The sequence below is a fragment of the Coenobita brevimanus genome, chromosome 100 (genome assembly GCF_032717465.1).
Source record: "Coenobita brevimanus isolate Jiangsu-jjx chromosome 100, ASM3271746v2, whole genome shotgun sequence".
Classification (NCBI taxonomy): Eukaryota; Metazoa; Arthropoda; class Malacostraca; order Decapoda; family Coenobitidae; genus Coenobita; species Coenobita brevimanus.
In genome coordinates, this window is record NC_137053.1 from 60,075,803 (window position 1) to 60,147,891 (window position 72,089).

The 72,089-nt window shown below is 39.9% G+C and overlaps 1 protein-coding gene and 1 pseudogene across 1 annotated transcript; one reads left to right on the forward strand and one right to left on the reverse strand.

Annotated features, from left to right (window-relative positions):
• The first annotated feature begins 13,172 nt into the window (after positions 1 to 13,172).
• On the forward strand, positions 13,173 to 21,934 carry Rab19 (RAS oncogene family member Rab19). The gene is made up of 5 exons (XM_080284094.1): positions 13,173 to 13,382; positions 14,630 to 14,714; positions 19,252 to 19,350; positions 20,450 to 20,607; positions 21,827 to 21,934. Exons 1-5 carry the CDS (start codon positions 13,173 to 13,175, stop codon positions 21,932 to 21,934), a joined length of 660 nt encoding a protein of 219 aa, XP_080140220.1.
• Positions 21,935 to 46,986: 25,052 nt separating this feature from the next.
• Positions 46,987 to 47,101, reverse strand: LOC145414733 (5S ribosomal RNA; annotated as a pseudogene).
• Between the last annotated feature and the right edge of the window lie 24,988 nt (positions 47,102 to 72,089).

Genomic DNA, 72,089 nt, shown 5'->3' on the forward strand with positions numbered 1-72,089 from the left:
CTCGATGAAATGGAGGAATTATATCATCATCATCATCATCATCATCGTCGTCGTAGTCGTCTTCGTCATCGTCGTCGTCGTCGTCCTCGTCGTCGTCCTCGTCGTCGTCGTCGTCCTGCTTCTTTTTCCACCTGCAGCACCTATTCATTTGAAAAAGTGTTTTATTAAGAAAATACAACAGCTTTGGCCCGACTTGGATGCACTTCAGGTACTCATAGAACAGGTATTCATAGAGAAAGGAACATGATATATACACTTTTACGTAGTGGACACACGGTACTGAAATGTGACTATGATCAGAGGAGCCCATCGGAGAAGATAGATTGACAAAGGAAGCTGAGGGATTAGTTGTAAGAGAAAGGTCAAGGGTGTTGGAAATCACTCTCCAGGTCACACGCAGCACCACCCACCTTTGGCTTTGAAATGAGTATAGGAAAGAAGGAGGATACAGAACAGGGACTGCTGTCAGTGTGTGTGTGTGTGTGTGTGTGTGTAATAGAGAGAGAGAGAGAGAGAGAGAGAGAGAGAGAGAGATCGTAGCCAATGACCCATCTATTAATCATGTGAGGGTACGAACAAAGACTCATTTTTCCCCGCATTCCTCAGGGGGGAGGGGGAAGAGAGGAAGGAGGAAGGGGAGATAGGAAAGGAGTGGGAGAGAGGGAGAGGGAGGGAGAGAGATCCTGATATGAGGGGAGGAGGGGAAGGGAAGAGTGGGAAGAGAGAAGAGGGAGGGTAGGAGAAGGGAAGGTGTAATTAGGGTAGAGGGGAAAAGTGGGGAAAGGGAGAGGGAGAGGGGATTGGGGGAAAACGAGAGTGGGTAATTGGGTAAGGGGGAATAGGAGGGAGAGGAAAGGGTGGGGAGAAAGAAGAGGGGAGAAGGGGCAAAGGAGGGCGGGAGAATAGAAAGGGGAGATTGGCTAAAGGTGAGAGAGGTGGATGGGTAGATAAGACATGTTTCTCCTTAAGTCTCAGTAGTCTTAAAATGGCCTGTGTCTAAAAAAAAAATAAAAAAAATAAAAAGTCTCACTACCCTCAAGTCTTACACACTGCCCTTCACTGTGATCACGTTTCTTGTTTCTCCTTTTTCCTTTTTCTTTCTTTTTTTCTTTTTCTTTTTTTCCTTTTTTTTTAGGCTGCCTATAGACGATTTCATTAAGGTGAAGGGAGACTTTAGAAAATATGTGGGTTAAATACAGCCTTCACTATCCCTTCGTTACTACAGGTCCTTAGAAAATAAAAATAAATAAATAAATAATTAAGGAGGTAGCAAGGAATAACGCGAAAAAAGATGTACTGATTTAATGGACCGACATCTTCATTCCGACAGTATTTTTTTTTTGTTTTCATTTGTGCTGTTTTTCGTTCAGCTCAGGAGAGAGGAAGATCCGTGTCAGTGAAGGGGTTAGTGTGGGCTGCATGTAAGCCTTGATGTTCGATAAGTTAAGCTGAATTAAGTAGTAATAGTAGTAGTAGTAGTAGTAGTAGTAGTAGTATTGGTGGTAGTAGTAGTAGTAGTAGTATTGGTAGTAGTAGTAGTAGTAGTATTGGTAATAGTAGTAATAGTAGTCGTTGTTGTTGGTGGTGGTGGTGTTGACGATGTTGTTATTGTTGCTGCTGCTTTTATTGTTGTTTTTGTAGGTTCAGTTGAAACGTGAACCCGGTGGACTGCAGGCTGAAGTTGCCCTCATCCTGCTGTTCACCCTCCACCTTTTGGGAGGCAGGGAGGGAGGTAAGGGATTTTTTTTTTTTTTAATAGGGCATTGATTCCGTCTGGTTATATCGGTGCCACCACGTGAAGGGGTCCCTCTCCAGCACCAGATATTAAAAAACCGTCCTTTAGTTATTCCTGCGACCGCCAGACGATTTTTCTTTTTTTTTTCTTTTTTTGTTTTGTTTTTGTTTTAGGGAGACCTCGTGTACAGCAAAATGGTTAATGAAGGCTGCATGTAACCTCCCCAGTTTGAATTTTTATTAGAATATCCTCGTTTTGGAGTAACAGGAATGAAATGCAGAATAAAAGACGGAAGTATAGAGAAGAGCCTTGTTTTTTGTCATTTATTTCATTATTTACTTGCATGCTTTATTCTCATTTATTAGTTTTCTTTCATATATTTACTTATTTATTTGATATTCTGTATTTACTCATGTACCTGCATCTTTTTTCCTTTAAACTCATTTCTTTCCATGTTACTCTTTTTCACAATTTTGTTTACCGAAAAATACGAGTACACAAGGCGACATACCAAAAAGTTTAATTCTACCATCGTAGGAGACATTTTTTTTTTTTTTTTTTGTGAAATGAAAAATAAATTTCACCAATTTATTTTCATTTCAGGAGATCACCTACGTAGTAAAGGGGTAAAGGAAGGATATATATATATATATATATATATATATATATATATATATATATATATATATATATACTTTATATATATATATATATATATATATATATATAAAACCCAGAGAGAGAGAGAGAGAGATGAAGTACGTGTTATGGTCAGATGGTAATGATGGCGCAAGCAAGACTGAGATAGACAGATTGATAGAGACGAAGGGGGGGAGGTGAAGTAAGTGTTGTGCTCATATGGATAATGGTGGCATGAGAGAGAGAGAGAGAGAGAGAGAGAGAGAGAGAGGGGGGGGGCATTAATCTTTTTGCCACAGTGTGTTATGAGCCGCATAAAATCGCCTGAAGCTTGTTGTTTGGTACGCATTCTAAGGATTAATCTCTTCATTACGATGATGTGCTTTATACATGTTAATCATTCTGCTCTCTTCTCCTCTCCTCTCCTTTCCTTTCCTTTCCTTTCCTTTCCTTTTCTCTTCTCTCCTCGTCTCGTCTCGTCTCGTCTTGTCTTGTCTTGTCTCGTCTCGTCTCTTCCTTCTCAACCTCTTTCCCCATACACTCTCTTCTCTGCTCTCCCTCTTTCTTATCTTCTATTCTATTCTCTTCCCCTCTCACCCCTATCTCCTTCCTCAGTCTTTTCTTCCATTCTCTTCCTTTCTCTTCCCCTCTCACCTGTATCCCCTTCCTCAGTCTTTTCTTCCATTCTCTTCCTTTCTCTTCCCCTCTCACCTCTCTTCTCTTCTCTTCCCCTCTCCTCTCCTCTCCTCCCCTCTCTCTTTTTCTCTATTCTCTTCTCTTCTTTTCTTACCTCCTTCCTCTTCCCCCTCCTCCATTAAGTCGCCTGAGTGGATGGATGTGACGGGCAGGAGAATGAGGTGGAGAGGAGAGGAGAGAGAGGGATCACGTTGATGTATTGAGCGTGAGAGAGAGCACTAAACAGAGAGAGGAGGGGAAGGAAAGAGTGAGTGTGAGAGTAAAAGTGAGCGAGTGCAAGGAAGGGTGAGAGAGAGAGGGAGTGTGAGAGTTGAGATGAAAGTAAGAGTGAAGGAGACCGAGAGCGAGAGCAAGAATGAAAGAGTTAGAGAGTGAAAATGAAATAGACAAGCCAGCATAAACACACACACACACACACACACACACACACACACACACACACACACACACACACACACACACACACACACACACACACACACACACACACACACACACCTCCACAAACATATCCAGGCCGTCACTTTCCATGCGTCTTTTCCGTCTCAGGTAACTTAACGCGGCCTCTTGACGTAAAGCCAGACTCTGTAACCCCTTCAGAACGTGGACGCCTTTTCCGTGTTGCTTTTGCTGCACCTGGCGTATTTTGACGATTAAAAATAAAAAAAAAAATAAAAAAAAGCTACCTTTCCAAATTCATTACTCAGATGTCACAGAAGGTCGATAGTTAAATATGTTGTTATCCGTAGGGACGTGTTAAGGAGGTGTTTTTTGGATGTAGGATTCTTTTATTCTGCCATTAAAGAAGAAGGAAGGAAGAACAGAAATCGGTTTAAAAGGGACGCAATTATTTATGTTAAGTCGTCATGTGAAAGAGAATAAATAAATAAAATGAATAATGATAAACAGTTTGCCGCCCTCGGTCTGAAGGGACTAGGGTCGTTTGTGGTCCGTGTTCTTGCCAGCACTTCCTCGTTATGTGTTTATTTTTGCATAATAAGATAGTCAGGGAAAGGTGTTGAAGAGGGATGCCTTCACGTGATGGCACCGATATGACCAGGTGGCTCCACTGCCCGGCTATACAAACGTGCCTCAACTCCCTCAATGTCTCACGAAGATAGGATGAAGTGCAGGAGGAGGGTAACTTCAGCCAGCAGTACACCGAGTTCACGTTTCAGATGAACCTGGGGCCACAACAACAACAATAATAATAATAATAAAAAAAAAAAAAAACAGTCAGGGAATCAATTATCGCATTTGTCTCTTCACTATGAGGACGTATTTTATCTTTTACTCTTCCCCTCACCAGACAAATTAACTCTGGATAGGAGACGTTGGTGCTGGAGGCGTCAGATGTATGCTCCATTAACCCGTAAATAAGCGGTCATTCCTAAGATGATTAAATTGTCGGAAAGTAGAAAGAAATTATATTAAACTTATCATTACTGTACTGGAATGATTAGAGGTATATTGATTATCTGAACTGGACTAATGCCTGTCTCTGTTGGTTCACCTTCTTCGCAGTTATATCACCAAAGAAGATACTGTTCTCGAAATACAATATACGAATCCTTTGAAACACTGGGTAAAACATTTGAAGGCGGTTTCCTTTACTTTGCGTTGTATGTGTATGCCAGCTGTCTTGATCAATACAGCATTTGGAAGGGGCTGCACAGTGCTTACAAAATTCATGAAATCTTACATACCTTAGAAAAGTTATCTGCACAGTGAATCTTCCCCAGAATCCCTCTCACATAATCGCAGATCCAGGCCTCCCAACCGTGACTCCATCTCAAAAGCGAATCATTCAACCCCTTCACCACGATGACGTATTCTCTCCTTTATTCTCGCTGCCTCCAGACGATTTTATTCAGCTTTAAAAATTGATGGGGTTAATACAGGCTATATATAAAATTCTTCCATATCGAAAAATTTGTCCTACGCTAAAAAAAAAAAAAAAAAAAAAAGTTGCAAGAAAAGTAAGGTAAAAAGTAGGGTCCGTACTCTCGATGGGTAAGAGAGCTCCGTAACAACTCTTCCTTAGCGATTTATTTTTGGATATGGCTGGTTAATATCCTTTTGTGCGTTATTTATGCAGTGTGTGGCGATATTGGAAGGGTTTATGTAACACAGAAGAGGACAGTCAGGTGGAATAAAACAAATCGCTTGGGAAAAGGTGTTAAGGAGCTCCCCCGTCCTTGATCAGAGCGTAAATGAGACTGGTATGAAGGAGCCATATGCAAATGTACAACCGGTATAAGCAAAAATACACCTGGTATGGAAGGTGTTAGAAAGCTTCCCGACCGACAAGCGTACTGAGCTGAGATAATACACACCTTACCGATCGCTGGTGGTTATCAGGAAGTAATCTGTGTATCGGTGTGGGGACGTGCAAGGTGTCGGGTTGATGTGCTGGAGAGTGTTTATATTTGTTAAGGCTGGGGTGGCGATGACCTGTTTGACCTGGTTTCACTCTCTGATGCGTAGTGCCTCTTGCGGTCTACCGATCACCACACACACACACACACACACACACACACACACACACACACACACACACACACACACACACACACACACACACACACACACATGTATCCTAAAAACAATATCACATACACCAAACACTGGAACACATTAAAACACGAGTCACATGTTTTACGTTACGAGTGTTGAGTTTCTTCATAACAGAATTTGGTAGAGTGTCCTTCGGGATAAAATGTATAGACTTTTTTTTTTTTTTTTATGATACGTGAAAGATTGGCTGGCGAGATGGGCTGGGAGAGTTTTGCATTTTTATATAGTGCCGGAAGCTGTGCCAGGAAGGGGGGCTTTAATGCAGGAATAAATCTTTACTGTAAGAGACACTTTACCGGGAGAAGTTTTACTGTGAGAGATATTTTTGTAAGAGAGAAGAAGCTTTACCGAAAGTGAGGAGCTTGAACGTAAGAGAAAGTAAGCTTTACCAGAGGAGTAGGAGGAGGAGGAAGATGGCGATGGTGATGATGTTTGGAGAGAGAGAGAGAGAGAGAGAGAGTTGGGTGGTTGGGAGGAGGAGAGGAGACAGAGCGAGAACGAGGGGGAGAGATTCAGTATAGGAGTATGTAAGGAACGGTGGTTCGCCGTGGATAGATGGGTCGTTACTGAGTAGGGAAAAAATGGCTGAAATGCTTTTGGCAAGGGAGAGAGAGAGAGAGAGAGAGAGAAAAAAAAAAGAATATCCACGTACTGAAAGGGTTTATAAAAATTACGTGTTGCATCATTAATATTACAAAAAATACATAGTTCTCACATAATTTTAATTTTTAGTAATTTTCTGTATTATTCTTTTACCATTATGTATTATTTTTTATTTTATTCCAATAATGTTTATTCTTATCTTTACTCATTTTTCTTTCACTTTATCTCATAATTGTACATATTTATTTCATATTTTTATTATCTTTATAAATCTCATAGTTTTATCTCTTTCGTATCATTTTCTATCACTTTATCTTCATTCTCATGGCCCCTATGCCATCTTTATTAATTTCTCATCTAAATCTTACCCTTTTGTTCATATATTTTTTCTTTAACATTTATTTCATACTTAGTGCCATCTGTATTATACAGTATATCTTCTTTAGCCTTATCTTTATTCGTGTCATTTCTCTGTCTCGCCCTTATTTGTGTCCTTGTACAGTCGATCAAAAAATTTCGGTACACACTTCGCCCGAAACAATCTGACACGAGACGAAGGCTATTGCAACACCCAAGATTTGTACCCCACCTCAATAATTTTCATCATTTTCTTTTTTTTTCTTTTTTTTTCTTTTTTTTTTTCAGGATGTCATATACAGGTTGGTCCGTGTCCAGCGCTCCTCTAGAAATTCATGAGGCAGTATCTTGTGTGTTGCTCAGTCGGCTGATGTGGGCGTGGATGTGGCACTGGGAGTAGGAGATGAATGAATGATGCAGGGTAGATACCGCTTGGGAGGAGAGGGGAGGAGAGAAGGACAGATACAAACAGAAACAGATGGAAAAGGAAGACAGGTGAAGTAGACGGTGTTCTGGTGCAGGCGTTAGTTTGTGAGAATTCATCCCACAAACTCATTGGCAGTCGGTGGAGCTCGAGCCCACCACTCAGAGCGTCCTCCAATTGATGTGCCAGTATTAAACCGACCGGGCCACAGTCACGTCCTTTTGAACGACTGTAATGTACCTGCCTCGTCCTCACCTGTGCACTAATAAGATGCCTTGCTTCGGGGACGACACTGGCAGCCTGCTAATTACCTACTTACATACACACACGCACACGATGATTCGCACCCACACGCGTACACATACGTACACAGATGCGTATACATTATGTACCCCATCGACACGGAACTCACACACACACACACACACACACACACACACACACACACACACACACACACACACACACACACACACACACACACACACACACACACACACACACACACACACACACAGGTGTAAGTGCAAGGAAGGCGAGTTTCAAAGAACGAAACAGCAAGGAGAGAGACTAAAATAGTGAAACGTGATAAAGAAGAAATACGTGAAACAGAAGACAGAAGAGCATAATAAACTGCAATTAGGAAAGTGAGATGCAGGGAAGAAAATAAGCGGAAAAATGAAGACTGAGAAAGGTGTAAATAAAAGGAATACGTGAAATAAGAGATGCATTGAAGGTGAGATGGAAGAAATTGATAGAATTTATAGAACATAAAATAACACTGATCTGAAATGAAGGAGGGGAAGCGTAATGGAAAGGAATTACATATGCATTAATTTAGTGTGTGTCTGTGTGTGAGAGAGAGAGGGGGGGGCGGGGGAAGGAGAGGAGACCTGGAAAGAGGAGGGATATAGACATAGCAAAGAAAATTGACAGAGACATGCATAGATAGATGAATAGATAGATAGATGGACAGATAGATAGATAAAATACAGATGCATGCAGTCAGAGAAAAAAGACAGATAAAAGCTAGGACAATATCACCAAAAAAAAAGGCGACAAAAAAAAAAGATGGAAAGAGAAAATAGCATTAATTAATTAGGATACGATGGGATGCACAGAAAAATGACCAGTTAAAGGAAATAATGCAGACAGGGGAATTAAAAATGAAGAGAGGCAATTAATGTGATGAAGCAGGTCAATGAGGGCAATTAACGCATAACGAGGGTCAATTAAGAAGAGAGCGAAAGGAAGAGAGGATAATTTATAAGGAAGACATAATGACCTGAGGGGACACTGGTAAAAGACAGCGTTTGAATCATCATTAGCTTCCCATTGACCAAGAATGACCTGGATTATGATCATTCTTATCATAATATTCTGATTTTTTATTCATTTTAATTTACTTACCGCTATTTGCTCCTCAGTTCAGTTAATTTGTATAATGTAGATGTGCAGTTCTCTTGGTCTTTTGTCATATCGCGTTTTAAAAGTTGAGGTCGTCTTTGGTACACATGCATAAGGTACATTATCATTATCATCATCATCATCATCATCATCACCATCATCATCATCATCACGCCAAGCACCACCACCACCGTCGCCACCGCCGCCATCGTCGTCATCCATCTGTCAATCAGTCATCATCATCATCATCATCATCATCATCAACCTTCTTTCAGACCGACAGAGTGAGGTATATAGCAGTTTATCTATTGCAGTTTATCTATTGACGTTTATCTATTGCCTTTTATCATTGCCAGTTTATCTATCTAACACTAAGAAACGCCAAACAATTCACAGTCAAACGTATTATTAACCCATATGTTACCACTATACTCTATTTACTCCAACTTTGCCCAACATTACCGTCCCTCCATCATGAAAGCTGACCTGTGACAAGAAATTACGAACAGAATATAGTGCTAATCACGAAGAAGTGCAACGAAGCGTGTACTGGACGGTGGGCAATTGTTGGGGGAGGGATGCCGCAAGGTGCCACGGGTTTCTTTTTTCTTTTTTTCTTTTTTTTTTCTTCTTCCTCACGGAGCAAGAGTGGGTGTTATGTTTTTAGCGGTGTGTGTGTGTGTGTGTGTGTGTGTGTGTGTGTGTGTGAGAGAGAGAGAGAGAGAGAGAGAGAATTTACTCAGTGTTAACCTACTTTAGCCAAACTTGGTGAAAGGGTGGAGAAACAGCCCATGTAGAATCCTGTTGTTTTAGAGAATATGTCAAAGGTCAGGATCACAGGTATAGGTCAAACGTTGATATATTAAAATCAACTTAAACAGTTCTTATCCATCTTCAACCACGCTTTGAGAAATGATCGAGGGTGAAATGAGATTGAAGTAATTCGGTTTAGAGAACAATCAGAGGTCAAGGTCGCACAGCAAGGTCAAATTTCGATCTGCGTGAGTGTTTCTTAACGATATAACTCAGACAGTTTTCATTCGATGTTAGCCAAACTTGGTGAAAAGAGCTGAGGGCCGGCCAAGGATTTTTTTTTTTTTTTTTTTTTTTTTAAGAACAGGTCAAAAATTAAGGTCAAATCAAACTTTTTTTTTTTTCTTGTTTTCACAGACGTACACCAAACTTTGAGGAAGGGTTAAAGGTGAGGGAATAACAAAGGGATTCCTCTTTTAATGCAGTCAGTCAGAGGTCAAGGTCACACGACAAGGGCAAGTTTGACCGTACGAGTGTTTGTTAACAAAATAAATCAAAAAGTTTTTATCCGAATTTATCCATAATTAACTTGACGAAGTGTTAAGGATCGGCGAAAGGATTAAACCTACTGTTCTCAAGAACAATAGATCAAAGATCGAAGTTGATTTATACCAAACTGTAGACAGAGTTAAGGGTCAGTAAAAAAAAAAAAAAAAATGAGGTTCAATTTTGAGAATAAATTAGTCTGGTCAAGGTCACAGAGCAGTGTGAGAATTCGACCCATGTGTCTGCAGACAAAATGAGTTTTTATATGACTGGATCAGACTTCATGGATGAGTTGAAGATCAGCCAACAGTGTGACTTATTGTTCTTGAGAGTGATAAGTCAAAAGTCAAAGTCCCACGGCAGGTTCAGTTTAAACAGTTTTTATCCGACGTAGACCAAACACTTCGGAAGGGTTCGAGTTAAAACGAGAAAAAGAAGTTCGATTTTGAGAACAGCCACTTAAGAAATTTTAGGTCATAAGGAAAGATCGGAGTTGGACAGTCAGCTCAGAGAGTTCTAATCTTATCTGAACCAGTGCTGGTGGAAGGGTTAAGGTAAGAGTGAAGTAACTTGATTTTGAGAGAAGGTCTGTCGAAGGTCAGGGTCAGAAGGCAACGTCAGATATTCGGTCCTTAAATCGGTTGATAAACGTGGGTGTTGCACGCTCTGGGTGCTTTTAACAGCATTTTTATTTTCTTTTAATCATCATTCTTCATGCTGATGGTTATATTTAGTTATTCCTTCATAATTCCATGTCCTTTGTAGAAGTTCCATTTTCCTCGGGCTTCTACGGACTCTAAAGGTGAATATAAGGAAGAGTAAAATTATGGTCTTCGAGAGAAGTGTAGTCAGTGAATGTACAGTGAGGCTGGATGAGGAAATGGAAAATGTGAGTGCGTTTAAGTACTTGGGTAGTGTGATGAGTAGGGATGGAAGCTTGGAGGGTGAAGTGCTTGAAAGGGTACAACAAGAAAGAAAAGTTTCTGGTTCCTTGAAAGCAGTGATAAGAAACCGGGAAGTGAGCATGGAAGTGAAAAAGTTACTACATGACAGTATTGTGATACCAACTCTAACGTACGGAAGTGAAGCTTGGACCTTGCTGGAGGGACAGAAGTCAAGAGTGAGAGCAGTGGAAATGAGTTATTTGAGAGGAGCCTGTGGAGTCACATGGAGAGACAGGCTGACAAATGAGGATGTGAAGGAGCGTTGTAGTGTGGATGTGGATGTGATAGGAAGCGTTATAACACGTTGAGGTGGTTTGCCCATGTGGAGAGGATGGAGAGTGAGAGACTGACGAGGAGAGTGTATGTGAGTGAGGTGGAGGGGGGAGAGGGAGGGGGAGACCAAGGATAAGATGGAGGGATGAAGTGGAGAAGTATATCAGAGAGAGGTGTGTGAGCTGGGAGCAGGGCAGTCAAATGGCGGAGGACAGGGCGACATGGAGGCGATTTGTTTGTGGCCACCTCTTACGGGATTAAGGCGTTTGACAATAGATGGGTAGATTCTACGCCATCCCGATTCTTCAAGGTGATATCGTGTATGGAAGTGTAATGTAGGCGCTAAATGCATTCACAACACCATGAATTTACAATTCATCGACAAATTGTTACGAATTAATCAGAACATGAATGAGAATTGTCATAATATGGACTGGTTTTTAAAATGTGTCCACTAGAAACCAGTCTAGTTAATTCGGTGATTATTCATATCTGCTAACATGAACGCAATGTTTTTGTTGTTCTTGTCGCTGTGTCTCCCACCTGTTGCTCTGTTGTTTTGAGTGTTATTGATCTGTTTCCTGGTTGATTTGCAGTTCATACGATTCCCACAAGCAAGAATTACTCGTGAATGCACTCAAAAACTTGTAAGTAGTAATGACTTAGTAGCTTAGCTATAGGAACGAACAATACCACACTCAGTAGTGGTTCTGGGAAAGGCTAGAAGATAACTCCCCAACGGTGGAGATTACATTTTAATTTCTACATCAGTTTGAACTGAGGTTGCTTTTCTACATGCCCATTCATTAATATCATCATGGTTTTGACTACGTATTTTTCGTTGGAACTTAGCGTTGAAATGGCATGTTTACTATTGTAAAAATGTATCATGTTTCAGTAATGCCACTTGAGTGTTGGTTGAGGGAGCTGAAACTCATAAAAGTAGCCTCTTTTTCACAAACTCAGTTTTATACTGGTCATACCTGTTCTTGAACACATTCCCCCCGGGGATTGTTGGCCACACACTACAGCAGACTATTCCATTTGTTAACCACTTAGGGTAAAGAAGTTATTCCTGTTCAAGGCCCTTTATTGTTCCTTCTTCCCTCCATAATTATGTTTAGTACCATAGTCATTTTTCTTCATTATGGTTTTTTTTGTGTGGTAATTTTGCTGCAAAGGCATATTACCCCTCAACTAAAATTATCAGAAAAATATTACCTTATCAAGACTATTTCTGAGGGCTCTGTCCTCCATTTTTAAGTTAGGTTATATTACTGGAGGGAAGTTTTACCGTAGAAGAGGCTTTTCAGTCTGTGACTCTAACTTTGTATTTTTGCTATTTGGTTGTGGACTGTCTTGTAGCTTCCAATGCTTATCAAGCTGCTGGTAGAGGCAGTTTCAACGAAATCAGTGACATGTCCTAAGGCACATATATATCCAATGTTCAGGTGCTTTTAGGGGCACCTAAAAAGCCTATGTAGGCATACTTCCTTGGTAATCCTTAACTAACCATCCTGTTAAGCAGGGGGCAGTGGTGGAAAGATAACTGATAAAAATAAGGTTTTCTCCAAAAATTGACCTGTTTGGTCACTTGATGCATTGAAAGCGTACTCAGGCAGGTTATTCCTCACATCAATAATACTGTGTACGAATGAATATTACTATAAATTTAATCGGGCTGTTTTCTTATGGCAAGTGTAAACTTGACTTCCTGACTTTGTGTCTCTGTGACTCAGACAAATTATTTTTTGCCCCTGCATCATGTTTACATGTTAGTATCTTAAGGTAAACATTTTGTCATGCCTCCTCTTACACGTCTGTATGCTAGTGTAGTAAAGTGTAGTTCTTTTCCTTTTTTCAGCATATGATATATTGTATGTTTTAGTCCACACATTATTTTCAAAACTCTCCATTGTACCGTACATATTCAATTTTTCCTAAAGGTGTGAACACCAAACCTGATTTGCATATTCCAACTGAAGTCCTTCAAGAGTTATAAGCAGTGTTTTAAGCATGCCTTTAGCCCATGCAGATCTTCAAAAGTTCTCAAAATTAACTCAGTAATCCTGTTTGCTTTGTTAATATTTTCAGCTGAGTGATCATCTTCTGAAGCAGTTGTTAAAGTGGCTATACAGCCACAGTTCAGGTGAAAAGTGTGCCTGTTTTTATTTCCAGATTTCTTCATCATTCCTGTTTTTAACGAAGAAGATTCAAAATGACATCACCACAACCTTTCATGCCAAGTAACTCAGCAGATGACCAGTTCGATTTTTTGTTTAAAATTGTGGTGATTGGTGACTGTGGCGTGGGCAAGACCTGTGTTGTTCAGAGGTTCAAATCAGGCATGTACATTGAGCGGCACGGCAACACGATTGGGGTTGATTTCTCCATGAAGACTCTCAATGTCGACGGAAAAAAAGTGAAGGTATTTCGTAAAATTCCAGCATGCTTTAGCCACAAACAGATCCCAGAATGCAAAGTATTGATTTGCAGTTTCATGTTTGAGCTCACTATTTCTGGGTGATGTTCTTTTGTTTATTCTCATTTCTGCCAGATGACTTTATTCAGTTTGGTGAAGGCGTCTCTTGTTGAAAAGGTTAATGAAGGCTATATCTAACCTCTTTGGCTTGAAAAATATGTCCTAAACTGAATATCATCTGGAGATGGCAAGAATGAAATGAAAAACACATCACTGTGTTCATACCGTAGTGTTAATGATTGGCCATTTTTAACATCGTGTTCAGCAAGACACCTGGCCTGTCCCATTTTGACAGTTGCCATAAGTATAAAGACATCATTACTAGGCTACATTATTAGTGTGAATAATAATACAGTACAGTAATTGTTTTTGCAACTCCTAATTGTGAAAAAAAAAAGAAATCTGGGTAAAATATGGATGATGTCACATACCACGAGGTAGGGAAGCTGGCCAAGATTTGTCTCACTGTCTTGGCTATCCAGTACTCTAATTATGTAATTATCATCATTGATTTGTTTGTGTGTGTTTCAAATTAGTTTTTTACATTGTAAATTGAGTAATTATGGACTTCAGTTTGGCTGGGTTTGAACTTGAGGAAGGTTAGGTAAAATGACATAGAAGTAGCCTTAGCTGGCCTTGTGATGTATTCCCAGTGAAGCATTTATAACCATCTAGGTATGCAATTTATTGTTATACATTTTAGTTTTCAGGAAGACTTGATAGCATACCAACTTATGTCTGTATTAAGCCGTGCTTACTGAGCAACTTATGTCAAAGTTGTATTCTTTAAAACTACCAGCATTTATAATCACCATATATCTCTGTTGCTGAGATACAGTACTTCGCCCATTACAGAATGGATCATGGATCAGTACACAGTAGTTTCCATTTTAAGTACAGTAAGTCCTTGCTATTTTGCCACATTACTGATTGTTTGGAAAAGGTCATGATAAATTGAAAGATATCATGAATTTATGTCTACAAGATTGTACCTGCTTTAGACAGATTTGAGGATAATGAATGTGTGGCGCATTCCATTGGTAATGCTGTTGATTTTTTCCCCCATTATAATTTTCTCTTATCTTTCTTTCTTTACCAGATCTCACCCCATCTCTGGGTGGGAAAAACAGATTGAGATAATGATGATGATTATAAAAAAAAAAAAAAAAAAAAAAAAAAAAATGCTCTTACAGCTGCAGATTTGGGACACTGCAGGGCAGGAGCGTTTCAGGACGATTACACAGAGCTACTACCGCTCAGCCAACGGGGTTATTATTGGTGAGCATAATGGGATTTATCTGTACAGTCCTTCATTACTGGCTGGTTATCTTTGTGTAAATCCCCTAAGTCCATTTTTTTTTTTTTTTTTATTGCTATCTGATTTATTTACCTTGGGATTGACTTTTCAAACTGGAGGGGTTTGAAACAGCTCTCAGTAAAACCCTTTTGCTGGAAGAAGTCTTTCCAAAGTTGAATAAAATTACTGGGTAGCATCAGGGATAAAATTATGATACACATCATTGGATTGAAAGATTTACTGGTATTTCGTTGTTAAATAATACTGTATGATAAAACCTGTTGCCTGCAAAGAGTGGACAGTGTTTTGAAAAAATATGGGGATAGTATTTGTGGGTAGCATAAGTGGTGACAGCCATCATCCACTCACAGTGTAGTGCTGCTTACTTCTTCCTTCACCTTTATTGTTCTTTTTTCTGTGTCTGCCCACCTCTCTTGCTATTTCTCCCCTTTTTCCTGTTACTTTTCATTACTCTTCTTTCTTTTTCAGGTGGCTTTACATTGACTGACAAACCTAATAGTTTCCTGTAAGTCAGGAAACTATTTACAGTACTGGGTGGTAATTGTATAACCAACCCTTACGTGTTCCATACACATCAGCAAGGTTGGTGGAGGGTTAGTTCCCCTCCCTGTAAAAATAACTTACTCAGAGACAGCCACCTCTTGTGGGATTATGGCATCTGGCTATAGATAGGTACCGTAGGTAGATAGACAGATAGCTGGGAGTTCAGCCCAGTAAAAAAAAAAAAAAAATATTAGCAATCTATCTGTATCAAGACACAATGATCCTTTAAAGGGTGGCCGTTTGTCTTTGAGTTAAATGTTTTATGGGGAGACGCACTAACCCTTCGCCAACCCACTTGTTGACACATAGAGAACATGAATAGGTTGGTTATATGGTTACCACCCCGCACTGTAAATGGTTTCTTGGCTTACTGAAAACCAATAGGCTTGTCACTCAATATAAAGCCACCTGAAAAGGAAGGAAGAGTTATAAAAAGTGACAGGAATGGTGAGAGAAATAGGAAAAGAAGAGGCCAGATGCAGAAAAAGAATGATACAGGTGAAGGAAGAAATAGGCAGCACATCAGGTGAGTGGATGATGGTTGCCATCCCCTCCCCCCCAAAAAAAAAATACTGTGCTTGAAAATATGTTCCAGAATCACATTAATGTTTAATATCACCACAGTAGTACATTCTAGATTTTTTCAAGTTCATCAGTCAGTAATTCCCAGTATAATACAGTACAGTAAACTCTCAGTTATATCCGTCATCACAGTATCTTGCCCAACGCAATATCCAGCGCAGCTATCTTGGCTCTATTAAAGCAACATTCGACAATTTTAATGCAACATCCGGCACTGAAATGGGACTTAACTGGCTGTCCAATGCAATATCCAGCGTTGAGGGGTCTTGACTGGGTCGTAAGTGGTAGTCAACCCATGCCAGGAGAATTCCCAAAACTCGGGGGGCCAATGAAAATGCTCGCTACACATCAGCCAATCAGAATCTGTTGTGGGCATGGCTTATCTTGCATGCCAAGGATACCTCTGTACTCTTATTCTTGCCTGTGGATGTCGTAGAGTCAAGACTTGCCTGTGTGCTCCCGTTCTTCTGACCATGCGATCACCAAACCCAGGTCTATCTATCTATCTATCTATTGCTAGACGCCTCAATCCTGTTTGGGGTGGCCACAAACAAATCGCCTCCAAGTCGCCCTGTCCCCCGCCATTTCACTGCCCTGCTCCCAACTCACACCCCCCTCTCTCATATACCTCTCCACCCCATCCCTCCATCTCATCCTCGGGCTCGCCCTCCCTCTTCCCCCCTCCACCTCACTCACATACACTCTCTTCGTCAGTCTTTCACCCTCCATCCTCTCCACATGGCCAAACCACCTCAGTGTGTTCCTCATAACGCTTCCTATCACATCCACATCCACACCACAACGCTCCTTTATATCTTCATTTGTCAGCCTGTCTCTCCACGTGACTCCACAGGCTCCTCTTAAATAACTCATTTCCACTGCTCTCACTCTTGACTTGTGTCCTTCCAACAATGTCCAAGCTTCACTTCCGTACGTTAGAGTTGGTATTACAATACTGCCATGTAGTAACTTTTTCACTTCCATGCTCACTTCCCTGTTTCTTATCACTGCTTTCAAAGAACCGGCAACCTTTCTTCCCTGCTGTACCCTTTCAAGCACTTCACCCTCCAAACCTCCATCCTTACTCATCACACTACCCAAGTACTTAAACGTACTCACATTTTCCAATTCCTCACCATCCAACCTCGCTGTACATTCACTAACTTCACCTCTCTCAAAGACCATCACTTTACTCTTCCCTACATTCACCTTTAGATTCCGTTTCTTACACACTCTCCCAAACTCATCCACGAAGCCTTGCAGCTCCCCTTCGTCTTCACTCAACAACACAGTATCATCTGCAAACAACAGTACAGGGAGTTTCCAAACACTATCCTCTCTCACCAGGGCCACTCCAACATCCACTACCCTACCTTGTACCACTTTTATTACCCCATCCATGTACAGATTGAACAACCATGGAGACATGACACATCCCTGTTTCAAACCAACTTTCAAAGAGAAAAATTCACTTAGTTCACCATCCACACGCACTGCAGCTTTCGCACCATCGTACATACTCTTCACAGCATTCAACAACTTCCCATCTACTCCATATATTCTTAACACTTTCCACAATCCTTGTCTATCCACCCTGTCATATGCTTTCTCCAAATCCATAAAAGCTGCATACAACTTCTTTCCCTTCTCTAGAAACTTTTCCACTAAAGATCTAAGAATGAATATCTGATCTACACAACCTCTTCCCTTCCTAAAGCCTCCCTGTTCTTCTCCAACTAATTTCTCTGTTCTTTCTCTAACTCTGTCTATAAGTATCCTACCATACACTTTTCCTATTATACTAAGAAGACAAATGCCCCTATGATTACCACACACTTCTTTTTCCCCTTTTCCTTTGTACAAGGGAATAATTATACCTGACTTCCAATCCTCCGGGACTCTACCTTCCTCCCAGGCCAATCTGCACATCTTCCACATCCATTCTACTACTATCTCTCCCCCATGCTTCAGCATTTCACCACACACTCCATCAATTCCTGGGGCTTTCCCCAATTTAACTTTCTTCATTGCTTCCACAACTTCTATCCTACTGATTTCTTCCTGTCTTCTCACCTCCCTCCTTCTCCCAGCCATTCCCCAGCCACTTATACTCGCATTACTTCCATCCTCTACGTTCAACAATTCCTTAAAATGTTCTCTCCATCTGTTCACTTTTTCTCCCTTCTCCACTAGTAATCTACCATTTTTATCTTTCACTCCCCTGCTAACTTCACTTCCACCCTGTCTTACTCTTTTCACTTCTCTCCAGAACATTTTCTTACAGTCCCTCCACTTTACACTCAAATTCCTTCCAAAGTCCTCATCCACTCTCTTCTTACTCTCTCTTACTAATCTTTTCACCTCTCTCTTTCTTTCCACATATAACTCTCTCTTCCGCCTCTCAACTTCTTCCACGCCCCTATTTCTCATCCATTCATTGTGCTTTGACTAATTCTGTGGCGTACTGTGTTGAAGCTACTGTATCGTATTGTGTTGCAAAGCTAATGGCTTGTCAGTGCTCATGTCTTAGTGCTCTGTTGTGATTGTTAAACTATCCCTGTGCTGTATTGTGTACTGTAGTGTACTGTTATGAGTGTGAACTCCCCAGTGCTGTTTCTCCCCATTGATGCCAACACTTGGTGAGTACATACAGAAGTACACTATGTACAGTACTGTATTACTGTACTGTATCATTACTGTATTGTTTTTATATGCTTAGTTTTCATCTTTACTCATGGTAAAGTTTTTAAGATAGAGAGTTGAGATGGATAGAATCATAATATCCGGCTCAAAGCCGAATGTTGTGCCGGATATGCAATATCTGGCATTTCACTTTAACCGGCGTAGGGCTTGGTTGAATTAGAGTTTACTTTATATCGCTAGGAAACGTAACATTGCTAATGCTGATGTTAGGTCTGAAGTTCGTGTTGTAAGCTAGCTACCACTAGAGCATTAACTATGTTGATTCAGTCACTGTTCTTCACATTTTTGCAAATACAGTATTCCTATTTTTTCTCAGTAAACAATTGTTTTGTTTGAGTTCATTATTATTATTATTATTATTATTATTATTACCGGTATTATTATTTTATTATTATTATTTTTTTTTTGCCCTTTCAGTTTTCAAAGAATGGTAGAGAAATGTGTGGACCTTTGAGAATGGAAATTAATAAATCTGCATAAAATATATACTGCACAGTGTACAGATTTTGTTCTACGTGAGAGTTGTCTTTTGAAATTCTGTTTGTACATATAAAGTTGATTTCCCTTCTTCTTTAGATACAAAATGAATTGTATGGAAATATTTGTGATACATTAAAACACATTAACTTTATCAGACTGTCATATTGTATGTTCCTTTCCCTTCCGCAGTTTATGACATTACCAAGAGATCCTCATTTTTGAATGTTCAGCGATGGATGGATGAAGTACGCAGGTACACTCATCCTCAAGTGGCCATTATTCTCATTGGTATGTAAATTTAGGTTAAATTTCTCTCACATCAAAATTTGAATTTAATAAGAGTCAGATTTCATGACAGTTTTTTAGTTCAAGTTCAGGATTTTGTTCATTTGGACAGTCTTGTAAGTTAGCATAGCATTCATGCAGAGACCATACAGGTATTATATTTTACTAACTGCTACATGCTTGACTCAGACAGCTGTGGAATATTGGGAATTTCATTATGGTAGATTATTAATGTTTCATTCAAATAAATATTTGTAGATTGTAGCATAACTGTGTAGGAGTATGTGCTTATATTTACCTGAATGAAATCATTGTCATTAGCCAGAAAGAAATTTAAAGGATATACCCATACTGAATGGGTTAACAAGACTGCTTGTAACTTGTGCATCCCTGCGATGTACTGTACATTATTACCAAAGGTGGATAAAGTCATATGGTGTTGGGGGGGGACGAATGAGAAAAGTAATAAAGGTTTGGCTGTTACTTCATTTCAACAGTCATTGTACAGCAGATCCTCATTTTACAATGAATTGGCATATGGTGAATTGCTTGTATGATGACCAAAAAGTTAGGACACCCCACCTCCCACCCCACCCAACCTGCTTACACGATCATGATGATCCAGTACGAAGCCTCACTTGTCTGTGTATGGGTGCCGACACGGAAGCTTACAGTTATTTGATTGTTCGAAAATGGCCATGGAACTCAGCCACTGTCGGGTGTGGTAGTGTCAGAGATGGAACAGTAGTGCAGTGTTAGAGTTATGCAGTAAGTGAAGTGAAATAAAAATCAGTTTATGCAAGTTGGAAACATTTTTTTTTTTTTTTTTTTTTTTTTCCCAGTAAGCAACAAGTGACATGCTTTGAAATGAAATAATTACAAGTTCAAGTGAGTTGGAAACCTTATGTTTTTAGACCATTAGGTGGGTGATCCATGGCCAAAATGTATCCCCATTGAATCCATGTTACAGTTGACGATGTCCAATAAATTGATATGTGATGACTTTTATCAAACACATCCTCATCGTAGAATGAGGGCATGCTGTTTATAGTTCAAGGATTAAAGTGCTGAACCATTTCCTGCCTACTTTGTCTGTGTCCAGGCAACAAGTGTGACATGGAGACCCTGCGAGAGGTTGAATTTGATGAAGCCGAGGCGCTGTGTGAGGTTGTGCCCGAGATTATGACCGTTATGGAAGTCTCAGCCAAAGACAACACTAATGTGGACGATACATTCTTTCACCTGGCAACAGAGCTCAAGGTTTTATTTGTGTTTCTTAGTTTTCCTTGTAGAGTGCTTTGTTATTTAATAACTGACACTTTGTTTACCTCATGTTTGTAGCAGTTGTTGTTGTTGTTACTCATTCTTGATCTGTCAGACCAAGCAGACCTGTCAGCAGCAGGTATGCCATTGTGTCTGATTCAGTTCAGTTTGTTATTTCTTGAGATGACTACTTATAATGCTTTGTGATTTTTATTAGTACTTTATTATAAATCTTACTGTGCAGTGAATGGCAGTTTTGCAGATGAAATTTTAAACCACCATAATTCAACTTTTATGTATCACTTTTATTGCTGTGGGCATATAGTACTTAGGAATTTTAGTTTGGCTAATGCCGGTCACTCAATTCACTTGATAGAGATCCTTAGCTGCTAAGGGGTTAATGTAGCATGGATAGAAGAGGTTATTTGGTGGTCAGTTCTTTTAATACAGTGTTGGCTTATTTTTTCTACCTCCAGTATTTTTTTTTTTTTTTTTTTTTTTTTTTTTAACTAGCTGCTGCTGGTACAGTACTTTAAATTTAAGGGAATAACATTGGGTAGCAAGATTGATAAATTGAAATTAAGAGGTGTGACCCTTATATTTTTGGGGTACAAACCAAATAGTTTCCTGTACACCAGGAAACCATTTACAGTACTCTGCTGGGTGGTAACCATACAACCAAATTTTGGCACCTGGTGGTTTAGTGGGTAATTATTGCTCTCATGATGGATTGAGCTGGTGAAGGTCTATATCCAAGGGGTGGTTGGGGTTGATTGCCCATGTAATGCCACTCAGGGATGAGTGAGGTTGGTCACTCTCATCTTAAATGTTGGGACCAACTGCCTAGCTCCAGGCTCCTAAGCTCCTCATGGGGCAATGTAGGGTTGGATGATGGATGGATGGATGGATAAATCGTAGTATGCAAGAAACTGTTGGGTGTGAATAGAAGGAACTTGAGCCTTATTATGTACGGGATTATGATTGTACTTTATTACTTTTGCTTATAAATGCGTTGATTAGAAAATGATTTTTAATGTAAGAAATATTGTGTGATAGTAGCCTGAATAGTTTAAATACTTTATGCCATTGCAGTGAAGTAATTCAGCTGAAGCCTTTGTCTGAATACTGTACTTATTACAGTACCTAGAAATGTCTGTCTTAGTAGAATCAGCATGATTCCAGTTACCTAGATTTTTTTTCTTTTTTCATTTTACAGAATCGTCATGATTCACTGCGGGACCTCATTCATCCTGATTTAGTGAGGCTGGGAAACACAGAATCACTAAAACGGTGGCCGCGGTGCTCACTGCCATGTGTTCAGTGATAATGTCTGCTCATGTCACAGCACTGGGTCTTTGACAGTAGACAGGAGAGGAATGATTATTGTCTGTGACCCTGCCAGCTTTCAGCAGAGTTGTCCGTAAGTGGATGATTCCCTTTAATGGTTCATTATTAACCTTTTGAATCATCATCATCATCATCATCATCATCTAATGATTAACCCTTTGAATAAAGATGATTTATTTTGATGTTGATTCTTCTATCTATCTATCTATAGCCCGACGCCCTAATCCCGCAAAGGGTGGCCGCAGACAAAACGCCTCCAAGTCGCTCTGTCACCCACCATTTGACTACCCTCCCCCCAACTCACCCCCCCCTCCCTCATATACCTCTCAACTCCATCCCTCCACCTCATCCTCAGTCTACCTCTCCCTCTCCCTCCCTCCACCTCACCTACATACACCCTCTTAGTCAGTCTTTCATTCTCCATTATCTTCACATGTCCAGACCACCTCAGTGTATTTCTCCTAATCTTCTCTTGATTCTTGCAGTTACCAAATAGATTTTATTCAGCTTAAGAAAGACCTTTTGTTTAGGAGTTTATTGGTGCCATATTGGGTATCTAATCCCACCAGTTTAAAAAGTTGGTCATAAACTGAATAAAATCATTGGGATTGACAAGAATAATAGGAAAAACACATTCCTAATCAGTGGGTTAAGGAATAATGTTTTTAACAGACGGTCTTCAAACTATATACTTTGATATCTTTATTATTTGTTAATTGAGTGCGAGGTGGGGGCACTCACCATCCACTCACTAGATGTAGTGCTACCATCAAGTGGTTGCCCTTTCCTCTCTTCCTCCTTTCCTTCCTTCCACTTCTTTCTTTCCTTCATTCTTTCCTCCTCCTTCTGTCTATGGGTGACTCTACATGGATTGACAAGCCAAATGGTTTCCTGTACACCAGGAAACCATGTACTGCACTGTGTGGTAACCATATAACCAAATTATGGCACCTGGTGATTTAGTGGGTAATTAAGGCACTTCAATCGGATTGAGCCTGTGCAGGTTTATATCCAAGGGGTGGTTGGGGTTTATTACTCATATTATGCCATTAAGGGATGAGTGAGGCAAGTCACTCACATCTTAAATGTCAGGACCAACTTGCCTAGCCCTGGGCTCTTATGCTTCTCATGGGGAAACAGAATTAAATGATGATGATGATAATTGAGTGCATAACTGTATTTCACTGAAAATTCAAATGTGGAAGGATTTTAATCATTGATCCCTCCTTACTTTCATTGTATGTCTGGTTGTGGAGCTGAAGTGAAATATCTTGCATCGGGGATTTTTTTAGGATAACGGGAAACGAAATTGCAATAGAAAGTTTTATTCTTTCCAAAGTATCGTTGTTTACAGGAGCAAATTTGGTAAAGAAATAGCTTCTTCGTTTTTTATAACTTAATGTATTTTGATCAAACTACTTAATATATTTACTGTACAGATAGCGTAGTTGGACTTTCAGCATGTAAAATATCATGGCAGCTTTGATATATTGGTGCTTAGGATGAAATGAAACACATATCCATCTGCACAGGCCACAATTTTTCTTGCTAACAGAAACACAGATATTTTTTCCCCTATAGTTAGATGTACAGTATTTTGAAAGGTAGTTGTAACTGTTGAAAGAAATTAATAAAGAATTATCACTTACTGTATATGATGAAGTATAAGGTAATAGGACATAATGGATAACCTCCAATTTTCCTAATAAAAATGAAGTTTTATGATTTTATTTGCCATATAAAATGTTGTACATTGCAGATTTTAACATGAGTCAGTTGAAAAAGTTTGTGAAAAGTATTAGGTGATACTATGGTACTGCTGCATGTAAACAGTGATCTCTACTTTGTCATCATCCGTGGTGGCATCACGTCACAAGTATTTAAGGTATACATTTTGTATCTGGAGTACAAGATGACCCCCAAGCTTTGAGGGTGGAAAGTTAAGCCTCAGAGATTGCCGTGTACTTCATTATATACCGTATACAGTCACTACTCGTTTTATGATGGGGGTTACGTCAGGTCATACCTTATCATATACCGATTTTATCGTAAATCAGGAGATTGAAACATATTGTAGAAGGGGGGTTACGTCAACTCAGCTTCCCAAAGTCACCTACCCAAGACTGAAATGAAAATGACAGCCCACCTTAATCACTTCCTGTGTCAGTCCAAGTCGTCTCCAAGACCAAAACAAACACTATCACACCAGTACAGGCGGCGTTACTCATGTACAGTAAATCGTTGCAACACCACAACAGTCACACTTGCGTAACATTGGCCTGATGCTGCTCAATTTATAGGCCTACTGTAGCACAATTTTTGGCTGAGAGGTGATGATAGCAGGGGGGGGGGGGGCACACGTGAACGAGTGGAAAAGACAGGGCTTTGAAGGGATGGCGGGACCACAGCTGAACCAAAACAATGCTTTGCACGCTGGGGCCGCCATCTTGCCTGAGACAAGCGACTGTCGCCTTGCGTGTGCCTGGCGCTTCGTACAAAATTTTCCAAGGGCAATATCGTTATAGCGGGAAATTCATCGGAAATCGGATTTGGGGGTGGATCTTTTCTATTATCATTGTAGCGAATTATCGTAAACCGAATCAACGTAAAACGAGTAGTGACTGTATACTGTAGTAATATGTATGGCACTGTGATAAAGGGATCTGAATGTTTCTTAACTTAGAATCTCTAGACACATAGATGAAATGGTGATTGAAATTCATTAGAAAGTTTATTTGTATGCATTGTATTTTTCCTAGTGTATATTTGGTTGTATCAGTGCATGGTGGATGTGGCCACTCCAGGTGTGGTTCTCTGTGAATAATATAGTGTATTGTGGAGATAGTATATATTTTTGTCATGTAATTAACGTCATTCCCATGTGTGATTGAGGCATCTTGTGATAGTGGATAGATAGGTTTAAATGTTTTTACCTACTTTTGTTTTATAATTACATGGTATTTCCATTTTGAAGGTGCAGAGGAAAAGAAATGATTAGATTGAGGAAGTTTGGCTTTACTTTCAGAGGATATGTTTAACACATGATACATCATAACAACAGTATCTCATAGCTTACTGTAGGGATGACTCCAAAGGAGAAAAAGCACATGATAGGACCAGGGCAACAGAACAGTATGATGCAGTTGTATGGTACATGTTTAAGATTATGAAAGTAGTTAAGCTTTACTTTCTGAGGCTATGTTTAACACATGGCACATCATGACAACATTATCTCATATCTTACTTTGGGAATTACTTCAAAGGAGGTAAAACATAGGTAGCACCTGGACAACAGGACAGTATGATGCAGTTGTCTGGTACTTATTCAAGATTGTGAAATTAGTTAGTTTGGTGATGTGAATTTAGTTTAATCATAAAAAGATTGTAAGTGGCAACAAATACTTTTTAACATGTGTGTTGAATAGAGTGCAGCAAAAGGGCTGTAATAATTTTAACTATGGGTTTTAAATTTTATTGATGAATATACTGAGTCAATGAAAATGCACCACCTAATAAAACTGATATAAATTATGTGCAACCACTTACTTTGATCATTAATGCACTTTGGTATAATTGTGGGCATATGCAACAGCCATGTGGACATTGATGTGCTATATTCATCATTTGTTGACTTCGAGATTATCATTATCATTTTTAGTTTTACCTATGTTTTCATATAATAGATCATATGAGTTCACCTGATAGTACTTCCCTACCCTGCTCTGTTCTGCACCATCTTCTCAGTAATACCTGTAGATCTAAAATCATTGCACACCACCTCATCCCATATCTTTCTCGATTCACCTTTCCATTGATGACACAGCTTCTGTATGTACCCTATACAGGACTGCCTTTGTGCTGGATTTCTTTTGCTCACATTCTGGTATTGACTTGTAGGGGATGTTAATTAACTCTTTGGTTGCATTGCACTTTGATATGCCAGACTTTTTATACACTAAGCTGAAATAACCTACTGACACATTTTCATTTACTCAGTATAATTTTTAACAAGTGTCTGGAGAACAGAGTACTGTACTGTACAGTAAAAATCCTTCACAAATGTAGCTTTGTACAGTTTCAGCTAAATATGAAATGTAGATAACATATTTAGAGGAACACCATTTTGATGATGAACCTTTATTGAAAAAGAGTGGTTTGCTCAAAAGTGAAGTTGTTGCTTAATAATGGCGTTTCCTCAGACAGTTGATTGTTTTATAGCAACATTATACTTCTTTGTGTATATGGTAATAATGATTACTGTTTTATTATAGGGTACAATGTATGAAGTACTTAGAGTAGCAGTTTACATCTGAGTGTGTGCAGAGTTCCTCTCACAACACACTGTGAGTTACCATATCTACATAGTAAAGTGATCTGTTATGATAGAAGCTTATATTAACTATAATTTGTCTTGTACTGTAGATTTCTTCTTGGATTACCATCATCATCATCATCACATAATATCCCATAGTGACATAGGTTGGAGAAAAGCCTAGTGTATTATGAATCTCACTTGGGACATAGATCAGAGAAGGACAAGGACAGCTCTAGGCATAGTTACCCTCCTTCTGCTCCTGTATTGGAAGAGGCATAGTTGCAGACAGTATTATCAGTCCACTTTTTAGTTGACCAGTCATAAAACTTAGAATATCTGAAGTTTGTTGTGCTCTGGAAGTCACAGGATTGTGTTTTGAAAGTCATTACTTACTGTCTCATTATGTATTGTCATGAAGTGGATAAATATTTAAGTCTGCAGCTTTACAGGGCTACAAACAGCATGAGTACCTGTTGGTAGGATTGCCACATCCCTACGCTGGTACGGAGTTTAGGGGGACTGCACCGCACCCCCAACTCCCACCATTTTAACTGCATTCATGACTTACAAGGAGCTGCATGGGTAATATTCTCTCTTTCCCATTACTCCAGGACTTTGTTCCAGGATCTTGCTGTGGAAGAGGTAAATCCCCCATTCACTCTGGTACCACCATCCTTGCACATGTTCACCTTTAGGCAAATAACAAATGAAGGCTAAAAAATAACTATAGTACTGCACATCACGCGTTCATCGTACACTTCTGGCTTCCATGAAATGAACAGGGTATCTTCTGCTTACATAAAACAATTTTGCATAAACTGGAAGCTTCGTGGAATGCATCTATAATGTTAAATAGGAATTACTGTATATACAATACTGTACAGTCTGTTTAACAGTTACGCATGTTTCCACTGGGTAATTCACCCATTATGTTTAGGGCTGATGGTCAGGTCCATGTGAGTAGAACCTGTCTTACATGAAAACAACCCAAATATGGCATTTTGTATTCCTAAGTGAATGCATTTAAAGTGAACGCATTTAGAGACCATGAGGCCTGTGACGTGATGAACTCATTGGTCAGTCAGACACACTTGACCCCAGTTGGCCAGAGAGGTCAGTTTTCAGAATGGAGGTGCCAGAAATTTTCCTTTCCATTTTGAGAATATTTGTACCCTTGTGTTTTGTTTGAGAGGCTGTGTAGGAAGTAGGCATCTGCTGATTACCAGAATATCCAACATGAAAACTGACAACCACAAACGAAAGTGTGTCATAAGTATCCTTAGCCTGGTCTGTGTGTTACCATTCAAGATGATAACTTATTTTTTTTAACCTCTAAAGTTACAAAAATTGAGTGATAAATATGAACAATAAAAACATCTTTTCGGCTGTTCACCAGGTAGGAAAACATGAGAACAAAACATTACATTACTGTATGATCTGTATATTATAATTCTGGCTGATAGTTATTATTAATATTATTGTTATTTTTTTTTAGCTGTAACCTGACATAATTGTATGGTGTGTGTGACCAGGAACAAAAAAAAGAAAAAGAAAAAAGAAAATCCAGTCAGCTGATCACCAAGATTAAACTGGGCACGGCAGCATGAAAACATTACATCATCATGTAATCTGTGTATTGTGATTCTGAATGTTAAGTAATCCTCGCATAAAGTGCGAAGGCTTGGGAATTTTCCCTTATTTTTATTCTGCTGGGACACCTGTTGAGAAAAGAGAGAAAGAGAGGCAGGATAGTAGTGTTTGCTATTATTCTAAATTATACTGTAGCATTATAGTATACAATTTTAGGAGTATAAGGAGGAAGGACGGAGAGGCGAATGAGTGATAATATTGTACAGCAAACGTGTCACTCTTCTCTTCTGTCATGCTGGTAATTTCAATGCCGGACCAAGGATGAATCCATCCCTCCACTAAAAGCAAATACTGAGTTTGAAACAAAAGCCCAAAAATGAGTCATAACTCGGGAACCGGTGTCCTGATTGGATGGGAAGTTATTTGGTCTTCAAGTTCGAGCATTTTAATGTTACCTTGCTCTAACAAAAATTGTACTGTGTTGTGCCTTTTTTGCAGTGTTACAGTAACAAACAAACAAACATACAAAAATCGGATCATAATATAGATTTCTTGAGCTTTTGGGGGGGGGGGGGGACTTATACCAAGCAGGTACAGTCAGTGTATTTATAAACGTTTTATCAATCTTTTATACTTTCTTTGCTAATTTGTGAAGGCTTGGGCAGAGGGAAGGTCAGTAGGGATGACATCAAAAGTTTAGACAAAAAAGATTTGTTACATTATTATGTTCTGTTCGTATGACATGAAACTTCCATATTGTGTTGTGAGTTTGAGACCAAAATGTCCTCATATAGGCAAATGGACTGTGTTTGACCACAGTCCCAGCAAGAGTCACTTGAGAATGAACATCAATGGTCAGTTACATGTAGCCTAGTTGTTTTGTATTAATAGTATTCAGATAATATTTCTTGAAACATTGCAGCTCAAATGACCTCTGAATCATAGTTTCATTACTCTTATTGATTTCAGTTAATTCATATTTAGATTTGTGGTCGTGTTGCACCAAAAATAGACAAACTAATTCTTCTTGTAAAGACTGCTTATACAACTGATATGCTTAAGATATTTTTAGGATACTCTTGTATCCTAAGTCCCAAACAGTGCAAAAATTTTCCTTTGTAACCATATAGCCAAATTTTGGCACCTGGTGGTTTAGTGGGTAATTATTGCGCTCCAGTCGGATTGAGCCAATGAAGGTTTATATCCAAGGGATGGTTGGGATTGATTGCTCATGTAATGCCACTCAGGGATGAGTGAGGCTGGTTACTCTCATCTTAAATGTCGAGACCAACTGCCTAGCCCCGGGCTCCTACGCTCCTCATGGGGCAGTGTAGGATTGGATGATGGATGGATGGATGGACTTGTATATAATGCATCAGTTGTTCAAAATCCCATGCAAAGTTATACTGATGCCATATATAAATGTTGTTTAAGTTAATATGCTTAAACACCTGCATTTTCTTCATGTTCCAAGATCTTTGTGTTTGGGGAAGATACTGAAACTGGCGATAATAAAATAATTAATATAATGCTTAAACAAAATGGTACTATAGTATATTATGCATCTGCCTGGCTGTCGTCTTGGTTTTTCATGAGAATTCCTTTAGCAGTTAAGTGGTTATTGGGTAATACAGATGAAATTGGCTTTCCAAGTACAGTAATATATTTTTATCATACATAAACACGAGTCTGTGAAACACTGAAATTTGGACCCTAAAACCTATTTTTATTGTGAGAATTTAGCAGTTACAAAGTTTTTGTGTAGTTCTGTTAGGTTTTATACAATATTGTACATCATGAGTACAATATTTGTGTATATGCTTTGCTGCATTACTTTAGCAGCACTTTCAAAAAGTCTTATGTTAGTGATTTATCATTTCTTTAACCCTTTGACTGTGCAACCTAATAATGTATGTCCAAAAAGTAATTGTTAACAGCTATGGGTAGCCTTGTCCACAACCATTCACCTTTGTTGCAAGACTCAGGAATGTTCCTGCCATTTCATTAAGCCAAGCCAAGTACAGTATGTTTATATGATATGCCATGAGCTAAAACCATTAATTTCTAAGTTCCTCAGTATCAGAGAAGGTGGATTGGGTCTCTGTGTTGCCCTCCTCCACTTTGTATACCGTCCACCACTCACACATTTCCTGTTATGTTGAAGTCATTCGCAATGTGTTTTGAAGAGGTATCACTTTGGGAATGATTATCTCTTGCTGTAGTTTTTCAGTCGAAGGGTTCAAGAATAGTCATCTAAGGTAAGCAGCTGTATTGATTTTTACCATATTTGAAATGTTAATATTGTAATCAAAGCCTTGGAAAATATTATAGTAAGAATTTGACTTCATTCCTGTTGCTTAGTTGTAAAAGAACAGTCATAGTATAAATAGTTATGTAAATGAGTTATATTTAAGTCTCTAATAAATGTCATCTAACAATGAATTGACATGTACAGTGCAGAAACTTTATCTCTTATGTGTAAGAAGTTTAGATTTTTTCCATTAATGCATTATGCATTGTGGTAAATGTTGTGTGTTTCTCATTAGTATATTTAATACAGTATTGTATATGCATAAGATCTATCTTAATAACTTAGATCAGAATACATTGGAGGAAGAGTTTAGTACCAGGGATGGTGGATAAAATGTGAAGGTTTGTTTGTAATTACAAGTTGTTATCTGCTAATTCTTAATTGTATGTTGATAGAGAAATGCCTATATAACTTGTAGTACTGACTAAAGTATCTACAAACAAAAAGAGTAGTAACATTCAGTACAAGTACTGTAATTTGTGTAACTAACACATATTTTAGGCAGAGAGACAGGACACTAATTAGTGTACATTTACTTCTGTACGTGTACCATACTAAAATTTTTGCCTTGTTTATCTTTACTAACATTATTTAGCCTTTGAATCTTAACCCCATCATTAGAATGACTTCTTTTTACTTTAATTGTACAACTGACAGTTTTATTTCAGCTTTGGATTGATCAATGATATTAAAATAACCCCCTTATTATTGAATGTCTCCCGCAAGCTGATTGTAATCATCTGGTAATTGTAAGATTTGTAGTAGCTAATCATTGTACTGTAGAGGTTAAGAGGGTCACTTAATTATTTTATTCTGGGCAATGACCAACAATTTAATTCAGACTGAGGAAACTGTAGGCCACAAATTATTAAGGTATATTATTAGGATTACAGGTAATATACAGTATACTCCACAGGTAAAGTGGCCACCCCTTATGGGATTAAGGCATCTGGGTACAGATCGTTTCATTTCATTTCTCTTTTGAAGGCTCCAACATGCTTGCATGCATCGGCCCTGGTCACCTAATGGTGGCTTTCTGTGCTGCTGCTCTCTGACAGCTTCCCTGTGTAGTCCCTCATCCCTGAGGTTACACTCAATGACCTTTTCCCAGGTCTTTTTCAGTCTACCTCTCACAGCCGTACCCCTAATATTAACAGTTCTCACTTTCAGCACCCAGTCTTTATCCCCTATCCTCTCCACATGCCCAAACCATGTCATTCTACCTCTCCATATCACAACACCAATACACTTTGGGCCCATCTTACATCTCGGCTCCTCAGTCATAAAGCTAGCCCTTCCAGGCCTTGCACTTAGGGATGCATTGCAGATCCATCTAATCATTGCCACTTCTGTAATTTTGAGTTTGTGAATATCCTCTTCCTTTACTGCCCAGGTCTCATTACCATACAGCATTACACTCCAAACACATGCTGCATACAAAGATCCCTTAACATGGAGGGAAAGCCCTTTCATTGTCAGGAGAGGCAACAGCTCCCTGAACTTCTTCCAACCACTCCTCATTCTAGCCACATAGCTAGCCCCAGCCCCACCTCCAGCACATAACATGTCTCCCAACTAACAAAACTCTACCACACACTCAAGAGACTCAGCAGCAAGTTCAGTCCTTTCAAAACTCTACCACACACTCAAGAGACTCAGCAGCAAGTTCAGTCCTTTCACGCTTGGCAATCTCTACTTGCAGTCCCCGACACACCGCATCAATGAAATCAACATTATCTCGCAGTCAACCTCTAATACCAATACATCTCTTATGCACCCACTTATCACAAACACTGCACAAGATGGAATTACTTCCCATGCCCTTGTGGCAAATTGCACATGGCCACTCCCCTTCTTCTTTGACAGTACTGCCTTCAGCCCTAGATGCCATCACATTGTTTTATCTGCATTTACTCAGAAGCCCTTGTGTCTCACACCATCTCTCCATTTCCTAAATCTTTCCTCTGCCTCCCTTTCATTCTCGGCATTCAACACCAAATCATCAGCTTATAATATCTCCCACGGGAGTCCATTTCTGAAGTCACGTGAGAGGGCTTCAGGTACCATAATAAACAAGAAGAGGCCCAAGGCTGACCCCTGATGCTCACAAGCATTCATCGAAAACTCACCCAAAACTCCATTCACCTCTTCCTGGGTGCGAGCACCTGCATATATGGCCATGACCACCAAAACCAGTCACTTCTTGATCCCGAGCTTTCTCATTGCCCACTTCACCACCTCTCTAGTGACTTTGTCAAAGGCCTTCTCCAAATCAACAAAAACAAAGTACAGTTCCCTTTTCCTCCTTATATATTTTTCCTGAAGCTGTCGAGCAATGAATATGGCATCGGTGGTCCCATTGCCTGGCATAAACCCAAACTGCATCTCGTCAATATTCACTCTTTCTGTGATCAATACCTCCTAGAACTCTCTCAATTACCTCCAATATCAGGTCCAAAAGCCTCATGGCTCAATAATTTCCTCTTTCCAGGTCATCACCCCTCCCCTTGTACACATTTACAATTACACTCTTCAGTCAATCATCTGGGACAACACGCTCATATATAATCGTATTAATCAAATCAGTGACTAACCTCACTCCTGTATTTCCTAAGGCATTCAACATTTCCACAGTCAACCCAGACACACCTGCTACCTTCCCCACCTGGATCCTACCTATTGCCCTGCTCACAGTAGCTGCGTCAATCAAAGGCCAAGGGCCAAACACTGGATCTGCTAGCTCCAAACCTTCCCTGCCTCAATCAAACTCCTCATTCAGCAACCAGTTGTAGTGTTCTCTCCTGGCATCTTAAAATCCCCATTGTTCACCACTACTTTTCCTTCATCATTCTTCACACAATGCCTTCCTATAATATCCTTATTCTCCCTCATCATCTGGTTTGCCACCTTAAATATCATATTCTTCCATTCCCCACTATAATGATCAAAAGTCTTTCAGCTTCAGACTTTGCCCCGCAAACCTCTGTTCTAGCCCTACGCTTGGCAGATAGAGAAAATGGATTGAGGCACATGGCAGACATAACCAGAGGATTTTGTTTCTGAATAAGGATTCTTATATATTTATATATTTTATCTGATTTTTTTTTTTTTTCTTCAACTTCAGGACAGTCCATTTCAATTTGATGCAGATATTCCAAAAGTAGGCTAGTTAATGCAATACAGTATAAGAAAATTGTGATACCGTACTTAAAAACTGCCGTTCAAGGGGTCACAAATGTACTTGAGGTGTCTTGTACTGCTATGTTAGTAGGATACTTCTGCCTAGTATACTTTATATGGAAAAAGCACTTGCTGTTTTCAATATTGCTGTAAGGTGTAGGAGGTAGGGTTGTGCATGTTATTTTGCCAGAACAGAGTTTTGTATTTAATGTGGTCAGAAAATAACAGGAAATTGGTATTGACTCTGCAGTGGGGAACACAATGTTAGCTTGGTATTTTTTTAAATCAAAATTCACTGACACTTCTCTTGCGGCTGTAGCAGTGGAATGTGTTATGCAAAAAATGTTTGTGACAGCAAAATGAGCAGAACAGACGATTGTCAGAAGGCAGGATATTCTTTGATGTTCATGGAGGATTGAGAAATAAAAGAGACAAAACAGTGCTGATATGGGATTTTTGGTAGACTTTGCTGATGATAGTACAGTATTTGAAATGATATACTGTACTACAGCATGTTATCAGAGTTTCCATGCGATATATTGTACTACAGCATGTTATCAGTTTCCATACGTAATGTTGTATTCAAACTTTTAACCTGTTCAGACATTTGTCTGTAGTTTCTTCTTGCTACCTCCAAAGATATATTCAGCCTAAGAAAGGTATTTTACTTTAGGCTGTGTGCAGTTTCAACAGTAGTTTGAAGTTTTGTCTAAAGTTGAATAAAATTATCTGGTAGTAGCAAGAATCAATCCCTCCATTAGAATTAAAATCTTACCCTGCTGAAAGGTTTAAATGCTGGACAACACTTCATACAGCTTCTTTATTACTGGCAGGTAGGATAGGATGTTTCTCTGATCAGATATGTACAAGTAATGTATGTTAATTGCTACAGATTTACTGGCCTCATTGTGTGTAGTACCACAAAGCTATGTATCCCATGCTGGGCCTTGAATAGCCATCTTGTACTTTAAGTCACTCGTCAGAGAAGAGGATCTTTGACAAAATATTATGAGCAAGACATTACCATACATACATCTGTGAACATGCAAGTTTATTGTGATTTTCAGCACAGGCCACATATCCTGGCCCGTGTACTCCTGCCTTTCTGTCACCGGTTATGTGTCACCTTGCTTGTTATGACATTTTGGTGCCTTTTTGCTTGTGTTCTCTGTTGTGGCACTTCAGAGTTCCCTTTGATTGTCCTTTGATCAGGGTGAGTTTCCTGTTTGGTCTGTGATGCGTATAGTTTGTAGAAAATGTTTGTGCTTGGTGAGAAGGCCTCTTGATGAGCAGCCATTTTCTCTTTTGTGTTTGGTCACCTCTTTAGAAAGTACCTTTCCTTCCCTGTTTTGTGTGTGTGTGTGTAAATTATTTGTTTTTTTCTTGCCCAAGAAGGATGATATTGCTACTGTTCTCTGCAGGGGTGTAGTCTGGTCTCTGGGTCATTTTACTTTGACTGTAACTGCCAGGGAAATAGGTGCTAGGCAGGGTATGCAGGTGCATTGTTAAGCAAAGTAAGTGCTTTGGCATCCTCTGAAGCAGTTTTAGCACCTTAATTTGGTGGTCACATATTTGAAGGTTTACGTGTTTGAAAAAAGTAATGAAAAATCCATGAAGTGTCGAGGGAGCTTTCTTCTGTCATCTTTCAGATGCACAGGTGAGTTCATTTCCCAACAAAAACCAGATGTTAATAGCACATGCCATCTGCACTTGCACCAGATGGCAGAGAAATGTTCCTTGTTCATCTTTCTGCCAGGAGTGGAGTCTTCATGTTGGAGTGCTTGGTGTTGTTAGGAAGCTTGCACCAAAAGAGACCAGTCTTGTCAGCTGTACATTTGAGATAAAATTATCCTTTCTTTTTTTTTTTTATCAAATCTTTCAGTTTGAACCTGAAAGGCTCAGCATATCTATTGTAGCACTCCTGGCCTCCCCATAAAGCTTTTTGTTACCCAGTTCGTGCCTACTCGAAGATCCCCAGAGCCAGTCATCACTTCCTTTGAATAGTAGTCCCAAGTTCTCAGCTGACTGATTAGCTGCCCAATGGAAAGCTCGACTAGCACACAAATGCCGGAACTTCTCTTGTACATAACACTTATACACAGCCTCTTATAGGACTTTGTCTCTTGCCACTGTCATGTGTTTCCTACTTGAATATGATCCACATTTGCCCACACTCCTGTCTACATTGTATTTCAGGGCAAATTTAGTTAGTTTATCCTTATACAGATGTTAGACACTTTTTTTTTTTTTTTTTGCCTACCACAGACACTCCAGAATCAAGTTTATGAGTTCAAGTTTCAGTTTAACACTTAGATTTACACACACTCTTAACACCTGATATATATTTTGATACTATAATTATTTATCTATCTATTTGTTGCCAGACGCCTCAATCCTGTACGGGGTGGCCACAAACAAATCGCCTCCACGTCGCCCTGTCCCCTGCCATTTCACTGCCCTGCTCCCAAATCACCCCCCCCCCTCTCATATACCTCTCCACCCCATCCCTCCATCTCATCCTCGGTCTCCCCCTCCCTCTCCCCCCCTCCATCTCACTCACATACACTCTCCTCGTCATTTTAGGGAGCACAACATATCACTTGTGTCATAGCCTTGTAAAATAAACACAGTAAAGGTATGGAGCACCAGTGAGCCACGTAGCAAACTTTTTCTAGTTCAAATGTTGCAGTGGGTGTTTGAGAAGGCTGTGTTTGGAGATGGACAGTCTAGGTCCAACAGATTTTGCCCATTACAGTATTCCTGAAATCCACTGAATCAGGGTCCATACTATCAACAGTGAATTGCATTGATAAAATGGTTATCTGTGTCACAGAGTATATGTAGTTGTAGTTATACTTTCCATTCTGGATATATCATAAAGCCAGCCATGTTTGCTATGTAGCGTACTGTTCTTTTACTCTGACAATATCTATAAGATTTAAAATACTGATGAACAAAGAAGCAGAATTTGCTTTCCCTTTTAGGTTCATTCCTCACTGAAGGTAATAGGCCATTTGGGGCTGATTCACGAGATGAAGGTCTCCACCTATAAAGGTTACATGTTCTTCCTTTAGCACCTCCTATTCTCTGCTTCACGGTTTGTTTACACTCCTCATACACCCTGCAGAAAATTGATTGAAGAGTGTGGGGAAAAAGGTCTCTTAAAAGTGAGAATTAAAAAAAAAAAAAAAAATCTCACTTGGTTTTAGTGCACGAACCTCCTGCAGCAAGTGTTATTTGTAGGTTTGAGGTACTACATCCAAAGCCCAGCAAACTGGCATGTTTTTGGTTAAATTTCTCTCGTTTTTGGCTCTGAATGGTGTCATAATATCCCATATAGTCTTTAATTTCCCCTTCCTGTGTCATATCTTTAAATATATGAGATGAAAACAAAAGTATAAATGTGTGAGTTGAAAACTAAAGTAAAACATGTAGTCAGAATGTGCTGTACTGGAACTTACAGGACTTGCTTAAAGGGGGTTCATGAAGTAAGTCAGACCTAACCAGTAATTTTTTATTTAGATTCTTTCCTTGTTGAGCAATGCAAAATACATGAAGTCTGTGCTAGATCTAGCGTGTTCTGTGTAGCGTTAGGCATTAAATCATTGGAGGCAACAAAGAGAGGGTTTTATTACAAAACCCACCATTATTGATTTTAACGAACTTTAATGTACTTACGCTTTAGAATTATCATCAGAATACTTTACTGGTAAGTTTGCAGAAGAGTATTGGCAACATAATAACAATATATATATTTTTAATATCTTAAGAATGTGACTGCAGTTTACTTAACCTCTTCAGTCCAGTGCTATATTTTTTTTTAATGTGACATTTTTACAGTATTTAACTTGTACTGTTGCTGGATTTTTATTTATTTTTTTTAAGTTTTAGGAAAACATTTTAATCCAGAGGAGTTTTGTATCTCCTCTATTAATCCATTAACTGTTTAGAGATCATTTCTAATGAATATAAATCATGTGGTAGGCTAAGTATAGTTAATACAGTAATACATTATTGTTGTGAAAGAGATAACTCCTTCAGTATTGTGAGTTATTCTATATTTTTGTTACCTCTAGTTAATTTTGTTTATTCAGAAGAGGCTTTATTAACTCCTCCAGTGAGGGTGCACTCTTAATTAAATAAAATTGTTTGGCACCAAGAAGAATGAACTTAACATGCAGTGTTAACTCTGAATACTGTAAAATATGAAAGGCATTATTATAGTGAAAGGGTTAACTGAGAAAATGCTCATTGGTGAGTCAGTTATTAGCATTTTCAGTCTGAGGATGTCATTCTCATTATACTCTTGTGTCATCTTAGCAGTAAAGGGATTAATGAAGGCTATATGTAACACCAAGTTTGAACAGTCTATCCTAATGTGAATGTAATCACTTGGGTGCTTCAAGAATATTATGATACATTGTTGGGTTGGAAGGGATAACCCCATCATGGTCATATCTTTTCTTTATTTCGTTCTTGCAATATATGGACAGTTTCACTCAGCTTAGACTTCTCACACCATAGAGGTTAGGTATATTCTTTAACCTCTTCACTGTGAGTTTTCATGTTGAACACAGCAGTCTTGAGGTAGTAGGATTTAACTAGAAAAATGCATCACTTTACTGAAGGGGTTAATCAAGGTAAAATGTGTTAGTACCTAAGCATATGGTTACATTTGGACGTGTTTGATTAGCTATGACAGTCTATGCTGGCACTGTGTACTGTAATGTATGTTATCATTAGGGAATCTGATATATTTGCTGTTTTGTGGTACTTTATGATGAAATTATTGTTGAAATAGTAAGTTTACCTCTGTACTAGTACAGTACTATAGTCATAAACGTCCAAGGGAAAGTGAGTCTCGTCCACTGTTATACAGGAACAAAGACATAGTCCGAGTGTTGTGTTGATGGATATTTAGATATTGCTATATTTTCTGTAAGTATGGAATAAATGTTAATTTTAACATACTGTATTTTGATTATTTTTTGAAGTTCCTTTTTAGAAGAAGCAATGCTCTTCTGTGTCAAAGAAGTTTGTGAATCCCATGAAAAGTGAAACTGAACTCGTCAGGTGCAGTCATACTATAGTAGGCAGGTTCACTGGTAAGGATCAGTTAAAAATGTTCCCCTAATAGTGCTTGTACTGCACTACAGTGTTTCAGTTCAACCCCCTCCATATAAACCATTATGACAAGTCGCACTTTTGGAAAATGACCTTTGGAACATGGAGTGTCTTAACAAGCTGATGAAGTAAACTTCACTGAAGAACTGAAGTATATATTTCATTGAAGAACTGAGGTATCTTATGATGTTCAGTGCAAGTGGTGGGTGATAAGGACACGTATCAAATAGTTTTGAAGATGCATGAAATTAACCTACAATTTAAAAGCTCTTAAAATTTTTTTTGATTAAAAAAAAAAAAAAAAATCAAGGATGAAGTCTGGAAGCCTGTCCCTAATGATATGCCTAGGTGCAAGATGCTAACGAAGTTTAGTTTGCCATATCCCCTATACATAACTTCACAGTTTAAAGCCTTAACAAATTAAGGCTTTAAACCTGGGAGGCTCTCTGAAATTTCTGGGTGGACGAGTGGGGGCTCCTCTCAACAATCCCCCCTTGCTTATGCCCCATGCTTGGAAAAGGAGGAATCCCCATGCCCATCCAATCTGGAAATCTTTATCATCACTTAAATCATTAGATTAAGAGAAATTGCTGTATACTGCATAATTATTAATGCAGTAAGGAAACTTGTATTCACATAGCACACAGAATAGTCAGTACTGGTTTAGTCTGCTCTAGATGTAGTGGCTGTAGGTAGCTGTAGCCATCATCTGACGATTTAGCACTTCTCATTTCTTCCTTCACTCTTATCATTCTTTTTAAGTGTTTGCCCTCCTTGTCATACCGTATATAGTCCATCCATCTTGTCACTTTTATTACTCTTCTTTCCTTCTCAGGTGGCCCTACACCGTGACAAGCCTAATGGTTTCCTGTAGCTCAGGGAACATTTTACAGTGCTGGGTGGTAATGATATAACCAAATACAGTACTGTATACACCTGTAATGAGGTGACATGGAGCCTTCTATGGTGCCCCAGTTAACTGGGTGGAGAGACACTAAGGCAGCATCCATCTGGAAATCAAACCTCCGCACTCTTTCCCAGTCTTGCCGAGGCAAGGCGTTGTATGTTGCGAGGGAACATCGGTTCACTGCACAACAGCTCTGTGGGGGCAGTTACTTGCCTGCTGTTGATGGGTCTGCCAGGCCAGACAGATGGGTTACTTAATAACAGCAACGACTTCGTACGTATGATAATAGACCACACTATTTGCTCTTGCAGATATTGTGTAGTAAAATAAATGGTAATCAAGTAGTAATCTGCTTTTTAAATACAGTACAAAGAGAATTTTATCACAGGCAAAGGGAAGGGTATATGGTATTTCAGTGCAACATAACAGTGCAAACCTAAAAGCTGTAGTATACAGTGCAAACAGTCAGAGCATTAAATATCATTTCATAAAAACAACTCATCAAGGTCACAGAAAAGTATATATTTTAGTGAGATTCAAAGAACCACTGGTTAGGTATGTATTTCAAACAGCAAACATTAGCAAAGCATGTGTAACAGTAACCCATACCAATAGTCATATGAACAACTTATGCCCGTTTCCAAAATCTTATGTTTGCGCTGTGCAATACATTACATACCTTAATAATTATATCAGATCATTCCTTCCAAAACATTCTGTAATATTCCTCTGACATTCACTCAGGACTAAAACATTAATAACACCACAGTAACCTGTATCAGTCAGCTAATGAAACTGCCATTTTCACCCTTATTCCATCCTAAAGATTAGGTTGGGAACTCCTACTCTTAACTGGTCAAAAAAGGTGAATCCCCCCGAGTTAGGGCCAATGGACCATTTAGCTCTTCAGAACAAGGAGAAATCCTTGGAGTAACCTCTGTATCTCTCATTAGAAATATGCTGCCCAACCCAACGGTTGTGAAGGGCAAGTGCTACCACTGCTTAGAAAATCTACAGTCATGTGGCACCAACATGCACATCACTTGAATGAAACAATTTGATCTTGTTGACTAAAAATATATAAACCTGTACTCGTCATATGCTTTTCTTTGTGGCTTTGGCAGCAATTTTTGTTGGGTGTTCAACTAAATTGTCAGGATAAAAGTACAGCATTACTAAATACAATATTAATTGATTAGTACATCACACAAATTCTGGTATGGCAGAAAAAACTGATCATCCTCATTGCCTTCTAGTCCTTCAGTTTCTCAAATGTTTCTGATTACTTAACACCTTCATTTCAGGTCACATCACTTTTAGTTCGATTTTGCTGCTACCGGATGATTTTACTCAGCTTAGGAAAGGCTCCTTGTACTAAATAAGGTTTATTAAGGCCATGCAGGTGTCTGAAACCCACACTTTAGAACTTGCCATTGAACTGAATAAATTCAGGAGATAACGCGGATATAAAGAGTTTTTGAGTTGTTCACTGGTACACGAAGGAAAAACTTCTTAATTTACTTCATTTCTCCACGTTGTAGTATTTATTAAATTATTTGGTAAAACTGTACGAATATTACAACACATCTATCTGCGTCAAAAAGTATTGTAATTACAATGGACCCTCGCCTCATAATTGTAATGGGACTGAATCATTGCCACCAGAGCTCAGTGGATTTGCTGTGACTAACCGACCGTGTTCGGCTCGCAAGAGTGTGGGGAAGTAATTTAGGTAAGTAATGTACACCTTCGTTATTTGTATCCTGTATGTCAGTACCATCATAAATTTTATTGGTAATAAGTCTTCAGTCCAAGGACGTCGTTTTGGTTATACTATTGCAAACTTCAGGCGGTTTCAGGTCGCAGATTTAGAAGCAGCTTTCATTAGGCTAACTATTTTCACCACAAGGGAGCTCTCCTCACCTGGATAAAATGTTGTGGTAGCAGCAGGAAGAGGTCATTTCCTATGGCCGGAGAAATTAAATGGTAAATTTATTCTATTAAAGTTGGTGTACCACAAAAGGTTGGAGTTGAGAGAGAATCCCTAAAGTAGGCAGACACAAAAGATACACATAGACAAGAATATACACACCCAGACAAGAGATAAAAAGCTACAAATGCCTTATACAGGACATCACACCTCGAAATACAAGCTGTATAGACAGGCAGGCTGAGAATATGCAGACCCAACCAACAAGACAGCATGATATTCATTTACACACCCACCACTCACCACATTAATATTATACTACCGATTGTCGTTCTCTCTGCAGGCTTCTGTACTGCAGTATGAGCAGTCATCCTCAGTAGTACCTAAATCACATACAAAGATGCATCACTTTTTTTTCCTTCTCTCGTAGTTATATATTATTGTTATGGGACTGGCTGTTAGTTTTTTTATGTGATTATTTATTGACTTATTTTTCTTACTCCACTTATTGACGATGTACCACTATTAATAATTGCTACCTGGCTACTACAGTTTGATTTTTAAAATTATATTTATGTTACCTACGAACGATTTTATTCAGCTTGAGAGAGATTTTTCAAACTGGAGGTCAGCTCTGGACCTGTCATCCTCAATCTGTTTCCCTCTGCACTTGACCCTCCGTCTTTTACTTGCAGTGTGTTCAGACATCTCGAAATAAACGGATATTGACGCTGGTCCCCCCCCCCTCTTTTTTTTCTTTGGCTTCACATTGTTTGCATAAAAGTGATGGATTTTGTAGTTTAGCCTTTCACTACAGCGAAATAAATCGTTAGATAAAATAGTTTGATGGTAGCTTGGTTAGAAAGAAAAATGCGTCAACGGACTGAAGGGTTCACGATCAGTTCGAGTGGGTGATTTTAGAAGGTGATTATAACCGCTTGGTGATTGCATTAAGGTATTCTGAGGTAAAATCATTGGCCATAGCAAGAAAACGGTAAAAAAGAAACAAAAATAAATCATTGTACTGAAAGGGTTGGCTTTAAAAAAATAGCCGACCAACCATATCCAAACACGGAAGTCTCTCTCTCTCTCTCTCTCTCTCTCTCTCAAAGTTATTTATTCTCTCCTTCCATCTCTACATCCCCCTCTTTCCCTCCCTCCCCCCTCTCTGTCTCTCCCTCCCCCCCTTTCTCTCTCTCATCCTGTTGCTTATTCTTTCTCCTTCCATCTCTTCGTCTCTCTCTCTCTCTCTCTCTCTCTCTCTCTCTCTCTCTCTCTCTCATTGGTACACAGTTGCCGTTCTACTGTAGGTTTGCCAGAGGTAACTGAGACTTTTTTTTTTTTTTTTTTTTTTTTTACGTGGAGCTCAGTTGTGTATGTCTTCCTGTCTGTTGTAATGGCGGTGCTTTGCAGTAGTAATAGTAAGTTCTTAAAAATGATAACTCATTTAGTGACTTAATATTAAAGATCATGATTTATGGCTATGAAAATTATACTTCAACGTTATACTACTACCGGTACTACTAATACTACTACTACTACTACTACTACTAATAGTAATAATAATAATAATAATAATGAGTAGAAACCACTTCCTCGGTGCAAAAATGGTGGTTCATGTAATCTTCCACTTGCAGTACCGATCCATTCATATTTTTAGTGATGCGCTGGTGAATAGAGTACTGAAAAGGTGGAAGGCTTTAAACATTTTGATGTAGTTACTTGAAAAGACCAGTAAATGTGAAAACGAAGTGGAGAGAGAGGAAAATAAAAAAAGGATCAAGGAAGTGAAGTGGCAAGTAGCACAAGTATATATAAAGGCACTTCAGTGAGTCCTCTGTTTCACACTGTTGAGGGGACTAGGAATTTTTAAGTTCCCAAATTAACATGTAGGTGTGAGATTACGAACAGGTGCTAGAATGGTATGGCATGAGTGCGAAAAGTACACAGTGAGAGCATTGGATGTGGGAATGATAAGGACTATACCTGTATGTGGAATGCTTGCGTTAATAGAATAAGCTACAGGGTACAAAGGATGCGTGAAAGATGGTGAGGTAAAGTCTGTTGATTAAAGGATATAGAAAAGAATGTAGAGATTGTACTTGAGCTTAGATAATATGGATATAGAGAGAACAGAGGTGAAAAAGGCGATGAATAGGATGTGTGGACTTAAGACAGAAGTTACGCAATAGACGGAAAGGCCTCTGCTCCACGAGGGTTGAGAGAACAGCTTAATCATACGAAGTGAATTTTCATGAGGAAGACATGTCTATAGGGAGAAGCCGCGAATTTCAAAAGTTTGAATGCAAAGTGGCTGGATGTGTGGTTCAGTGGACACTCTGTTGTCAGCTATCCTGCATTTATATTTTATCATCAGTATTATTTTCTTATCTAAATTATTTCCACCCATATATCGCATAGATCTAGTTATTCACAACCAATGTGTATATAGTATTTCTCCTGATAAAAAAAAAATCAGAATGTGCCTTTATTTCAGACTTCATATTCAGTTTCCTCTTAGTTTCTTTGTTATTCTTTTTTTTTTTCATGTTTTCCAATTTTCCCTCTACATTTTTCGTTTCCCTTTCTTTTCACTTATCATTTATTGTGTTCCTTTTCTGTTACTATTTTTCTCTTCTGTTTTTCTCATATCTTGTACACAGAATTAGTTCTCGCTGAGTAAATCGGGAGCAGAATCCGGAAAAAGTAAGCAAATAAATATGGGAGAGAGAGAGAGAGAGAGAGAGAGAGGGAGAGGGGGGGGGATGGGTAGGGAATGCTGCAAGGACGAATCAACTTTTTTTTTTTTTTTTTTTTTTTTTTTGCTGACCACGGCCTTCCCTGTCCACTCTCACTTTTTCGGTTATGAAATTAATGGGGTTGATTCTTAATTTAAACACTAACTGTGATTATTCAGTAAAAATTAACACTATGAATATTGGACGAAAATAAACACTAAGTACTGAATAAGATAAGCTGTGAACATTATGAGCATTGGATAAATATAAACACAAAATATTTTAGTCACTTGGTGGTATGGGAGAAGAAAAATATAAGCGATTTAATCATGTTGGACGAGACTTGTATTTTTCCTTTTTTTTCCGTTTTGTACTTGCTATATTGAGGCCCCCCCCCCCTTTTTTTTTTTCGTACTTTATCATACACCCTGGTTGCTTTGTTTTGTCTTTGAATGCGCATCGGGGCAATGGCGGGTTCTGTATGTGTGTGTGTGTGTGTGTGTGTGTGTTCCCTCGCGTGTACGTATAGTAGAGCCATACTAAGACCCCAAGCGGTAAAAAGTGATTCCTGGTTTTACACAGTCGCCCCTCTCTAACCTTGAACACCCAGCCCACCATAGGAAGGCCAGCTGACCATGTAGACCCTCGCATGTGGAGACACGCCACAGTCACTCTGGGGATATAATTATAATGTTAGAGGCAGAATGTGAAAGTTAGTCGTAAAATTACTAGTTTGTTTTTAAAACGAGGTTGAACTGAGCAGGGTAAGTTTAGGCTGAGGGTAAGTTCTGCAGGGATAATCTAGGTTAAAGTGGGGTTAGGTGAAGCTAAATTAGATTAATGGTTAGTTAACTTTACCGTAACCATAATTAACCCTAGATTAACCTGCCTTGAAAAACTTTGTCTCAAATTTAACGTAGATTATCCCAACTTCGCCTATCCCAGCCAAAATTAAATTAACCCAACTCAGTGTAACTTCATTTCACAAACTAGCCATTTCACATAATGTTTGATTTCATACTCTGGCTGTAAGAGAATATGAGAGAGAGAGAGAGAGAGAGAGAGAGAGAGAGAGAGAGAGAGAGAGAGAGAGAGAGAAATAATACATCTTTGATAATGTCTACCATCGCGAGTAATTTAGGACCAAAGAAATTACCACTCACCCTATTGCTACCTCTCCCCATCCCACCCCCATAACAGCCCCACCACACCACACCCTTTTACCTGCCTTACCTCACCACAATAACTGCCTCACCCCCCATCCCATTACCTGTCTCATCCTACCACCTGTCCCACCCATCCCACCTTACTTCCTGCCCCATTTCATCCCACACTACTACTAACCCCGCCCATCCCACCCCTCTACCCACCCCACCCTGTCCCACCCCATCACCTGATATCCTGACCACTTCCTCATATTACTGGTTTATTTAATGGGTTGAGAGGGATGAATGTGTTGTAGGCTACCTGTAGTGTTGGTGCCAGGTAACACACACACACACACACACACACACACACACACACACACACACACACATTTTCACTTCATCTATTTTGATTGTAAATATAGTTTTGCCGTCTCGTTTTTGTTATACTCTTGTCAAGCTAACCTATAAATCTGAACTGAGAGATTCTACAGCTCAAGGGAGGCTTTTTTTTTTTTTTTTTATAATTAAAAAATGCCGGAAGATACACATTTCGTTCCTTTTTTATACAAGTTTTATGTTTTCGAATGCGCAGAAGAAACAACCGGAAATTAGTTTATCCATGAAAAATCGAATAAAAGAGAGACAAATTCAAGATCCGTTCATTTCTAAATGCCTGAACGCATTCCGGTTACAAGATTGTGGTCGTAGGCAGAGGGAATATGTACTGGGGAAGGCGATTGTTTACTATTGATTTAGCTGGGAGAGTTGCGTAACCAGGATCCATATATCAGGGTCATGTAGGAGAGATAGCCAGGAAAACCTAAGTAAAACTGGTAGAGAACGCCAACAAGAAACGGGAGTATCAGGACCATCTTGTTCTTCGATGCTGGGTGAAAGAATGAATAAAAAAAGGTCGCTAGGGAGGACAGAAAAAAAAAAAAAGGCGTATAGGGACTGGCCTTCGTATAAATAGGGAGGGGAGGGTACGTGGCTGAGTAGTAGTAGTAGTAGTAGTGGTGGTGGTTGTGCCGACATGAGGCTGGTGAGTGGAGTGGCGCGGGAAAGGCTGATAAAGTCTCATACAGGGTTTGCAAAGTCTGATTAACACGAAATACTCCGTCACGAGAATAAAGGAGCATAAGCTGTAGCCTCTGATCCTGCTCATTTTGTAAGCGAGTTATTATGTATCATGTTGAAAACTGTACTGCACTGTAATTTATTGTACGACTCTTTCCTCGGTGTAATGGGACACTATTGAGCTCGACTGTTTTTCGTGACAGAAAGTGGATTGGCATTACATTCAGAATTTTGTACCGATACTTCAAAGTGAACGGCAAAAGCGCTACATGGAGTTAAATTGTCCCGTAAGATTAAAAAAAGAAAAAAATCTACCAATATTACTGACAAGGAAGTACGAATGTAGTTTCAGGCTGACTTCCTGATGATTGACGAAAGATGTAGAAATATTATGTAGATTTTAGAAAGTATTGTAAAAAAGAAATGGTTGCTTCCCCTGAGAAGCTATCAAGAATTTGGAAAGTAACTGAAAGGCAAAAAAAAAAAAAAAAAAAAAAAAAGGACGCTTTATTTACTTTATTTTTGTGAGGGGGGGGGTACTGTTCCTGGTGGCTGAAAAAATATCGATCCATCACCATCATCATGGTCCTGTCCATCCAAACATTGCCAGACGCCATGTATCCCAAACGGGGTGGCCAAGGGCTTTAGAGTTAATTGTTTTACAGGGAGGGGCACTAATCCTCCACCAACCCCACTTGACACGTAGGGATGCCAACAGCATCTGGTGTTCCCAGGCGGTCACCCATCCAAGTACTAACCAGACCCAACGTTGCTTAACTTCGCTGATCGGACGGGAAGCGGTGTACTCAACATGGTATGGTGGCGCTTATAATCTCCGAATCCTTCCTTATTTAGGAGTTATTTTTTTTTTAAATCCTGTTCTGGTGTCTATAGCCTCTTCCTTCATTCTATTCTGGTATCTATAGTCTAGCCTCACCCTCTTCTGGTATTTATAGCCCTTGTCGGATGTCTATAGTTTTCTTTTCCTCTTTCCCGCTGCAGGTGCTGACGCTGGGCTGCCTGGCGGTGCTCGTTCAGGGCCGCACCATCTACGACTACGAGAGGGATGGCCTTGAGAACGAGCAGCACGGGGACCCAGGGCGGGCCGTCAGGGGGGAGTACGAGTAAGGATGCTGTTTGTGGTAGTAGTATTAGTGGTTGTAGTAGTAGTAGTAGTAAAATAATAATAATAATGATTATAATAATAATAATAATAATAATAATAAGAGTAAATAAAGTAATAACAGTAACAGTAAACAAGTAATCTTAGTCAGCCAGTTATATGGTAGTAGTAGTAGTAGTTGTTGTTGTTGTTGTTGTGTAGTACTTGAGTTTTGCTTTACCTTTAAAAGAAATGAACATTATAGCCTTAATAACACCACACTAAGCACCACCTGCCATTCAAGAGTTACTTCGTGCTTTTTCCTGCCGTGCTCTGACCCTCTGCCTCGCCAGGTGGAGGTCCCGGGATGGCCAGGTGGTTGAGGTGGCCTACATCGCCGACCATCTGGGCTTCAGACTAGTAGACGACCTTCCATCGGCGCAGTCAGCACGCTCTTCCGTTTCCTCCTCTTCCGTGTCTTCTGTCTCTTTCTCTTCCACCTCTACTTCTTCCTCCTCTTCTACCTCCCCTTCCTCTGGCATGGACAAGGAGGAGGAAAGTGTGACGGATGAGGAAGAAGGAGAAGAGGAGGGAAAGACAGAGGGGACAGAACAAGGAGAGGAAAAGGAAGAGGAGGAGGAGGAGGAGGAGGAGGAGGAGACACAGACCGAAGAAGAACAAGAGGAGGAAGAGGAAGTGGAAGCTACTACTCTTACTGTGCTCAGAGAAGAGGGTTTGGACTTGGCATCAGAGGAGGATGAGAAGGAAGAAGCGACGACTGATGTGCCTGAGATCACGACAGAGGCAGAAGAGACGGATGGTATGGTTTTGGGAAGGAGTTTAGTTCAAAATGAAGAAACAGGAGAAGAAGACGATTTCAGTTCACGAGATGAGGAAGTGACAACAACAGAGGTCCCTGAACTAACAACAGTAGACCTAGACCAATTTACAGAAGCTCCAGAAGAAGATCTCACAGTTGCAAGTACGGACGTGACAAGTTTAGAAGCAACAACGAAGCCCACCACCATGACTGAAGACGCTGCGGTTGAGAGAGAGGGAGGAGCTTTGGATGACACACCTACACCCACACCAGACGAAGTACTCCAGGCGTTCCCAAAGGAGGACATCCCCACTTCTGCAAACACTGAAGGCGCAAGCGTGACTCAGGATCCTCTCACGGTGGCTGCAGAACAACTCTCTGAGGCCTCTCCAGTCACGGTTGTTCCTAGTACTGTGATTTCCCCCGCCGAGTTTTCCATCGGCGCTGAGGGTTCGACAGACACGGTGTTTCCTCAGGACGCAGCAGAAGCCCTCGGCATCACTCGTCCCCCTGATTCTCTCAACTTACTGGCCACAAGAGATCCCGAACTGCCCCTTGATGTGGTACTTTTTGACCAGCCATTGGATTCCCGCCCGATTCCAGTTGAGGACGTAACCCTAATCATTAATAGTAATAAAAATATCCCTCAGACTCACCTCCTGCCAGTTGAGCTTGTGTCTCCCTCCGCCCTCCCTCTTACGGTGACAGAAATTCCCAAGACCGTGCAGGGGAAGGGTAGCATGTTCGATCATCCGGAGCCTTTGACCTCTGGAACAGTGGAGGAATCCGATTTGATCCTGACTCTGCCCGATGATGTTGCCCTTACCCCTGCCACCCCTCCTGCCTCCTTGCCTGCTGCCGTGCCTTCTGCTTCCCCGGCCACTGCTTCCTTCGCTGCCCCACCCACAGACCTGGCAATTGACGCCCCTTCTTCCTCCCTCTCCTCCCCTCTTTCTGCCTCCCTCCCTGACTCTCCATCCGCCTTCCTCCCTGCCTCTCAGTCTACCTCCCTCCCTGACTCTCCATCTGCCTCCCTCCCTGTCATTCCTTCTTCCTCTCTCCCCGCCTTTCCATCCTCTCGCCTCGCCAAACGATCCATCACCACACCAGACACTGAACCCAGCATCGCCAGCGACGAAGTGGAGAACCTGGTGGTGGGCCGTCAACCCCTCCGCACATCCACCCTCATCCTGGACGAGGCGACTAACAAGGTGATCAGAGAGAATGACTTTTAGATGGCGCCACCAGATAGCGTCACCGTTTCTCTCTCTGCTTCCTCGTTTTATCAGTCTTGTCTGCATCGTTGGCCAGAGATCCGACTATTGCCTAAAAGTAGTCTCCCCACCCGCACACTTGAGAACGAGAGATTGTCCCCGGAAAGCCAATTAAATCGTCTGACAGCAGCCGGAATATAGTCGAAAAAAAAAAAAATCGTCATTCTAGTGGAAGGGTCTCGGGAAGATGTTTTTAAAATCCTGTCACTTCAAAAAATCTCGATGACGCTGAGTGAAATCGTCCGCTGGTACAGTAGTTGAGATAAAATATTTATTATTAATCGTCTTAGGTAATGAGTACAGTTCTTTCAGTCCGGTGGCGTACTTTATATATTATTCGTGCCATCTTCAGACGACTTTATTACGGTAAACTTTTCGAACATAAAGGGGTTAGATAGAGCCTTGATTAACCCCTTCAGTATTGAAGTCCCTTCACTTTAACTTGGCCCAAATTTTCTTCTTTTTTGCAGCTTATTCCACGTAGTTCAGTGGCAGAAAAAGACAGTACCGTGGCTCTGCATTTTTTCCGTAGCATTTCTGCGTGACTAGCATCATAATCTTGTGTTAGTCTGTTGTTATACCTCAGTGTTCTAGACGGAGGGATGGCAATTACAGGCCAAGGGAAGGTGACCAGAGTGTAGTCCTAAACTGAGTAAAATCATCTGGAGGTAGGCAAGAATAAATAAAGTAAATAAATTAAATACAGGTAATAAATAAATATAATAAAAGACGCCACCGTACTGAAGGGGATTACGAGGCTATTTCCCATTCTTCCATCTTGCTCACAATGCTCCCAAAAACTTCCTTCACGAACTCAGATCTCAAAAAATCGTCTTATGGAATTATTTCAGATTATTTCTCAAACCCAAACTCTCTCCAGCGTTATAAACTAACTCCTTTCCCTCGTCCCTTCCACTTTATTTCCCTCCTCCCCTCCACTTTACTTCCCTCCTTCTTTCCACTTTATTTCCCTCCTCCCACTTTATTTCCCTCGTCCCTTCCACTTTATTTCCCTCCTCCATTCCACTTTATTTCCCTCCTCCCTTCAACTTTACTTCCCTCCTTCTTTCCACTTTATTTCCCTCCTCCCACTTTATTTCCCTCGTCCCTTCCACTTTATTTCCCTCCTCCATTCCACTTTATTTCTTTCCTCCTTTCCACTTAATCGCCGTGCCGTCAGCAGCGTTTTCTCCTCTGACGTCCAAATTTCAGATAACGTCTTATAAATTCCAGGACACATCACCATTTTTTTATGCAGGCACTGAAGAAGCCATTTCCCCCTCCAGCCGGCCGACAAAAAACATTCTTTTTTGGACGACGTAATTTCAGAAACCGTCGTGGGAACTGTGATTAGCTAAACGTCCAAAACAGAATCAGATGCACCTGAAAAAATAAATCCATCCTTCTCAGCGTTCTGTCAGACTCATTCTTTCTCTGATGACCAAACTTTAAATTCCTTCTTGATAATTTCGGTCAGATTATTCTCCCAGTGTTCCCTCCTTCTGTCAGTTTTCTTATAGCTCGACCTCATGAACCTCCCACCTGTCTTTTTTTTTTTTTTTTTATATATATATAATTTTTACGTTGAATAAATTGCATATACCGTCCTGTGAATCTTGGAATATTGTCAAAGCATTAAGAAGCTGTTCGTACCTTCTTCCTGTTTTCTTACCGTTCCGCCAAGAATCATTCTCCTTCGTCAGTCAAATTTCAGATACTGTCATGTGCATTTTGAGTACATAATTCTCCAACCAGAATAAAAACCGTCTTCGTCTTAAAAAGCACATCATCTTCTCTCGTCTTCCTCATCCTGCGCCATCAAGAGTTTTTACAAATACGGTTGGCATTATCCCTTTGGAGACGTTATTGGTTCCCGAAGTAGGAGAGGAAGATGAATAATTCCTTCAGATAAACCCTAGGATTGTCTTTTCCTCCCTCTCGATTCGTATCCCTCGTCCTGTCTCCTGTACCCCTCCTTCTTTCCCCCCCACCTGTCCCTTCTATATAACCCTCCCCCTCCTCCCCACTCTTCTAAACCCCTCCCTTTCTTTCCCTGTCCCCGCCTACCACCATGCCACTGTTTCTCCCCCTCCTTTTCCGTCCGTGTCCCCCTCCCTTCACATCCATCTTTCCCTCCCACCCACTCCATCTCCTTCCTTCCCTGACACCCCGTCCTAAGCCACCCATATCCCACACCTACTCTTCCCGTCCCACCCACACCTCACACACACTCTTCCCTTCCCACTCCTTCCCTCACTCTCATCTCACAACCACCCATATCCTTATCGTGGGTTTAGGTGTATCCGTATCACCACTTCCTCACTGGTTTATTTCTGCTATGGCGTTTTATACTACGAAAGTTTTCTCGTTTTCTCTAGAATACGAGAACATGTTTTGATCTTGTTCTTGTTGTCTCCGGGCGATTTTGTTCAGGTTTAATGAGAGAGAGAGAGAGAGAGAGAGAGAGAGTATTCATCAGTTTTAGGACAAAATATATCTCAGTTTCTCCACCCCTGCCCCGTGTACATAGTCTTTGTATTCCTAATTTAAAATATTAAAGTGTATATTATGACGTGTTTTACTTCACTGTGTTTATCCTATTCCTCTTTAAATCCTGCAGTCCTGTTACTTCTACTGCTCTCTCACTCTCTCTCTCTCTCTCTCTCTCTCTCTCTCTCTCTCTCTCTCTCTCTCTCTCTCTCTCTCTCTCTCTCTCTCTCTCTCTCTCTCTCTCTCTCTCTCTCTCTCTCTCTCTCTCTCTCTCTCAATACTAGACTGTCCCTAACCGCTTCAGGCCTGTGATGTCTTGCAGTTTATTCTTGCAGTAGCCAGATGATTTTTTGTTAGTCTAGTAGGTTCATTAGTAGTAGTAGTGGTAGTAGTAGTAGTAGTAACGATAATAGAAATGAAAAAAAATAATAATAGAAGCCTACGATGGATTAAATGGACCTGGTGATAGTCTTAGGTTGAGTCATTATGTATTTTTGTTTCCATTATTTTCGCCTCACCACAGAAATTTGGCAGCCCATGAGTTCAGTTTGAGATCAACGCTTCTTGAGACTTTTCGCAGATCCAATGGGGCCTCTCTTAGGGATCCATGAATATTTCGACTGTCAGGTGGTTGTGTTGATGATTTTTGAAGATAACCAACATCTTGAGAGTAGGGCTAGATGAAAACCCTTCTTTGAAAGTTATGCTCAATCGCACCTCCTGAAAAGCAGTCTGAAATATATGGGTAGTGGTTTTAAACAGGAACAAACACTTCAGTTATAGCGAGGGTATGTACGTTTTCTGAAATGTTCAATGATAGAACATTATAGATATCCTTGGGTAACTATAGCTAGCTTTTCAGTGCTGTTGTTTTAACCGAAATTAATGTTGCTCTTTAGCACTGTCTGCTCCTTTCATCTTTATCATTCTTTTTCTGTGCCTGTCCTCCTCTCTTCCTGTTTCTCCCATCTTTCTTGTCATTTTTTATAACTCTCCTCTTCAGGTGGCTTAATACTAAGTGACAAGACTAATGGTTTCCTGTAAGTTAGGGAACTGTTTACAACGCAGGGTAGTAACCATGTAACCAACCCATACGTGTTCCCTACGTGCCAGCAGGTGGGTTGGCGGAGGGTTATTTCCCCTCCTCGTAAAACAGCTAACTCAAAGACAAATGGTTACCCTTTACGGGATTATGACGTCTAGCTGTAGATAGTAGCCTACATTTTACCATGGTCGCTCCTCACGTAGCCATATATTCTCATCTTAATATGGAATTCAGTCGTTAAGCAACTAAACATTTATTGAACTTTGACATTAGGGTAGGTTGGGGCGCCCACAATCCACTCAGTATAGGGCTTCAAGTGTCCTGCCCTGAATGCAAGTAAAATGATTTCCCCGTAACTCAGTATACCACTTGTTGCTTAGGATGGTAACCGTATAACGAAACGACACCTGGATGTTCAGTGGGTCAAGGCGCTCCATCTGGCTAAAGTCTGCAAGGAATTACAGGGTTGGTTGAGGTTTATTGCCCACATAATGCCAATCAGGGCCAGGCGAGGCTGGTCACCAACTAATTAATATTGTGACTATGTAGCCTGGCCCCGATACGCTCCAAATAAGGCAAAAAAGGGTTGGATGATGATGATGATGATGCCTTAGCGTACCGTCAGTGCCAAGTGTCAAGTAGCCTACATGCCAGCGTTTCTATAGTTTGCGATGAAAATTATACTTATGCGATGGTATAGTTTCTCGTTCATAGATAGCTTGTACTCCCACATCTAATTATACTGTCCATGTTGATCCCAGAAACTGCGAAACTATGCATAATCATTTTTTTTTTTTTTCTGACGGAACTAGGCCTCTCCTACAGTTTAATATAAACTTCAGTAAAATTTGGTGAGCCTTGGTTATGAGGTGAGATCTCCATGGTTACTAGTCATATTCACCTTCCAATCTGACTGCACCTGGCCATCACCTGAACTGAAAGGGGTGGGGGACACTCATCAGGTTAGAACCAACACACAGTACTCCGATGAATATTTCGTGGATTAACAAATATACGTTTTAAATGACCTGAAGACTGCGTGCAGATTTAATCCATCAATTTCATTTTTTCTTTTTTTTCTGCATCTATTGCCATTTATTCAGAACAGGAAAAATCTCGTAATGAAGGGATTAATGAAGGATGCTTTATGCTATTCTCAAACGATTATCTATGCGTATCCAGTAATTATGTAACTCAGGTGAAACTTCTGGAACTGGAGGGATTAGATGTAAGTTTTATTATATCTTAGAATTCCAAAATCTTAAGCTAACTATAATCTGGAGGCATTAAGATGAAAATATGATAAGAGGTGGTCGTTGGGAAGATGATAACAGGTCAGTATGAAGGAGTGTGATGTAAGAGTCAGCGTAAATGTTTGTCCTCTTCACGTACAATTCCTGCCAGAGATTTGACCCCTCTTTTTTTTGCCAAGTACTTCTTATTTAATGGCAGACTGAGATATTACTCCATCCCTACATCATTTCCTTAACATTTCCTCATAGCCAGCAACATATTTTACACCCCATCTTCTGTAAACAGCTGTGGGTTTGATTTGGAGGTTACTTTTTTTTTTTTTTTTTTTTTCAGATGAGAGAATACAGATACAGAAATGTGCATACGGATCAAATTCATAAACATACGATCATTTTCCTGTCGTAACTTATTTTTATTTATTTATTTATTTATTTATATATTTTCAGGGAGGACAGGCCCATGAATCAAGGAGCTAAAGTTTGTCATTGGAAGAGCCACCCAGTAACGTAAGTACAAATGATTTCTCTCTCTCTCTCTCTCTCTCTCTCTCTCTCTCTCTCTCTCTCTCTCTCTCTCTCTCTCTCTCTCTCTCTCTCTCTCAGTGCTCAGAAATACATAAAACTACGCGATAGGTAGTGCCATCTTCATGTCTCCCTGTGTCTAAGGAATATGCTCATTTTTGTATCTATTTAACCTGAGGATCGATATATGACTGGTGGGGGGGTAGAGGTGTAGGGTTAGAGATGATGATGATGATGATGATAATGATGGATTTTGAAGTGTAGAATGATGAGTACGATGGAATGTTTTGTGTTGGCATGGCCGAGTTGTGACATCATCGAGGAAATTTTGACAAGGTGCGATGCGAGATTGTGATAAAATATGTACAAAATACTATATGTTAACTAACCACACACACACACACACACACACACACACACACACGTAAAAAAAACTCTGAACACCAGCCACTGCTCCTCAATTAGCTCTCCATAAAACAAAACTAGGAAGCAAACGACAGACATTACCTAAAAAGCAGGAAGCGGGCGACTCGGCACCATTAAGCCTAGTCCCTCCTTTCTGTTTCCCGTTTTCTTTGGTAGGATGCTCCAGGGCCGCGACAAAAACACCTTTAAACCTTCACAACGATGACGTGTGTGTGTGTAATTCACCGGGTCGGTCAAGATCACGTGATGGTCGTGATCATCAGCTTTTACCCTCCCGGAAGGGAGCTGAGAGCTCATATAGTCCGATCTAAGGGCAAGGCTGTGACCTTCACACACGCACACACCCATCCCCTTGCTCGAGGGGGACAGTAACCACCCACTTCATCAGTGAAACTTTTCGCAACCTGAGCGAGGCGCGAACTCCTGTCTACCAGATGGCGAGCGAGAACGTTACCACTGAGCCAGCGAGCGGTGTGTGTGTGTGTGTGTGTGTGTGTGTGTGTGTGTGTGTGTGTGTGTGTTTTATCCAGCTTACGAAGGATTATGTATAGTGAAGAAGTGAATGAGTGTTACATCTTGCCCATTTGATTTGCACGCAGAATAAAATCGTTTGGAGATATTAACAGCGAAAATAAAAAAGGCGACCTTGAGCAGCAGGAGTATTCTTTACATCACTACTCCCTCCCGTCACTCCTAGCTTGTCTGTCATCACCCTTCACTACTCCAAATCTTTCTGTCGCCACTCATCACCATTCCAAGCCTGACATCGTCGTACGCCACTCCTTCTCACCACTCCAAATCTTTCTGTCACCACTCATCACCACCCCAAGCCTCTGTTACTAACAGCATCTTCCCTTGTACAAAGGAAAAGGGGAAAAAGAAGTGTGTGGTAATCATAGGGGCATTTGTCTTCTTAGTATAGTAGGAAAAGTGTATGGTAGGATACTTATTGACAGAGTTAGAGAAAGAACAGAGAAATTAGTTGGAGAAGAACAGGGAAGCTTTAGGAAGGGAAGAGGTTGTGTAGATCAGATATTCATTCTTAGATCTTTAGTGGAAAAGTTTCTAGAGAAGGGAAAGAAGTTGTATGCGGCTTTCATGGATTTGGAGAAAGCATATGACAGGGTGGATAGACAAGGATTGTGGAAAGTGTTAAGAATATATGGAGTAGATGGGAAGTTGTTGAATGCTGTGAAGAGTATGTACGATGGTGCGAAGGCTGCAGTGCGTGTGGATGGTGAACTAAGTGAATTTTTCTCTTTGAAAGTTGGGTTGAAATAGGGATGTGTCATGTCTCCATGGTTGTTCAATCTGTACATGGATGGGGTAATAAAAGAGGTACAAGGTAGGGTAGTGGATGTTGGAGTGGCCCTGGTGAGAGAGGATAGTGTTTGGAAACTCCCTGTACTGTTGTTTGCAGATGATACGAAGACGATGGGGAGCTGCAAGGCTTGGTGGATGAGTTTGGGAGAGTGTGTAAGACGCGGAATTTAAAGGTGAATGTAGGGAAGAGTAAAGTGATGGTCTTTGAGAGAGGTGAAGTCAGTGAATGTACAGCGAGGTTGGATGGTGAGGAATTGGAAAATGTGAGTACGTTTAAGTACTTGGGTAGTGTGATGAGTAAGGATGGAGGTTTGGAGGGTGAAGTGCTTGAAAGGGTACAGCAGGGAAGAAAGGTTGCTGGTTCTTTGAAAGCAGTGATAAGAAACAGGGAAGTGAGCATGGAAGTGAAAAAGTTACTACTTGACAGTATTGTGATACCAACTCTAACGTACGGAAGTGAAGCTTGGACGTTGTTGGAAGGACACAAGTCAAGAGTGAGAGCAGTGGAAATAAGTTATTTAAGAGGAGCCTGTGGAGTCACATGGAGAGACAGGCTGACGAATGAGAATATAAAGGAGAGTTGTGGTTGGATGTGGATGTGATAGGAAGCGTTATGAGGAACACACTGAGGTGGTTTGGCCATGTGGAGAGGATGGAGGGTGAAAGACTGACGAAGAGAGTGTATGTGAGTGAGGTGGAGGGGGGAAGAGGGAGGGGAAGGCCGAGGATGAGATGGAGGGATGGGGTGGAGAGGTATATGAGAGAGGGGGGTGTGAGTTGGGAGCAGGGCAGTGAAATGGCGGGGGACAGGGCGACTTGGAGGCGATTTGTTTGTGGCCACCCCAAACGGGATTGAGGCGTCTGGCAATAGATAGATAGATAGATAGATCTTCCCTACAAAACAGTATCATGATCCTCACTTTTTTTTTTCAGGCAGGCAGTAGATAAATGTGAAAACTTAACTTTCTTTTACCTTCAGGGCAGGAGTTATAATGCGTACGTAAAGCTATTGCATTTTTGGTGATGTTACCAGGACCAGCTGCTTATAGGAAGTTGTAGTCAACATTTTCAAGACTCATTACTCTTCCTTTTTTTTCATGGTATTTTCAGATGACTTTTTTTATGTTCAGATATCTTTTTTTTTTTTTTTTCCAGAAGACACCTTTTCAGCAAGGTGAGTTTAGATGTTGTTTTCGTTATCCTCTTCACCGCGAGGGGGGGGGGAAGGGAGGTGATTGTCAAGTAGGTAGGGAAGTTGTTATCTGAATGGATGCGAGTTCGAGGCCAGGCTAGGGTAAGAGATTGTTTGATTATGTAAGTATTTTTAAGCAGAATTTACTCCTTATCCGTAAGAACCACCAACATCTTAGTAAAAAAAAAAAATACTCCCCGTTACTCTCTTTGTACCATTCCTAACCAAGACAGCCTCAGCATGTATTCAATATTGACGGTGGGTACTAGTGATGAAGTGGTGATATGTTGTCAAGGTGTATGGCCCTTAGAAATACTGCCGGGAATTTTTACACCAAGTTAAGGTGAATAGCGTATAGAATTTTTTTGGGGTGATTGAGTTAACGTGATTTTTTTTTTTTTCATTTTTTACGGTCTATTATAATCTCGTCCTGGCCCATTCAGACTTACATGGATTTTACTGCCCAGGAAATTGGTCTTTTATATATTTCTCCCCTTCCCTTCTAGTTACCCCTGAAGGCATCGCTAGAGTTGATTTCACTTGCGTCTATAATGTGGGTTTGCTTCCAGGTGTGTGTGTGTGTGTGTGTGTGTGTGTGTGTGTGTGTGTGTGTGTGTGGAGGGTGAGATTGTATGTGTGGGGGGGGATGTGGGTGTGTGTGAGCTGTGTGTACATGCGTGGTGCAGTCGTGTACGGTGCGTGGATCATGCGTGTGTGAGTGGATGGCGCATGTGTGTGTGTGTGTGTGTGTGTGTGTGTGGAGGGGAGGGGATGTGGGTGTGCGCGTGGGTGTGAGCTGTGTTTGTATGCATGATGCGATCGTGTACGGTGCGTGGATCATGCGTGTGTGTGTGTGTGTGTGTGTGTGTGTGTGTGTGTGAGAGAGAGAGAGAGAGGGGGGAGGAAAAAAATTACTGTAAGCAAATTCTCTCTCTCTCTTTCTCTCTCTCTCTCTCTCTCTCACGGGGAAGGGGCCTTCGCGTGGGGTGCTTATCACGGCCACTAGAATTCATTGGCATTTTCCCAGCGAATTTATTTTAATTTTGTCTCGCTGAAATTTATGGCACAATAAAAAAAAAAAAATCGTCACGTTAATACCTAGATTTTTTTTCTTTTCTCTTTTTTATGTAATATATTAAGATTATAACCATGGTCCCCTCAAGAAATATTACTCTGCTCTTACTGCTCGTGCCTCAACCCCTCTCAGCTGGAAATTTAGGTGATGATGATGATGATGATGACGACGATTGTTATTAAGTCCTTTGGTGTAATTAATTTCTGTTTTCCATTCTATTTTATTCTCTTTTTATAAGACGTGAGAAATACGCACTGAATTTATCTCCTGTCGTTAATAATAATAATAAAAAAAAAAAAACTAATAAGACTGGGCCAATGCACTTTATTTTCCCCACAGTTACGGATATACTTAAGTCTCGAACGCTACACAGTAATTTCCTCCCTCATATTACACATAGGTAAAGGACACTCGCAATACACGTAAAATTACCTCCCTCGCAGTTATGTTATCATCTGAGGCTTGGGCAACGGGATGCAGTGTTTTTCCCCATCACAGTTAGCATGGCGTAACTTCACGGACAAGACCTCGGTATGGGTCAGATATTACATGTTGGTTACGGTACAGTTCAAAAACCGTTCCGAAAGTGGACTAGGTCTGCAATTATCAGGAGAAAGTAAGAATTAAAGAAAGTGACCATTGTAGGGAAGGATGCAAAATAGTCATTTAAAATTAATCATCGTCATCATCATCATTATCATCATCATCATCCCGCCTCTTTTCCTAACTATAGGTGTGGTGAGGTAGGGTCCTGGGGAAAGCAAGCAAAATGAAAGAATATGATAGTGTGAGAACTGATCCACAACATAGCCTACCCAGTGGAATGGCCACGAAATTAATTAATATATTTAGATAAAAAAAACTGCATGAGATGTTAAAGAATGGAGCTGATAAAGAAGAAAAGTATAGGAAAGCAGACATGTTATCGGCGTCAGACATTTTGCCAATTTTGTATATTGAAGTTTAATGGAGACAGAAAAAAAAGGGTAATGTGTAAAGAGCTGTTGGTGACATTTAGGAGAACATGGCATTGGGCGAGGAGGAGGAGGACGACGAAGAGAAGGAGGAGGAGGAGGAAGAGGAAGAGGAGGAGGAGGAGGAAAAGAAATGAGAAAACCACTCAGAGGGGGGATGGGGGAGAAGTAGATGTAGAATGAGTAGAGGTAGAAGGAAAAGGGAAGGAGAAAAAGGAGGGAAAGGAGGAATATGAAAGAAGAATAAGACGTAGGAGGAGGAAAGAAGAATATAGGAGGAGGAGGAAGAAGCATAATGACAGGTATGAGTGAGGAGGAAGTAGAATGAGAGATACGAGGAGGAAGAGGAAGGGGAAGAAGAAGAGAAGGAGGGAGGGAGGAGAGGAGAAGGAGAGAGTGAAAAAAAATCGTGAGGGAAAAGAAAAGAGATTAGGGAAGCGTGTCCAGAATTTCCATATAATTGACCTTGATGTAACGTGTGTTGGTAAAGATAAGGTGAGAGAGAGAGAGAGAGAGAGAGAGAGAGAACAGGTAACTTCTTAACCCCTTCAGTGCGATGACGTCTTCTGTATTACATTATGAGACTTTTTCAAATAGATGAAGTTAGATATAGACTTGATTTGCATCCTTTAGGTCCTTCTTGGTCGAATAAAATTGTCTGGAGGTAGAAGGAATACACTGCAAAGACGTCATCGTACTGAAGGGGTTAAGAATGTTGCAGTTTGTTACTAAAATACAGTAAATACAGGAAAAGTTTGTATTGTTGATGAGGTTATAATTTCTCGAATATTTGTATGTTAGGCTCGTATGCTCGTCAGTTAAGGAAGCTCCCTAACACCTCTTCCTAAGCGATTTGTTTTGCTTCTTACACTTTACTCTCCTCTCCTGTGTTATATAAATAATTCTAATATCACAATACTCTGCATATATGATGTGCAAAATTATATTAACCAGTCGTATCCAGGAAGAAATTGCTAATGAAGAGGTGTTAGGGAGAACCTTAACCGAAGAAAATACGGGCCTTGAGTCTCGCAGTAGTTACAATCATTATTATTATTATTATTATTATTATTATTATTATTATTATCATTATTACTGAAGAGGTTAGCATTTCTCAGGTGTTTGTGTTAGTTGCTCTTTATATTTATCAGAATTGTGCGGTACCGTCTCACTTCAGAAGCACTTAATATCACGGACGTCGGGTAGTGGGGGAAAAGGCACAGGTTGTGGGAAAAACACAAGCCTAGCAACATGCGCCCTTTGTTCCGACCGTCGTATATTGTGGCGCGGGGACAGATGGAGTACGATTCGCTTTACGATAGATTCTTTGTCGTAACTTTGATTTTTATTTATTTATTTACGATAGATTCCCAGTCGTAACTTATTTATTTATTTATTTACTTATTTGTTTAATTTTGCTCGTTTACGATAGATTCCCAGTCGTAACTTGGATATTTATTGGTTTATTTATTTATTTATTTATTATACAGTACGAACAAGAGATGGGAACTTTCAGCGCTTTCCTTGCCTTTTTCCTTCCTGCAGTCACGCTGAAGGATCTCTGCTAACCCATTCAGTCCGAGTGTAGTCTCAGTTTTCATGTCAACTAGCAGACGATTTTATTCAACAGAGAGCAGTTTTCTCGAGGTGAAGGGGTTAATGAAGGCTGTAACTAACCCTTAGATTTTGAAAAGTCTATCCAGAGGTGAATTCAGAAATCTGATTGCATTAAAAAGATGATAAATGAATACACACATAAATAAAAAAGTAATTGAACTGAAGGGATTAAGCTGCATAAAGCAACAGGGATTAGACTCTTTCCCGGGAGTTTTTTTTTTCCTAATCTGAATAAAATTGTGTGACTAGCAAGAATAAAATGCAAAATAAAGTGGTCTTACTCAAGACATTTAGCTTGAAGAAGTGAAGTGATAGACGGGGACTGAAAATGATTAGGTTGCTTATATAAAGTTTTATATGATGCACACACACACACACACACACACACACACACACACACACACACACACACAGGGGGGAGCCAATCTAGAATACTCAAGTCGATCAAGTTGCCTCCCTGCATTAATAATTTCACCATTAATTCTACCACGCAGATCTAATCACGATACAGGTAATTGAAGGACTGGATTTAGCATCGTAACAAGGACTCTGCCTTGTTTGCTCATGTAACTGCTTAGTTACAGTGACGTCATTCGTCAGCTTATTTTTACCTGCGGCGATAGCCAGCAGGTCAGTGAGTGGCCAGCGTTTTTCTTCTTCCTCTTCAGCTTCTGCTCTTGGCGAATTTCTTAAAAGGAGACATTATATTGGTACCATATTATAAAATTTGACATGGAGAATCCAAATCTGCCATCAGCTGAGACCTGTGGGGGCGCCATCTAGCGACAACTTTAGTAAACATGCTTAATTTAAACCTATTGAGACGTAAAAGGTGTTCCAAGAGTCTCGCCGCAGGTCCCAGGGCAATTCTACTCATGTTCTTGTCATAATGATTCTTTCCCTTTACCTTAGCGGAGATGTTCATCCTATTTTCAGCTTATTTCCCGTAATTTGATGATGAAATAAGAGGATACTGCGGCTGTACATCCACCACCACCACCACCACCACCATCATCATCATCATCATCATCAACATCGTTCCATTCCAGTCGACATTAAAGTCTCTCAGTCCACTGTTCATCATCATCATCATCATCCAGTCAGCCTCACTCTGCTTCATAATGTTAAGAGTAGTGACATTTTTTCTGCAATTATTTCTTATGGTATGATCTATCCTCGTAATATTAGATATAATTACTTTTTCCCTCTTTTTTATTTTCACATTGATTGGAAATATTTGATAATGATTAATTTTCCAATTCTGTCCACATCAAAAAATATAATGGATTTGAAGTGTAATTAACCCCTTCAGTCCGACAATCTATTTTCTCTTTATCGTTGCCATCTCCAGACATTTTATTTATTTATTTATTTATTTATTTATTTGGAGAAACTTTTCAAACCTTCAGGGACCTCTCCTCTATACTCTTTTCACCTTAACCTGGCTCAGATTTTCGTCCTTTTTTTATTTATTTCGTGTAGCGTAGTGACCGAAAATAATGCTACTGCATTACATCATTTCCATAGCGCTCCCTCGTGACTAGCATCGCTTATTCTAGAGTTAATCTTTTTGTTACAGCTCAGGATTCAAAATGGAAAGATGGCGGATTTAAGCCAAGTGAGAGTGAAAGAAGTATTGTTGTGTGTGTGTGTGTGTGTGTGTGTGTGTGTGTGTGTGTGTGTGTGTGTGTGTGTGTGTTTTACTACACTGAGTAAAATCGTCTGATAAAGAAACAAGAAGCCAGAAATGTCATTGGAACGAAGGGGTGCATTGTTATTTTATTATTATTATTATTATGATTATTATTATTATTATTATTATTATCATTATTATTATTATTATTTCTAGAATCTGTCTAGTACTGCCAAGGCTCCGTTAACATTCCGGATGTGTCTACCAGACAGAAAATAAAAAATGTTGATCATGTTTTAAAGGTTTTTCGTCTGCCTTGAGGACATAAATTTTCGAAACTAGGCTGATGGGTATTACATTTTTATATATTTTTATTATTATTATTATTATTATTATTATTATTATTATTATTATTGGTAGTATAGTAGTAGTAGTAGAAGCTGTTGTTGTTGATGATGTAGTTGTTGTTGTGATGGTACCAAATGTTGTAGTTACAGAAATAGAATACGTTTTCATAAATTACCTCCTTTTACAGTTAGAAATATAAGCATTTGGGGGGAAAAAATGATTGACAGACAAGCATTACTACAATTAAAAGCAGTGAATATGAAGCAGGCTAGAACAGGCTTTATAATGCCTTCTTCCTGCTCTATAAGGACACTCCCTTAACACAACCTTATGGGCAAATACCGGTACTCTTAACACAGCCTTATGGGGAAATTAGTCGCTGTTGTCCAGTGTGGGTCGAGATTCACGAACACTTTTACGATTAGATCCCTATCGTAACTCGAATTTTGACCTGCAGGAAGAACAGTGTATATAGGAAGATTGTACACTTTCCTTCCCTTGTCATTTTGCAGGAAAGAGAGGGCACATTATAATCTTCCTTTCATAACCAAGATTTATTTGTAATTCATTTGATTTTTTGTGTTTTTGCGTTATTATTTTCAGTTTTGTTTTATTTTTTAGCACGAATAAAATGCCTGGATTCCTCTGTATTAGGAAAATAGTAAATCGATTATTTTTTTCTGCCACTATCACTCTCACCTGAATAAAGACGTGGGGTAAAATTCTAAACATACCGTAATACCAAAGAGCGGGCGTATTTTCGTTTACGCAGGAGACTTCGTAATGCCTCTTCTCTAGCTATTTATTCTGTATATTACGCTTAAATATTTTGTTGTACATTATATTTCCTACATCGACTTAGTTTTCATTAATAATAGAGAAGAGGATGTAAAGGTGTTATATGCAAAATGAATCGCTACGGTAGAGGTGTTAAGAAATTCATTGTTACAAATTCTCCTAAATCAAAGAAAACACGGCCGAGGTTCACTAAATATATGTTTTCCAGCGAAGAAGATGTTAAGTATGCAAAATAATTATATATATCGTTCAAATAAATCGTAATGGAAGCAGCCGAATAAAAAAAGAATCGCACGAAGGAGTGAGTGACTAACTAGGAGAGTGTATGTGAGTGAGGTGGAGGAGGGGTGGCAAGGGAGGGTGAAAACCGAGGATGAGGTGAAGGGATGGAGTAGAGAGGTATATGAGGGAGGGGAGTGTAAGTAGGGGAGAGGGCGGCGAAATGGCAATGGATAGGGCGACATGGAGGCGATTCGTTTGTGGTCACCCCTTGCGGGATTAAGGCGTCTGGCTATAAATAGACAGAGATAAACCTAGTGAAGTTGTTCTTTGCCAAGTTAAATAAAGCTGACTGTCGTTTGCTAGGGGGAAAAAATCCGGATAAATAAGCTTCCTGCGATTATTTACAAACCGCGTATTTTCAAGGTGTCTTTCCTGGCCTGAATAATTTGCCTGGCGTTAAAATTGAGGAGCTAGAATGAAAATAAGAAGTATCCCCGGGCTGAAGGGGTTAAAAGGTCAATTCGTCTGGATTCCCGCAAACGAGTAGGCTGTGGCGCCGGTACTTAAGGTCACTCACTGTACAGGGTGATCCAGAAAGCACGACACCATGGCTCTTCTAACTAGCGGTGGCCTTGACGATGCTTGTACAGTCGCCCCCAGAAGTGATGGCAGTGTTCCAGAATGCTTAGGTCACTCTGCACTGACTGAATGAAAACTTGTGGATACTCTGCCATCATTTTTTGTGGTGACTGTGCAAACCCGTAGCCTGCGATACCTTGTAGAAAAATCCTGTCATGATTTTGAGTGCATTTATCCCCTGTACTGTGGTAAATGCAATCGTGTGTGTGTGTGTGTGTGTGTGTGTGTGTGTGTGTGTGTGTGTGTGTGTGTGTGTGTGTGTGTGTGTTTTCCCCCAGTTGATATTCTCTGATTTGTTCTTTTCACCTTAGGCTGATATGGCTCACTCTTCGTTAAAAATAAAATGGTGTGACAATAACTGGAATTTATCATGAAGAAGTTAATGTTACCTTTATTAACACAATTAACGACTCACTCTCACCTGAATACCATCGTCTAGCGCTAAGTCTGATAAAATTCCAGAGCTGTCCCGACCATGAAGGGGAAGATGGTGGCAGTGCAAAATACTCTAAGTCTCCTGCGCTTACACTCAGCTGAATAGAATACCGTATTTTGAATTGTCAAGACCGGGAGAGATGGGACTTTTCGGCAAATTTTTGGAATTGATGGAGTTACATATACCCTTCATCCGCCCCCTGTATTACCAAAAATCCTTCCCAAAAGTTAAATAAAAGTTGTCTGTCGGTAACAAAAAGAGTAAGTGAAGTGAAGAAATTAACCTGCCTTATGGATCTCTATGTTTTCATTCTTGTTGCCTCCAGGCGATTTTACTCAGCCTAGGGGAAGCCTGTCGTAGTGTAAAGATCTTCTCCTTCCTTTTCATGACACACCCAGACGATTTTATCCAGCTCAAGGGACATGTTTCGACGTGAAAGGGTTTGGTATTGCCCACATTAATCCCCTTAACTATCAGAGATCCATCCTACAGTCTGTTCACTTTAACGCGGCCTAGAATTGCCATCTATCCATCTTGAACAGGGAGTTGCAGCATTACATCAACAGCAAAATATACGGCTAGTCACGAAGAAGTGCTATAGAAAGGTTGTAGAGCTGTAGTATTGTGTTATCCTGCCACTGAGCTACGTGGAATAAGCTGCAAATTGAGAAAAATCTGGGCCAATTTAAAGTGAAAAGAGTATAAAATTATATTAAAATCGTGTGTCGGTATCAAAGAGTTAACCTCCCCTCTCCCCTCTCTCCCCATCTCCCCCCTCTCCCCATCTCCCTCCTCTCCTCTCTCCCCCCCTCTCCCACATAAATATCCCCTCCCCCCTTCCATTATGAGTGTGGGTAGGTTTGCAGGTAACCTTTTGGGCAAAGGGGCACAGGTCGAACTTATGACATTTTTGAGGTGTGCATTTTTTTTTTTTTTTTTTTTGGGGGGGGGAGTAGTCTATTGGGTGTTGGTCAGTGGGATGATAATAGTTGTCCTTAGTTCCAATTTTCCCTTTTTTTTTTTTTCTTTATATTCTTACTGTTTCATCATTTTCTTCGTATTTTGGTATAATTGGGTTTTGTGTTTAATTCTTCTTCTGTTTACTTTCCGTCGTCTTCCTTCATTTTATCGTCTTTTCGTTTCTGTGTGTGTGTGTGTGTGTGTGTGTGTGTGTGTGTGTGTGTGTGCTTCAGTTATCCACCTCCTAATTCCAAGTTTGTAGAATTGAACCTTTATTTTCTATTATTATTATTCATTATTTCCAAATGTCGCCTTATTGAACCTGCCCACTTATAGGTTCCCAATTGGCGAGAGTAACAATTTTTCTTTTCTTTTAGTTCAATTTGGCGCCAATAGTCTGCTTTCGACTACCTTATGCAGAGAGGAGATGTTATATATGGTTTTGTAATTTTGTTTCATTAATGTGTACTGTGATTCGTTTATTTTTCCTGCTGCCTCGCCTCTGTCTATATGTCTGTTTATTTTTCTATTTTCTTCGTATCTGTGTATCTGTCTGTCTATCTAAGTGTCTGTTTATCCGTCTGTCTGTCTATCTGTCTGTCTGTCTGCCTGTCAAGCTGCCTATCTGTTTTCAGTATCAGTCTATCTATCTGTCTGTGTGTCTATTTATCTATCTGTCCGTCTCTCTATCTGTCTATCTATTATTATCAGCTATTTTACCATCTTTCGTCATACTGACTTATTAACACAATCATGATCATCATCAATATTATAGTCACCTTGAGACAGTCCCCTGCAAAACTAAGGCCTGTCTGACTTTATTCTGACGTGCTGGTTGGTAACTTGTCCCATCTTACTTCGCGATGCATTTGCGAACTCCTCCTTCACTTGCGAACTCCATCACTTCATCTTGTTCTCTGTCTGCCTCTTCATTTCACTCCATCTTGTTCTCTGCCTCTTCATCTCAATTCATCTTGCTCTGTCTGCCTCTTCATCTCAATTCATCTTGTGCTCTGTCTGCCTCTTCATCTCACACCCTCTTGTGCTCTCTCTAGCCCTTTTTCTCTTGGTTCTTGGTACAAAGTATGGCACCTGTTTTGCTTTTAACTCATTCTGTATGGTGTTTTTTTTTTTCTATCTGTCATCGAGCATTTTGAGTTAAGTAAGAAAATTTCTTACTTAACTCAAAATGATCCTTCACTACTAGGTCATTTACTGACCTAGTAGTGAAGGAGTTAGAAATAATCTCCGTAGTGTGATGATGATAATGGTGATGATGATGATGATGATGATGATGATGATGATGATGATGATGATGATGATGATGATGATTGGAGGAGGAGGAGGAGGAAGAAGATACCGAGTTCATTATAAAGCCAATCAAAGTTTTAGAGGTAATTAGTGTATTTTTTGGGTCAATTAGTCGTGCAGTTATGGCGCTTGACATAATTAAGACTCAAGCCACGATTATACCCAGTGCTAAGGAATTCTTTTGCTTTTTTCCTTAATTGTGGGTTCATTGCTGGTTCAGTGGCCGCCCCTCCCGCATTAGTGATGGTCTGGCGGGCCCTCAATAGCCGCTCACAAGATGCACCAGGTGATAATTTTATAAGAGTCTATCTTGCAAAAAGTGTAGGTTAGAAAATAGGGTGTTTTTGCTTTCGGGGTAAGAAAGCCAGTTAGAAAGTGATTTGGGTGGTGGATTAGTAAGGATGTGAGTTTGGAAGTGAGTCAGTAGGTGAATATGGAGCAGGACTTAAGGGATATATATCAGGTTATTTAACTATATAAATTACCTTTTTTTTTTTTAACACAAGGTCATATACTGTAGATTACCTTTTTGATGCAGTGTATCATGTCATAGATGCTTATTTTCATTTTACTGTCTTTTAGAATCCATTATCACTGCTGATAGTTCAGTTAGTGGCTAATCACAGTAATGGTCAAGGGCTATGAAAAGCTTACAATTTTTATTCCAGAGTTGCTGGTTAATATTAAGCATTGAAAATTAGTGGTGTTTATTGAACTGCATATCAGTAGTGGAGTCAGATAAGCAAAAACCTATTGTGTTGATGACCAGGTTACCGTAGATATTATTTTTACGGAATGACACTGAAATTTGGCTGTAACTTCATTTTTTTTCAAGTTTCTCATTATTCTTCGTGACCAGTACATCGTGAATCTCGTCAGCTAATCCATTGCCTAACGCTACATCCCGTAAGGAGTGGCTTTGACAAAACGCACCATAGTTGGTGTGTATTCATCTGAGGGAACTGGACCACTTGATTACTTTGTCATGGGTGTGTGAAAGTTGATGTCTCAGTTATGGGGTAGGAATGGGTCTCCTTGGTTACTAGTCAAATTTATCCTTTAGTCTGACTTCATATGGCCATTAGCTGAGCTGTAAGAGGTTAGGGGTCTTTGCCAAGCGAGATTAAACAGACTATAGGCATATGAACGCCCACTTATTAACATCCTCTCTTGCCAGGACACAACCTCTCTCTCTCTCTCTCTCTCTCTCTCTCTCTCACCTTATCTTTCCTCCATACTTCTCGATCTTCCTCTCCTCCTACCACCTACTATACATGTCTCACACTCTCCTAGTCAGTCTCTTCCTGACCTAACCACCTCAAAGTGCTTATTTACATTTTCCCCACGTCATCATGAATATATTTTATCAGGTCACGCTGGCTTGAATGTTAAGGGAATGAGAGAGAGAGAGAGAGAGAGAGAGAGAGAGAGAGTTATAGCACTGAAAGATTTAATGCAGATTCCTGTTCCTAACTCTTCTAACATAAATAAGAAGATCGTGTAAAGTTACAGAGAATGAAATACAAACCGCTTCATCGTACTGAGAGGGTTAATACGCGTCATCGTACTGAGAGGGTTAAACCGGGTCGTTGTACTGAAAAGGTTAAAACGCGTCATCGTACTGAATGGGTTACTAGCGTGATATTTTTTTTTTTTTTTTTTTTTTTTATGACCCGTTACAGATCCATGAATTTTATGTCTCTGTTTAGGGAAATTTTTTATATTTTCGTCATTTTTGCACCTCCCTGTTTATCATAGATGTTTTTACTGCACACCCTCTTCATTACATCTCTTTTTTATGTTCACTCTGTTCATTGTATCTTTTTGTTCATTCTGTTCATTATATCTCTCTCTTTATATATTCTCTCAGTTCTTTATGTTCACACTGTTCATTGTATCTTTCTCTATGTTCACACTGTTCATCATATCTTTATGTTCATACTGATCATTATATCTCTGTTTATGCTCACCCTGTTCATCATTTCTTTATGTTTGCTCTGTTCCTTATATCTTTATGTTCATTCTGTTCATTATATCTTTCTCTTTGTTTACTCTGTTCATCATATCTCTCTTCTCACTCTGTTCACGATTTCTTTCTTTATGTTAACTTTTACTACCACCAAATGTTTTCATGCAAATTAAAGGCGACCTGAAGTGGTGATAGGATGAAAACAATCACGTATTAATATCGTCTAAGTCACTGATATTACCCAAGGCAATATCCTGACATTAATATTTTGCGACAGGTGTATTTCCAACCCAGGTATTTTAGAGCTTAGAGACTTAAAGTGAAAGAGTGGGTGAGTTAGGAGTTAGTGCGTGGCTGAGGTTAATTGGAAGGTGGGTGATATAAATGTATAAATAATATGCTGTGAAGGTTATAGATAAGAAATAGCAAAGAGGATGAGTTGGAAATTCAGACATGAGTGACTGAAGTGAATTTTAAAAGGTAATTATAGAGCGAATAGAATGGAAAGTCAGACAGGGAGAATGATATAAAGTGAGTTGGGAAAATCTTTGACTGTGGAGTGTTTCTTTTATCCAAATTATATAGTTTGTGTAAACTGGAATATAATAGAACTTTTTTTTTTCCAGTCTCGGTTGGAAATTTAATCTAAATTGCCTAACGTTCAATGACATAGTTTTTTATTTTTTTTTTTCCCTCAAGCTCAGCAAAATTATATGTATATCGTAGTTAGGGGTTGTTCTCTTCCTCTTCTTCTTCTTCTTTTCTTTTTTTTTTTCCTCCTCCTCCTCCTCCTCCTCCTTCTCTTCTTCTTCTTCATCCTTTTCGTTTTCGTCGTCCTCTTCTTCGTCTTTTTTTTTCCTTTTTCTTGGAGAAAGCTCTGAATTAAACCATCGCTAGTGCGTGAATAACTATCCCCCTTAGCAGTGCCTGTTCATTCTACCACAGTTTCGAAACCAGAATCATTAACTAATTTTATATTATTAAATTTAGCTGCGAGCGACTTAAACCAGAGAGAGAGAGAGAGAGAGAGAGAGAGGTAGTATGTGTATGTGACATAGTTAATGTATGTTTGTGTGAGTTAGGAGTCTCTAATTTCTTCCCCACGACCCACTTAGTCAGTTTCCATCCAGATCCCTAATTCAGTTCTAGGTACGATTAAAATGGGACAAAGGCAATCCTCTTTAAGGGTCGCGACGTCGGCCTGGTAATCGAACCCGGGACCTGCACGTGCTAGGTGAGTTTGCCAGTCCCTCCGTACCACACTCTTTTCACCTAAACCTGGCATAAATTTTCTTCCATTTGCTGTTTATTTTATGTAGCTCTGTGGCATAAGAAAATACTATGGCTCTACATCCTTTCCATAGCGCTTCTTTGTGACTGTTATCATATTTTAGTGTTAATCTATTTTTACAACCCAGTATTCTTTAAAGGAGATGACAATTTTGGGCCAGGTTAGAGGAGAAGCAGTGTAATCAGATCGCTCCTCCAATATCATAACTACACTTGGCCATTACCTAGGGAGTGGATTAGGAAAAAAGGCGTGGAATGTGTTTGTCTCTCCTTCATTCTACACATACCAGGTTCCAGTACTGTCTAACCAGTGAGAGTGGTTCTGAGGGCGTGTAACATTCCTTCCTCCTCCACCAGAGCCCATCCACACCCGCTGCACCACATTCCTAACCACTCTATCGACTTTCTCATAACCCCTGTATTTGCATAGGGTCATTCAGTCATCACCAGCGCTCTCAGAATCTGGTACTCTCGTTTTCTCTGACTTGACCACATTCTCCCCACCCTCTCCCTCCCTCTCTCTCTTTGTATATATAGATTTGTGTGTGTGTGTGTGTGTGTGTGTGTGTGTGTGTGTGTGTGTAAGGTCATAGGTTTAGGTCACATTTTGTCAAAGAGCCTAACTCATGTCATCATTACTCAGACAGCTGTAAAGTTATGAAGAATACAACATTTTCTGTTCATCCAAATGTTCTTGTTGGTTCACTCCATGCATATTAATACCTTATGTTACTTATAATACCATCATGACCTCCAGACTGAGGGCATAAGGCATAATTTTGGAGGCTGCATTAACAATCTTTTGAAATTCACTTTTGTTTGTCGGAAGCAGAACTGTTGTATGTTTATTAACCGCTTCCTTGTGAGTAAAAATATTTCACAAATCATGTTACTTTAGTTGTAACTGACCTTCTGGATACAAAAATTTTAATATATGCGGTGGTAAGAATTTTTGGTAGAGAGAAATGAATTTGTCAACTCTATCAAGTATCGTTTGCCAGCAGATTGGTAGAATTCTGAGTGTCGTGAAGCGTGGCATGCCATTGAGGTGTACTTTTTTCCAGACTGATGGTTTATGCTGGACGTTACGATG

Coding starts and splice junctions, on each gene's coding strand:
- Rab19 (XM_080284094.1), top strand. CDS start 13,173: ATGACATCACCACAACCTTTCATGCCAAGTAACTCAGCAGATGACCAG. Junction 14,715..19,251: donor AGCCAACGGGGTTATTATTG/GTGAGCATAATG, acceptor TCCCTTCCGCAG/TTTATGACATTACCAAGAGA. Junction 19,351..20,449: donor AGTGGCCATTATTCTCATTG/GTATGTAAATTT, acceptor GTCTGTGTCCAG/GCAACAAGTGTGACATGGAG.